The 71,104-nt window shown below is 45.3% G+C and overlaps 1 protein-coding gene and 1 long non-coding RNA gene across 9 annotated transcripts in view; both read left to right on the top strand.

Annotated features, from left to right (window-relative positions):
* The first annotated feature begins 29,191 nt into the window (after positions 1-29,191).
* Positions 29,192-41,778, top strand: Nr2f2 (nuclear receptor subfamily 2 group F member 2). Of its 3 annotated transcripts, none has more exons than XM_051148725.1 (3): positions 29,192-29,877; positions 37,687-38,214; positions 41,015-41,778. In XM_051148725.1, the coding sequence occupies exons 1-3, from the start codon at positions 29,835-29,837 to the stop codon at positions 41,287-41,289; spliced, it is 846 nt and encodes a 281-aa protein (XP_051004682.1). In that variant the 5' UTR covers positions 29,192-29,834; the 3' UTR covers positions 41,290-41,778. The 3 variants fall into 3 exon arrangements, with proteins under 3 accessions (XP_051004682.1, XP_051004681.1, XP_051004683.1); XM_051148724.1 differs by lacking the exon at positions 29,192-29,877 and adding an exon at positions 35,249-36,112; XM_051148726.1 differs by lacking the exon at positions 29,192-29,877 and adding an exon at positions 36,039-36,186.
* A 16,364-nt stretch (positions 41,779-58,142) lies between these two features.
* LOC127191574 (uncharacterized) overlaps positions 58,143-71,104 on the top strand; it is a 112,546-nt gene continuing 99,584 nt past the window's right edge. For all 6 annotated transcript variants that reach the window (XR_007830929.1, XR_007830927.1, XR_007830925.1 and 3 more), the window contains exon 1: positions 58,143-58,286. This is a non-coding gene — a long non-coding RNA (uncharacterized LOC127191574). The remainder of the gene's footprint in view (positions 58,287-71,104) is intronic.

The following is a 71,104-nucleotide window of genomic DNA, read 5'->3' as shown; positions in this document are numbered from 1 at the left end:
GTGAAGATAAAAAGATTACGAAATAAAATACAAAGACACAGAAAGAGGGCAGCTAGCATACAGCTCTTGGAGAAGTAGTTTTATTAAGTGAATTCTTACCACAAGGACCGAAACAAACTCCACAGACCTGACAGACTTATATGGCTTCCAAAGTAAAAAGGGCTGTTTGAAAAGCACTAGAAGAAAAAGCAGGTTCATGTGATCTCACCCTGAGACCCACAAAGCTTTGTCAGGCCCAAAAGCAGAGAAGAGAGGCAAGCAGAAGGTAGTCAACATCTGTCATCATGAATGTACGTGGTGTGTCACCAGATAAAAGCTCAGGCAGAACAGTGTGCCCCCAATATCAGATGGCAAAGGGTTAGTAAATTTAAGATTGAGTGATTGGAAGATTTTTCTTTTCTGAGACCTGGAACTGCCTGGCTGCCAGGCTGGCCTTGAATCTTGAGCAATCTTTCTACCTCAACCTCCTGAGCACTGGGATTACATATTAATATGAAATATCAATAATATACCCAAGATTGTATATTTCAAATGTGTAATTTAAGCCAACAAATCACTTCCTAGAAGTGCCAGGAAAAGGTGAAGTAAATAAAAAAATTTCAGAGTGTGGAAATCATTGCATGCATACAAAGCAAGGCAAATAACCAAGAAATGTAAAGAAAACTGGGGCTCAGCAGTGCACAACTACAATGTGAAACTAATGTATGACATCTTGCTGAAAGTTCGAGGCCAGCCTGGGCTACGTGCTGATTGCAAGCCAACCTGACCTGTGCTTTGAGATGGTCTTTAAAAAGATCTGCATTCCTGTTAACTGTGAAATGATAAGTAGGCAAACAGACTTCACCTCTGCAAAAATTCAGAGGGAGGGAAGGAAGGAAGGAAGGATAGAAGGAAGGAAAGAAGGAAGGAAGGAAGGAAAGAAGGAAGGAAAAAGGCTTTTACCCAGGAGTCTCACCTATAGCAAGGTATCTAGAAGAAATGGAGACACAAGTTTTACAAAGGCAACAATTACAAATGGCGTGCCTGGGGCTGGGAGGTAGCTCAGTGACAGAGTGCTCTCCTCACACCCATAAGTCCCTACTTCCATTCCCAGCACCACAATCAAATGGCACAACTACCTAGACCAAAAAAAAAAAAAAAACTCCAGGACCTACATATAAACATATAACGGTGACCTAAAAACATGCTGACAATTGCTTTATCAATATGAGCAAATCTTTATTACAGCTTACAAAAAGGAAAAGCAGTTTACAGGTCAGTGGACTATATAGTGGAGCCTCAATTTCATTTTTTCAAAAACATATTAATTTGCCAGATGATGGTGGTACACACCTTTAATCCTAGTATTCTTGAGGCAGACACAGGTAGCTTTGATATCAGCCTGGTTTACACAGCAAGTTCCAGAATAGCTAAGGCTACACACAGAGAAATCTGGTCTAGAAAAACCAACCAACCAACCAAACAAACAAACAAAATACAAATTAGCCTTTATAAGAAACAGGATGTGTGTGGTGGAGCTCACTGGTAATCCTACCATTTGGGAGGTGAAGGCAAGAGGATCAGGAAGTTCAGGTCACTCCTGGAAATATAGTAATTTCAAGGCCAACCTGGCTTACAAGAGACCTTGTCTTAAGAAAAAGAAAGAAAAAAAAAAACTAGGCAGAAAAGGTCAGACTGTATACACCAAAGTGTTAGCAGTAACTACACCACAGAGGCAGCATCAGAGGTGACTTGGGTCATTTCATCATGTTTTCCATAAATTCTAAGTAGTCTCCCCTGAGTGCATATTCTTCCAGCAACCCAGAGAGCAATACTTGCTCCTCCTGGCTTGTCTGAAGATTATCAGCAGCAGGTAACAGCCTGGAGAGAGTTCTGGAAAAGAAAGAAGGGGATGCTGGACCACCACAAGCCTTCTGACTCTGTGCTTCTCTTCTTTTGGATTTATCTCCCCCCCCCCTTTTTTTTTTCATCTGTTCTCACAATGTTTGCAGTCTCCGGCACCATTTCATTGGCTCCTCCTGTGAGTGACAGGCCAGAGTGTCCCAAGAATCCTTAATGTATTTTGTGTCAGGGGCCCGTGGGTCAGTAAGGTTATTAATAAGCAGTGCCTCTTGTTCTAATTTTGGTCCCTCCTCTCCACCATGCCTCCACTGCTGTCCTGATTTTCCTTTCGTTTCTCTTGTCTGACCCTTTTCCCCTCCTCCCTAACACAAAGCATTTAGCCTTCATTTTAGCTCAACCTCTGGCATTTTTCCCATAATGCTTTTTCCGATGTTGCTGGTCCTGTTCCGTTTTCATGGAGAAATTAATTTTTAAGAAAATGCCTGCTGTCCTAAATCAATCTGATGCAGCTCGTGCAGTCCTGTGCTATTACATGCAGGCAGGGGAAAAGGATGGGATACCCAAAATTGGGGCAAAGTGTGAACAAAAAGCAGGAGGGTCCCTTGTTTTTCTCAAAGATTTCTCTTAGGCTAGATGCATGGGTCACAAAATCCAGGCAGCACTTGAGAGGCTGAGTAAACATGAGTGGGTGTGAGGTGGGAGATAGCACGCAGATGCCTATTTTAACACTTCTCTGTTTGGTGGGTAATATATAAATAATAAACGTAGCATCGCGTGTGAAAACTGTGAACTTGGCGTTAGTTATCATTACACGGATAGTCTCAGGTTTGGATATATGTACATCAACTTTACCTGCGACCTAGAGATTGATGGCTCCCATGAATTTATGTTCATGGAAAAGCTGCTTTTTCTTTATTAAAAAAAAGGGGGGGCAGGTTTTACTTATTTTGTAACTGTGGGGTGTGAGGGGCACTCACGCCACACACACTCATGGGAAGGTGAGAGGCCGGCTTGCAGGACTTAGTTCTCTCCTTTCACGATGTGAATCCTGGAGACTGAACTCTGGTCCTTAGGTTTGGTGACTTTACCCGCTTAACTGCTCTTCTGTCCCGAGCTGTTCTCTTTCTGCTGACTTCACAAACAGAAGCTACTGCGTTGAAATCACCAATAATCTATCTCTCTGACTCTTTATCTCTGTCACACACACACACACACACACACACACACACATACACACACATACACACAGACATACACATAGAGACAGAAACAGAGACAGAGAAAGCCCACCCTGTAAGTGCTGTCTGCAAACATACTAATGTAGTTGTTACCTTTTTTCTTTTCTTTTTGGTTTTTGAGACAGGGTTTCTCTGTGTAGCCTTGACTGTCCTTTGTAGACCTGGCTGGCCTTGAACTCACAACAATCCACCTGCCACTGTCTCCCAAGTGCTGGGATTAAAGGAGTGTGCCACCACTTTTTTCTATAAAAGAAATACATGGTTACATCTATGAAGAAAGATCTCTGACTTTACATATACCAGTTTCCCTTAACAATAATAAGGCACTGGTTTCATATAGAAAACTATGCAAAAAGTCCATGGTTCTATACTGAACTATTGATATTTCTCAAATTAACTTATTGTAGTTTTTCAGAATCAAGAACACATACTTTGGACCAGAAGGGGGAAGATGATGCCCCAATGTTATAGAGAGTTGCTCAGGCAGCAAACTGTCTCTGTCATCTTCTCATTTGGGAACCTGTTAACCTGCATTTCCTGTATACTCAGGTAATTCGTTTTATTCCTTCTCAAGTCTCTGATGGGGTTGAAGACCAGATAGTTTAGTTTTACAATTAAGATTAGTTTTTTAGGGGTTAAGATGTTTTTAGGTCTAGATAGATGTTTTAAGTTAATAATGATGAGATATAATAGATATTGATTTACATTCAGAATTTTAGATGCACCAAGATAGGAAAGATGTTTTCTTCCAGTTTGCCAAATACAAATAGCCAAAACACTAGGAATGTAGCATTTATATAATTTCTGACTGTGTCATGGTTCTTCTTGCTGTAGGTAGTTTATTACATATATGTGTGTGTGTCATTATATAAATGTACATGTAAAAAATTTTTAAAAATTTAAAAGAACACATTTTTTTTTTACTCTGACTAGAGTACCTTTTTATATTTTTGTTGAGAGTAATGCAATTTTTTACTATGTGATTGAATCTGATTCCAAACTAAGGTACTCATGCTGTCGACTAGTTTGCTTCGGTTTATTTTTAATGAAAAAAATGCAAGTCTAAAAAGGAGTAATGTAGTTTTTGATGTCTAAACTAATTTTCAAGAAACATACTAGTTTTGTATCATTCAAAGAGTTGCTCCTAATTTTTCTTTCTTTTTTTTTTTTTTTTTTTTTCTCCTAATTTTTCACCTCACCAAAACTGCAGGGGGAAAAAGTTGCATGTGAACTTTAAATAGGTAATTGTTCTTTCAGTGTGTGTGTGTGTGTGTGTGTGTGTGTGTGTGTGTGTGTGTGTTGGTTTGTTGTTGTTTCAAGTTTGTTGTTGTTTCAAGACTGGGTATACATAGTGAGACTGTAGCTCTGGTCTTCCTGAAACTCACCCTGTAGACCAGGGTGGCCTCAACCTCACTGAGATCCACCTGCCTCAGCCTCCCCGGTGCTGGGACTAAGTGTACCACAGGAGCTTGCGGTGTGGTTTGTTTTGGCTGCTTTGTTGTGTTTCCTGAAACAAGGTCTCACTGTTACTCACTGTGATGTTCCAAACTCAGCCTCCCAAGTGCTCAAATAACAGGTATGTGCCACTGTGTCTAGCTACTAACTGGAGGATTCTTCAAAGCAGTGTTTTCCTTAATATCCATGATCTATCTGGAGGAGTATCCAACTTGGAATGTAGAAGGTAGCTTTTACCAAACGTCTAGTGAGCGTCACAGCCCACGCTCAACAGCCTACAGCCATTCGCCAAAGCCCGCCCCTTCCTCTGAGGCCTTCCACACAGTGTCACCAGGAGTGAGTGCCAACCCCTGAACAGAGGTGAGAAAAAAAAATAGGGCTACCAGATGTCAAGCAACATCTCTAAGATATACATTGTATGAAGCCGGGATTCAAACCCAGACTCTGTCTGTCAAAGTTCCACTTTGAATGGTCAGGAGAAAATGGAATGGAATGTTTACAGCCAGAGGGTTGCAATGCCAAGGGCTTAGGAATTTGTCCTGATATTATAGCAACCAAGGCTTGAGGTCACTAAAGCCTGGGCACTTTGACAACGTGATTTGAGGCCCACAAAAGCTTCCCAGCAATCACGTTGGAAACCACTACAACTGAAATCAGGGTGAGAATATACACACTATATAACTCCCAAAGCAATGCGGAGTTTGCAGGCTTTGTGCTTTAGTTTTATGGATTAAAAAAAAAAAAAAAAAAAAAAGTCTTTGTTTCCCAGGTGTTTCTTTATATTTTGATAGTTAAATAAATGTTCTAAATAAATGTTTATAGATCATCTGTAGGGAATTATTTTCCCCCCTCACATAATAAGGTAGACTGCAAAAGTATGGTGTCACTGCATGGTAGACATTTCCTTTTAATGCCCACTCTTTTTCAGCTGCTTCCAGTACCAGCCTGGGGTCTACTGGAGGTGGAACTAGGATAAGGAAGGTGCCAAGTATGCAGCTACAGTTTTTAAAGCTCCAGGGATAAAATTTTGTATGAAACCTAGCAGCTTTTTTGTTCTTCTTCGGCCCTTTTAACACAGAGCCCGGTCTCTCTGTCTAGCCAGGCCTGCTGTGGTCACGACTGAACTGGGCTAAATTTATGCTGCTGCAAACTCCCATTGAAGTACCTCCGTGGCACAGCTGGTGGGAGTTGTGTGTACATAAGCCCAGAAGATCTTGGCCCGCAGAGTGTAATAGCATCTCTGCCCTTGGGGATTATGGGTATGATATGGGTGAGTGTAATGGATAGGGCAGTCTGTGTACAAATTTCAAATGACTTGCTACACCCCTTTCAGATGATTGCTGTCAAAAGTATTAGCACATTACACACACAACAACCATGTCTCATATTACCTGAGGCCTCTGCGCACACAGAAAAGCTCCTCCCACACTCGGCAGCAGGTGTGTCCATCAGGGGTACCTATTGAGCACATACAAAGAAAAAAAAAGGCTGATGAGTTTCATCCTTTGAGCTCCACTGTACAAATAAGGAAATGGAGGAATAGCTAACGTGTCTAAATTAGCATGGACAGGCATAAAAAGAGAATTACCTGTAAAAGATGTCTCTAAAACTGAGAAATTTCTAGCCTGATAAAAACTTGATTTAGCATACAGCAGTGAGTCAAGGGAAGAATTACACTTCCACGTACTTACTCAGAAAGTCCCAGTGTCCTGGCTTCAGTGTTGGTGTTTGTGCAAACAGAGGACTGTGCGGAGACATCCTGTGGAAGGTGATGCTTAGAGCAGTTTTCTTCTGAGCATGTATTTTTGAGTGAGTCTTTCTATGACCAAGAAATATACAGAAGTTTAAGCAAAATGAAGATCTGTACAAGCATTCTCATCCAGGTATTTGTGTGTGTGTGTGTGTGTGTCTCTGTCTGTCTGTCTGTCTGTCTGTGGTATATTAGCTCAGCCTGCTATAGACATGACCTAAGCAGAATGTGTTCTTCTCTGCATATGGGACTTTTCTGGCTCCCTCAGGAGAATAGAAACACAATAGATTTGCCTTGAACTTGGTTTGGGACTGGGCCTGCATAGCTCAGTGGTAGAGTACTTGCTTAGCATTTACAAGGCTCTACTGGTATTATCTCACAGAAAGAAAAAAAAAAGATCACCATAGAGGTGGTCTTAACGTTCAGTATATACACTTTTTTTTTCATGGCCAAGATTACCTCTACTGTTAGGTGTTTTTTCTTTCTTTCTTTCTTTCTTTCTTTCTTTCTTTTGTGTGTGTGTGTGTGTTTGTATGCATGTGTACATGTGCTATAGTCTGTGTATGGAGGTCTGAAAACAACCCATGGGAATCTGTTCTCTCTTTACACCATGTTGGTCGCAGGGAGCAAACTCAGTTCATCAGGCTTGGCAGTGGACAGTACTTAGCTGTCCCTCTGCATGATTTCTTCTTTTCTTTTTTTTTTTTTTTTTTTTAATACCTTACTAAATATCTGTTAGCACTAGAAACTACAAGATTGATTATATTACCTCTATCTACCACTATGGAAATATTTATCCAAAAACTCATCATAATGACAGAAAGTACATTTTTTTATCTTCCAGAAGATCGGGTTATAAACAAAAACATTGCCTTTATTTTTAGGAACTAGTCTCAATTTACCTAATCTTTATAATAAATGATGCACGTCCTGTATCAGGTACAAATGCAAGTGCTTTGGATATGCTAATTTATTTAATCATTAGAATAATATCACAAGAGTAGTTCTACTAGTATCTCCATTTTACAGATAAGAAACTGAGGCAAAAATAAAGATCTCACACACACACACACACACACACATACACTGTGTATTGGCAAGCCCAGGACATAAATCCTTGTAACTCTAACTTTGAAGATAATTCTGTTAACCACTACTTAAGAACTGACAGAATAAATATGCACTTATTTTTACCATAATAATTCTAGAAACTCCAGAAACCCTGATATGGTCAAAACTTAGTTTAATGACTGAGTAAAACTATGGGGGAGAAATTAGTGCTAGTCAGTGGGTAAAGCAGCAAAAGATAAGAGTGATAGATTCTAAAAGCTCCCAGAAATCCAAAGCAAACTGAAATTTAATGGGGATAAATATGAGACACTCTTAAAAGCATTAAATCCTCTGTACATACCCAAGATGATCGACGTCTGACTCCAGGATGTACGGGTTCTTCCCCATGAGTGCTCTGTTTAAAGCCAGTAACAGGACACCGGCCGTGACAGTCACAGAAGTTCTGAGTGATGTATTTGTTTCAAGAGACCTCTTAAGATACTCTGGCAAACCAGGCCAACTCAGGGAAACCATGGTCCTCGTCCTGCGGAGACCTAGGGAATAGATGAAGTAAAACAAATGCAGTGGGTTAAGGAGTATGTCTCTTATCTTTAAGCACTGACAATTTTCTCCTAGGGTGAAAATGATGCCTCAGAGGATAGAATCCAGCCAGGTGTAATTTCTGCTCCCATATGCAATCAAAGCAATCAATAAACAAATCTTCCAAAGAACAGCGGTTGCGGGAGAGTAAGCCTTCCCCTCTGTCTCTCTAGTGGCCATGGTCTAGGCCTTCACACATATATGCTGCCTGTTTAGAATTTGCAATTCCCAAAACTCTACCTTCATTTCCTGAGCAGGCGTCCATCTGGAGAATGCTGGCTTCAGCAGGAACCTGAAACAACATATCCCAAGGCTCTTCCCGCAGGGAGGTGTCCACACCTTGATTATGTTATAGAACCTTAAGTATAAGCAAAAACATTATTAAAGATCACCCGTTTTACCCATAAAGAAATAGCAGCATGCCAAGAAAGCATGCAGAACTGTGGGTGTTATTTGTAGTGTCTCCCGGAATTCCTGCTCCCATCAGAATAAGCACTTTGATACAATCCACCGTAACATCACCACCCAACTTAGTCCTAACCTTATTGTAGGAAATTGGTCTGGTCCCCAGTGGCTGCGCTATCATTTAGCTCAGAGCTTACTAGCATTGCTAAGTTAATTTGGAAGCTAATTGTGAGTGTCAGGGGCTCTGACATTGTAGAAAAATGGTAAATTGTTGAGATAAGCCAGGATCTGAAAAATCCAACATGGAAGAAGTTTGGGGTTTTGTGACCCCCAACTTTATGTCGGGCTAGAGTGGCATCCTCTTAGTTGCCTTCACCATCGCTGGATGATGAGATCAAAATGCCTCTAAGAGTCCATATTATAGCTTTAATCTAAGTTCTTAATTTCAGGGTTTGCTTTCGTTATTTTTAATATGTACGTGCATGTGTGTCTGTGTGGGGATATGTGCACATGTGTGTAAGTGCCTGTGGTGGTATCTCCTGGAGCTGGAGTGACAAGCAGTTATGAGCTACTACTCCACATGCGTGCTGGGAACTAAACGTGGGCCCCTTAACAGAGCAAAAAAGCTCCCTTAATTGCTAAAGAGACCCTCCAGTTTCTTTTCTTCAAAGTCCTTCTTTAAAGAATTTTAGAGGGCTGAGGAGATGGCTTAGATGAAATTGCTAGGGATGCAAGTTTGACTATCTAATTTCAATCCCCAAGTAAAAAGCCATGTGCATACCCCTATAATCCAACACTATTATCAGGAGATGGGAAGCTGAGACAGGAGAATCATCCAGAAGCCAGGCAGCCAGAAGTGCATAATGTAGTGACAGAAACAAAACAGACCCTAACTCAATGAGGCAGAAAGTAAGAAAGAATCCATAAATGTTATCATATCTCATATTTACACAGATAAATTTCTCTTATAGTTAATAAAAATATATAATAAAAAATAAAACTTATGTCCAAATCTCAAAAAAAAAAAAAAAAAAAATGAAAGAAAAGGTAAGTATCTTCCAACAATTTTGAAATTACCAAAGTTCTGAAAAATGAATGTACAGTTTATCCTCTGAAGAGGGAGGAACCTACAACTCAAGTTTCAGATAGTTTAACCTTTGTCAACTTCAGAGTTTAGACCAAATGTTCTAGCTGCTTCTATTTCAGTCAATATTTCTGTATCTACCAGGCACTGCGGTGTACACCCTTAGTCTGAGCACCTGGGAGGCAGTCATAACTCTGACTTCAAAGTCTACTCAATCTACATAACATGTTCCAGGCTAGCTAATGCCACTTTGTCTGGAAAAAATAAAAATTAATGAAAAATAAAATAAAACCTGTCTTTGCTGAGCAGTGGTGGTGCACACCTTTAATCCCAGCACTTGGAGGCAGAAGCAGGTGGCTGTGAGTTCAAGTCCATCCTGGTCTACAAAGCAAGTCCAGGACAGTCAAAGCACACAGAGAAACCCTGTCTTGAAAAACCAAACCAACCAAACAAACAAACAAAAACAAAACAGGAAAAAACAAAAACCTCTGTCTTTGCCACTTGTTTCTAGAAACCCTCTCATTGGCACAGTTTTCATAGTGATAACCTCACTGTATACCCTTATCACTGACTAACCTGTAATGTATTCAAAACCAAAGTTAAGTCAAAGTGTTGTCATCATCATTAAGCCGATGTCAGAAAACGGTTACTTCCTAATTTCTTTTGCAGAAATCATTTTTGAGGAACATCCTTCAGGAAAACTACATCTTGGCATCATACTCAGGGTCAGAATCAGAAGCTGCTCTGAGTGAGTGAAAACCCCTGTCTTCACTGCACGGGACCTCTGTGTAACTCCTTTACCCGGAAGACTGCTCTGTGTCCTACTTGCTTGGATATATCAGGCAGGTGACAACAGGGCCTTCTCTCTGCTTTTCTCTGGCTGGGACACACAGGTCAAGAGGAACAGCAACTTTAGACTGAAATCCCTGCTCTTTGCAATCTCCTGCTTGTGGACCAGAGCCAAAGGGCCCTGGGCTACAAAGTGTAAACAGATCACTGTGGCCTCCTAATCTGGGTAATTGCTCCCAAATGCTGTCGCCCCTTTTCCAGATAGAAGCTTTGCATGCTTTTTAAGGAATCTGGAACTTTTCTCAATTGGCAGAGAACGGTTGGGAGTGTTAACTCAGTCTTCTTATCATCACTAAGATCCCTGGAGAGAGCCAGGTGAGGACCCAGGAGTCTGTGGGATACCCTTGGCAGACTTCTGCGTGTTTGTTTTCATTCACCTTTTACTTGGTCCCCCATCTTAGAAGGAAGAAGTGTGCTTAATCTACACAAACAGGTTTTGTTTGTTTGTTTGTTTGTTTGTTTGTCTGAGCCATGAAGACTGAACACCTGCAGGACAACAGGCAGGCTTGAGAGCAAGATTGAATCCCAGCCCCAGCATAATAGATGGTTACAGTGTGCACCATCGTGACTGTGACCTTAACTAGTTGTTCTGTGACGTCATTTTCAGGTTAACATTGTGCCACTCGTGTTGTGTGAGGAAGACAGGGAGGTATTGTGGGAGAAGACAGGAAGGACTCTTTAGCGATGTAGGCTGCTTAGTGGAGGGCAGGCTACACAACCTCTTTGAGGCCTGTTTCCACATCTGCAAGACAGAGGAAGATAATTACATGCACCTGGAAAATTCAGTAGGACATTAAATGAGATAAAAGACACAAGCCATAATGGATATAAGGACACTTCATCTATTACTCTATGATACAAAGCAGTTTGTAAACCAAATTTGGTAAGCCAGCTTTACACTGTGGCCTATGCAACACGAGGGAAGAAATCTCCTTACACTGAAAAATACTGAGCTTAGACTTCAGTAGGAAAAAGAAAGGAGGGAAAAAGTACAGCTTTCTTTGTGACTAAAGGCAATGACAAAGCTCTCAGAGCGCGTTTAATTTGTTTATCTTTCTTTTTCCCCTCGCAGGCCTTCCTTCTTCAAAACTTCCCTAGTCATTTTTCTTTGGAATATTGCCCAAGTGTATAGCCAACCTCTCTGTTAGCTATTGCTTAGGCAGAGTCTGCTCACTCTCCTCTTGATCTTTCCTTCCAAGTCAATCTCTTGCTGTGACCTTTTTGAACTTTTTTCTTTAAATTTCACTCCACTTCTCAATTTTCTCTCTTTCTTTTTCTCCTTCCCCCTCTTTCTCTCCCTCCTTCTCTCTCCCTCCTTCCCGCTTTCTCTCTCCCACTCTCTCTCCATCTCTCCCTCCCTCCCTCCCTCCCTCTCTCTCTCTTCTCCCCTTCCCTCTCTCAAATTCCATATCTAATCCAGCTTGCCAGGTTCGTGGGAGAATTGGAAAGCCATATCCTTCTAACAGGAGGGATCAGAAGATGGGACAGGACACACTTTTCCTTACTTAGATTTATGTTTTGTTCCAGGAAATTCTTTCAGTACTTCCTAACCGCTCTTAGTTGTACAGAAATGAGAAGTTAACTTCTCCCATGCATAGTCTGTAGCAATTTGTTTTGTAAATAACTATAATCACATTTTTCCCTTGAGAAGCAGTCTAGCCTTGGACATAAGCACTAAGAGACAAAATGAGACATGGATTTTTATAAACAGTGTGACCTTGACAAACTTGTATAGTATCCTTGTGCCTCATCGTCTTCACCTGAAGAGTGAAAACAGTAATGTTTGCCTGGCACTGTGGTGAAAAAAAATTTTTTTAGTTACGTTAATGCACAGCTTAGCACAGGGCCTTTGTTTATTTAGTACCCTTGAGACAATAGCCAGTAATTCTCCATCCAATTTCTCCTTTACTAAAATATGTTCTGTGTTTTGGAGGTTTTGCTCCATGACAGAATGATCACCTAGCATGTGCAAAGTCCTGGGTTCAGAAACAAAATGGCAGGCATATTGGCCAACCCAAAGACTATTTCCTCTCTGGTTGGGCCTCTTTGCCTGTTTCCACACACATCAGGAAAGTTCTCTCCATATATACAGTTCTTCTTGTCATTTCCAGATGAATTTCAAGAAATACAGAATGAGACATTGCAAACACACCTTCCAGCGGAGTGGGCATAGGGAAAGCCTGCTTGAATTTTAATGTCCATCTCTTCCTCTTCCAAATGTCTAAAGGGTAAAGATTTGTGGTTTCACATGGGTATCAACTGAAATCTGATAAGTTAGTCTGAATCCTACTTTATGTTTACCATTTCTATGAACTCAACATTTCATGAAGCTAATCCTTATGTTTAGGGCATGGCTGCTATCTTTACCTCTGTCGATTAAAAAATATAATATCTTAAGTGAAATATGAGCATTGCCTAATGTAAACAAGCTACAGTGTACAGAATGCTTGCACTCCCTTGTCTCAGTAGTAGATGTAATATAAATTTTACTATTAGGCAGATACAGCTCAGAGCACATGTTTCGGGGAGTCACTACTGCTGTAGAGCATCTACCTTTGTTTACAGTCACATTTATTTGCCATGACGCTCCAAGCTGACTAGATGGTAACATGAAATCTACCTATTTCCCTCACCTTTAAACTTCTGCAGCACATCACTGCTTACCCCAGGTTCTAGTAAACTGTGACTTTAAAATCAAATTTGTTTTTCACATCTTAGTTTTGCCTCACCCACCACCCCCAGACTTTAAAGCTGGGAAGATTCCTCCAATGATATGCTAGAGGTTTGGGAATGCTGAAAGGTAAATCTTTTCCATCCAAATGAGAGGATCACAGTTCCTGGTTGATGAGCATCTGTACAAAGAGGACACTGGCCATTAGATAAAAGGACTTCTCATGAAATAATGAGTCCTCTGGGAGAAGTTTCCACCTCTTCTGTCTAGAGACAGAGGAGAAGCATACTTCCAATATTTGCTATATCATAAGATAAACTAATCTTACATAACACATACGAGGCTTTAGTACATCAAAAAAAAAAAAAAATCTCTGAAAAGATTATTTCCCTAAAACTACAAGTTTGATTCCAGAAGTTAAATGGAAGTCTCGCAGTTATATTACACTGAACATCTATTTCTTTACTTCACCCAAGTTATTCTGGGACAATTCTTTTCTTAAGAAATGTACACCATATAAAGATCCGAGCCCCTGCAATACTACTGGTCCCTTTTATAGACTCACTGTATTTCATACTATTTAAAAATTTAAAACTCAAAACACAAAAGTCACGGGTTCTTTCTCCTTCTGATCTATAGTCCCAAACTACTGTTCATAAAAATAAACTTTACAATGTCTTTGAGGATCCCAAAGAACTCGAGTCAAGATGTCTTTGGCTCAAAAAGAAAGCAGTTTTGATATTCAAAACTTTGGCCTCTCAGAGTCAATCCCCAGAAGGGGAAACAAATCAGCTAATCTTAGCAAGATGGTAAAGTGAAGGGATTTTGGTCTTTTAGCGTGGTCCTCTGTCATGTTTTAAAATATGATCAGAACAGTAAAGACTGAGAAAAGACATCGAAAATTTCAAAAATAGAAACGTTGAGTGCTTCTTTAAGGAGTTTTTCTGGGTCCAAATTAGAGTTCGACTGGGATCTTGGTGGAAAATAGCTGCAGCGTTTCTTCAGGCACTTTCTTCTGACTGGCAGTCAGAAGCATGGACCTAACATAGTGGGCTCCCAGATCATTTAACACAGGATGGAGCATCAAGTTCTTGCTGGTCAAGTACTCCAGCTGTGATTCTGGAGAGCAAGCCAGCTGAGAGCAGACAGAGCTAACAGATACGGCCAAAAGACTCACGCAACATCCGAGCCTCGCTGCCCGCACTACCACGCAGGGACAGGATGGCAGGCACAAAATCGACTGGGCTCTCCCCTAGGTCCTTGATAACTCAGGCATATCGTGTGCTCTAGAAGGAATTTTAATCTACATGGTTTGAAAATAGAGGCCTTTTAAATATGCTGCATACAATGTGTGATGGTCATCGCTAAGACGCTGCTGCTCCATTATCCTTTTCCATTTGGAATGAATGAGGCTAATTAATTTCAGGCCATACTTGATGAGGTCAGCACCATACGAGGGGTGCGTGCTAGACATTGCTAATCTCTTTCAGCTGAGAGTGATGAATTAAAGATGAAGCATGCCTTTGCAGGCCTAATTTAGAATGTATATCAAAAAACCTACAGCAAATAATACTATCCCCTCCAACAAAGGAAAACTTGTTCTCTCAGGCTCCCAGACTTGTGTTGATTTTTAAAGACATTTTTGGTCTTCTTTGGACTTCCAGCTGTGGATGGGTGAAGCATCTCAAGAAAATCAAGCCATCTCTCACACACAGCCATGGGGACAAAAGGTGGGATTAAAGGGAAGAGAGAAAGAAAATAAAAACAAAAATCCAACAATCAGGTTTTGATCCCTTGTGTATTAAAATTCCACTTACATATTAGGCACCAAGCCCTTCCCACCCACCCCCCACCCTCACCCCAACCCCCCCCCCCCCCCCCCCCCCCCCCCCCCCCGCAAACTACCAGATTACCAAAGATTTTGAAATAGCAATACCTGTATTCAAGTCCCAGCCACCCAACTCTGCTGGGATGTTTCGAAGTAACTGCACGAGGCTGCCTGGTTTTCTTTTGTTTTGTTTTGTTTTAAAGCAGATATCGTAGTGAAGCTTATTAGGTTTTTCCATGTCTCACTCTTGAAAGCCAATGGAGATTGACCAGGTAGATAGTGTGCTACCTTTTCCTAAGCCAAGAAAGGAATCGTAATACAGATGCCCCCAGGCCAAAATGTTCTTATGAAAGCCAAGGCTAAGCCAACTTCCCGAGTTGTCAAAAGGGAGGCACTCCCTTCTAAACGCTAAAGAGAAGAAAGAATTAGTCATGATTTCTCAAAGGTGACTATTACAAGTCCCTAAGGGGAGTAGGAAAGGATGGAGTTTTAGGCCAGAGACTGGCAAGGAAAAAAAAAAAGGTGTCCGGGTAAACCTGCAGTGACAACCATTGACAGGTTGTTCCAGTGCTTTGGAGCTTGTTTCTAGCCAGGCCAGCTCCTGACTTTCAATCCCAGTAGCTCTCATTAGGAAAGCCGCTTCAAATTACGTCTAATCTACACGCTGAATCAATCTTTCATCCCTTTAATTGCTTCTGAAAATATTTATATTCCTTAATAATGCACATTTTGTCTTGTAACTTCTGATTAAAGCCAGACGAGCATTCCCAAAGCAAGCAATGACCAAGCGAAGATGATTTGGGACAGGACAGGGACAGGGAAGATTTGAAAAGTATGCTGTTCCTGCTGGGGAACTACCACAGGAGGATTACAATAAAGACGAGTTGGGTGGAGCATTGCTGTGATCTAATAGAAATTAAAGATTTACTTTTAGTTGTTTATTTATTTTTGGACATAGGGTCTCAGGTAGCCCAGGCTGGCAAGGAGCTTGCTATGTAGCTGAAGATGACCTTGAACTACTGACCTGTCTCTGCCTACTGAGGACTGGGATTTCAGGAATGTCCTGCCACACCTTGTTGACAAAACATTCTTGCTGAGGAATTCTTTATCAACATTCCGGATATCTAGCTGGTTAGCTTTGTAAGTTTTACAAGAAATGATTGTGACGGAGACTTAGAAAATGTTTCCACATTACAATCAGTAACAACTTACACACAGTACTACATCACACACACACACACACACACACACACACACACACACACACACACACACACACACCCCAGAAGTACTAGTTGAACAAGAAACATAGTGGAAGCAGGGTGCAGTGGCTCAGGCCTGTAGTCCCAGCACTCAGGGAGGTAGAGGCAGGTGGATCTCTGTGAGTTTCAGGCCAGTCAGATCTACAGAGTTCAGGACAGCCAAGGCCACACTGAGAAAGCCTGTCTCAGGGGGAAAAAAAAAAGAAAGGAAAAACAAAAAAGAAGAAGAAGCATAGTGGGAGGTGATGTTTTTCAGATTGGTATTGATTCATGGTTTGGGGGACCAAGAGAAAAGGGGTTCATGTCAGTATTGTCACCACCAATTAGCTGAGTAAGTTACCCCAGCCCTATACATACCTCAGGTCTGGAAAATAAAAGGGCCAAAGGCTGTCCTCACAATTTTAAATTATGTAGTGTTCTAAACAACCTTCCCCACTTTTGAGTCCAGGAGGCCACTCTATCAAAAGAGTTCAATGCACCAAAGTTAAAAATGTAATTTTAGCATGTGAAATCTTGTGCATTCAAGAGTCTCAGGACAGAAGAGCATGAATTAGAGGCTAGTCTGAACGTGAGACATTGTCTGAAAATCAAGACAGACACACTGACAGGAAAGAGGGTAGGAGGGAGGGAGGAAGGTATTGATGAATTCCATGCTCTATAGAGACAGATAAATAGATAGATAGATAGATAGATAGATAGATAGATAGATAGATAGATAGATAGATAGATAAAATGCAGGACTTCTTATGTGCATTCTTACTGATCATCTCCGGGAGGAGAGGCTACCCCTTTTGCCTTGGATATATTGTAGCCACTCACTTCAGACAGGGTGACCATGTCTTGCTTTTTCTCCCCACTCTTAGGAGTGAGGAAAGCACCCCAAAACACCAAAGTTTAATACATTGAATTTAATCATCCCATTTTTGAAAGAAGGACAATAAAAGTCAGTAGAACAGATAGTGGGATGGGTGGAGCTTAAATGCTTAGTGACTGGCAAAACCAGTATTTACAGGCAGGGCTCAGGGCTGGACAATGAAGCTCAGTGGTAAACTGCTTTCTCTGCATGTGTGAGGTTCTAGGGTTTGATCCCAAGCACTGCAAAATACGTACATGGGTAATGAATAAATGCAAAGAAGCCAACCCATGAACTATTCTGCACACAGCTTCAGAATAGCCGAAATTTGCATATTTGGAAAATAAGTGAGATGTCTTGGACCCACTCAGTGCAATTAAAAACTGGGACCTAGAATAGGCTACCCTCAGTGCCTCCTGCATTCGAACTTCCTGAGTGTTGCCAGTTTCCCAACTACGTGAGTTTTAAACAAGTCTCTGAATTCCAGACGCCTCATTTTGTTTTTGAGAGTTATTGAAATAATGCCTAATCTGTGGAAGAGGAAAGTCGTACAGAGATTAAACAGCATGTTAGTGTTCACGTTGCAGTATATATTAGATGTTAACTGCAATCAGCATTGTCACCATCTTGTAATCTCTATTTACATAATGACTCAGGGGGAGAAAAAAACAAATCTCCCAATGAAAACTAAAAGACATAGTGACATAGTTTCCAATTCTAACTGTGTTTCCATCAATTCCCTGACTTCAAACAACCCAGCCTCAGTTTACTCACCAGCAAAATGGAAACAACAACAACAACAAATCCGACTGAACAGAACTTCAGTGGAAACCAAATGCATCCTGCGTGTGAAGGTGCTCTGTAAATAGGAAGGCGCTGCAAAGTACACCAACTGGTGGGTTTATTAAAAACATAACGAGTTTGTTGGAAAGACTCTAGATATCAGAATTGATTAAAAAAATAATAATAAAAGGAGATAGTGACTTTGTCTTGCTTCTCAAATAAATTACCTTACAAAATGAGATATGAAGACTTGGCATAATGGTTCAGGCCTTTAATCACAGCACTGGAGAGACAGAGACAGGAGGATTTCTGAGTTTCAGGCCAGACAGGACTGCATAGTGTCACAGTGAGGTGCTGTTTAAAAAGAGAGGTGACAGGTGTGCAAAGGGCACTGAGTTTAGCTCAATCATAGACTACATGTCTAGTCCAATAGAGCCATGCCCAAAATGAGCTACAACACAGCTCATGAAACCATGAAGAGCTGAGCATGGCTACCGTTCACTGTTATCCACTTAATCTTGTTCTTCTGTTTTCTACCCTAAACTCAAAGTCTCATGATTTCATTACACCAGAGCATTAGATAACTGTGCAGTCACAGGGCTTCAGACAGCAAATCCAATCTCTTTTTGCTTTTTCCTTAGGTGGGCGGGCAATCTGAAAAGTAGAAGAGAACCCATTTGCTGAAATTGTAAACGATGACTTCCAAGAAGCCTTCATACTCATTAAAATGCTGTCAAACTTCGCTGTCTGACCAGCTGTCCGGTTGTGGGTGAACTTTAAAAAATATATTTGTTATTGAGCTATAATTCAACATAAGTTGAGGAAGCAGCTAGGGCTGCGGGGGGGTGGGGGTGGTTGTTTTGTGAGTGGGATTATTAAGGAGTTGCGGCCTAAAGGTGTATGTCTATTTTTAAAAGAAATTTTCTGATTGCAGATAGCTTCTCAATTTGATTTAGTGTCGAACGATAGTGATGGGGTTGATAAGTGAGCATTCATCGGTAATTCATCTTGGGCTTGTGGAAAGTTACAGCCAAGCAGTGCTTTCCCAACACTGACAAGCCCTATTAATCTTCTTCAGACACATTTCAATAGGTGTTCCCATCTGTGGCCGACATCTAAACGCTCTGGCATCGCTGGCGACTCGAAGACACCTTCATTTCAAGTTACACTAGTGAAAATGTGATACTAGATTGTACTCTATTTTTTAACCTAATTCTCCCTCTCCATTCAATTAGCCTTGCTTGCCTGAATTTTCTGCTCATGTGTAACATCATTTCCTAGGGAGAACTCTTCGAGATTTTGTTTTCTCGGAGATTCACAGTCTCCCTACAAGGTTAGCAACCAACAACTTTTTTTTTTTTTTTTTAACAAATTAAAATTGCATAGATTCAGTTCTGACAGCCATTGATTGGCCTCTGATTGTGTCTGGCCTTAGAAAGTGGAAGCTACACAAATAAAGGGTGGCTGTGCATTGAGAAGCCTGAGAGAAAGGGGGAAAGGCTATACAATCTATTTGTATTCAGATTTCAAATGCATTTTATTATTCTGAACTATGATGCTAAATTTTCATCCAGGAAGGGGGTTTCTGAAATAAGAAGAGACCATTAGGAAAAGAGAATGGAGCCAGTCATGTTTTCCCAGGATGCAGAAGAGGACTTAGGTTAGAATCCCTCCCCTTCTAGTCTGTTGAAGGAACAGTCTTTAAACTGGGAACTTAAATAATCACTTCAGGGTACACCATTTCACTTCAGTTGCTTTTATTCTTCCAGCAACACCAGCTAGCTCCCTGCAAGTTTAGTGTAGGTGAGAATCGTGGAGTGGGGTGCTCGGTTTTGGATGGTATCTAAGTGCTTTCTAGTACCACTTTCTACTTCATAAATAGATTTTGGTCTTACAGAGAAAGTGAATTTAAATGTTTTCCCCCTTGTGCACTTTAGAAATCCTTCAAAATGAAAACTCTATATATTCTCATTTTTGGAAAGGTAAGGCATATCTGCATAATTCATGGAAATTTTTTTTTAGCATCACTGACTGAAGAATGTGGTCATATGAAGTCCTGAGATGTGTGTGTGTGTACATGCACAAACATGCATGGGTGCCTGTGTTGCTTGCATGTATGCATGTGTAAAACATGAATCCTCAAAAGCATCCCCTCCCTCATACAGGCTGTTTTTCACAGTGGCCATTTAAGGTTGTTAGAGATCTCAATAACCTCATCAGAGGTAGCAAGTTTAAATGTGTTATACTAATAACTTGTCCAAGAGAAATTAAATCCTTATATGTCAAAAGCACTCTGCACTGGATTATCTACAAGACAAGTACTTATTGAATAAATGTTGGGACCAATTTCATTTTAATGTGAGTGACTGTATGTTTCAGAGATAAAAAGACTCAGACCTATAACTGTGTTGCAACAGTACACCCAACCTGTCTATTTCCATTACCGTCTCCCAACTTAAAATATACAAAGACTCTCTCTCTCTCTCTCTCTCTCTCTCTCTCTCTCTCTCTCTCTCTCTCTCTCTCTCTCTCTCTCTCTCTGTTGCTGTTGTTGTTCTGAAGAGCAAGGGGGAGAGATAGAAAACGGCTGGCATTCAGCCTAAAGAGAAATCATTGAAACAAATTAATCCTATGCCGTTTAAATTGACATGGTAATCCATCATCAGAGAAGCCAAACTCTGAAAGCAATCTCCAATCTGCCCTGCTCTTTTTCACTGGCCCTGGAGGCACAAAGACAGATAGTAAAGGGGTGGAGGGAAGCATAGTCATAAAAGGTAGAAATGCCTGGAAAAGGATAGACTTGGTTCTGTCAGCTCTTACTGTCCTGCTTCTTCACACCTCTTTTGGAAACTTTCAGCAGTTACTTTCTCAAGTTTGCTTCTAAGTGATGGGTCCCTGTTTCCTCCTCCAGGCTGCCCTGGCTCAGGCTGGCCATTGCCTTGCGCCCTTGAAAAGTTAGGCAACTGAGAGAACTGGAGGTTATCCAGCTAGTTACTCGGAAACTCTTCCCAAGTGTGAGGGACCACTATGGGAAGTAGGTTTTGTTTTCTTTGCTGTTGTTTGGGGTTGGAAGTGATGAGGAATAGAAGAGACTCTTTCCTTTTGTTGTTCTCCCATTATCATTTCATGTCTGCACTTGGTGAAAAAGATGAGGTAGTAATTCTTTAAAAGGGAACTTTTCTGACCTCACTAAGAAGTGAGGCAGGCCATCCTACCCTGCCAATTGTGACTCTTTTATTTTGGAGATACAGGTTTCAGAAAAGCCTAAGATGGCGTGTTGTTACAATTTGATTTTAAAGTCAGAAATTGTGCTATATAGAAGTGTTCCATACTAGTAGGTAGAGGAGATGAAACAAAACCTTGTTAAGGATTCAACTGTAAAAAACAATGTGCCTGTATTTCCAAAACATTGAATTCTAAGGGTGTTTGTTTGTTTCTTTGGGGATGGTTTCCCTTTAAGTAGCATTGTAGTTTCTTTTGTTTGTTTGCTTCAAGTTAGGAGATGGGGTGGGGGGGGGTCTATAACCAACTCATTACTGACTGTACATACAAATCTGAACAAAAATCTAAATAATATTTAATAATGTTTTTAGCTGTATGAACAAGACCATTGAAAACATTTTTAATTTTAAGCATTTACTCTGTTAACAAAAATGACAGTAACTGAAGACAAAACACCATCTACTTTATTGTCACAGGCAACAGGACAGAAGGACATGTACCCAAACCATGCCTGCAATATGCTTTATTTTAATTTATCTAAGATAGAATTTCTTCTAATTTACTAGGAAACTTTTTTGTATTTCAAAGCAAACATCAGATCTCTTGCTCATAATTAGCAACTTTATGTGCTGCTCTTTCAAGAGGCTAGATAATTCAGACTAATCATCTTTAGGGTACATAAGCATAAAAGACATTTGCAGAGTAAATAGAGAGTATAGCTACATATTTATCCACACCATACCAGTGTCAATTTTAAGACTTGGTAAGAAAAAGTAGCCACCAGAGAGATGGCTCAGTTGTTAAGAGCGCTTGCTGCTCTTGCAGAGGGCCAGAGTTCGATTCCCAGCACCCATGTTGGGTTGCTCACAACCTCCTGTAACTCCGGCTCCAGGGTACTGGATCCCTGCATATAGCCTCAGCAGGTAACTACACACATATCCACACTCATTTTTTAAAAAGCACATATTTGGATATTCTTTTTTGATAAAACCCTGAAGGTTGAAATAGTACTTCCTCAGTAAGGGAAGAACACTGAGCTATACTTCCATAAAATGATCAGACATAGCTTATTTGACTTCAATTTATATAGGAAATAAAGATTTTTTGCAAGTTAACACATGGTTCTGAATGCCATTAAATTAACCAACGTCACTTGGGGGAAAAAGTCAATGGGTAAATAGGCTAAGTCTTTATCACTCAGGGGAGACTATTAAAACAAACTAACTAACTAACAACTTTAAAAAAAGCTCTCTCGTTGCTGAAGTTTCAAGGCATTGAATTATTTTGAGTGTTTGGAAATTTAACTAACAACAATTAGAAAGTATGCAAGAGAAAATTACAACATCTTTAGGAGTAGATAAATTAATATACAATAGGTAAAGACTTAGGTTTCCTTAATTTCTTAACTTCTTCTCTTTGACATTTGACATATGATGTGATGTGGCCCTGTCAAGAAAAACTCAGTGTGACGTCTGCCACTGAGATCAATATTTCTTTCCACTAATGGTTTCAGTTTTACTTTGTATGTTTAAAGGGCATCATTTCAATCAATTTCCCATAGTCATGTATTTAGGAATCTTTTAGATAAAATTAATTAATGTGTAATAAAGTCTAATAGATGGATAGGAAATGTACCGTTCTCGATTTCCTACTCAAAATAATAAGGCCAATATAATGTGTTTTTAAACAATTCAGTTTGCAAACCTTCAAGGTAATATTTTTCTGTAACCAAGAAACTAAATGTGATGTTTTAAAAATCCCTTTTACATTCTGTACAGGATTTCTTTATTTTCAATGTGCACCTATTAGTTTTCAAGAAAGCGGCCTTTGAAAAGGACGATGAAGCTGACCATGTAAGTACCTAAACGTTCTCTAGGTGAATACATAATGTTCCTCCATTACAACAGCATATCAACTTCTGGCCATCGACTTATTCTCAAGTTTTATCTTTACACTGAAAGTGGAGGTGGGTAGATGTTCTAAAAAAACAGTGGATCCATAAATTCTATCTCTGCTTCTAAAGTTGACTTTGAGTGTGTAGTTAAAGGAATTTAAATCAAACGAATCCTCATTTTTTTGTGCTGCTGGTTTGCCTGAAGTTCACTCATGCAGCTAATTAACAATATTAATTTTTTCTGGATATTTTCCTTTATAATGCTTTCATGTAGTGCTTCATACCATCAATTAATAATTTTGGTTTTTTTTTTTTTTTTTGACATAGCAAAAAGTAACTGTTGTTTGAAAGAATTCATTGCAAGCTCTTGAAAATGAAAATGTAGTGACTTTGTCCATGTCTAAATCAGAACTACTGTTCACTTGGTCTCAGGTGACCTTGGAACTTTCTCAGCAGGAGTTAACTTAACGCTAATAGTGAAATCATTGAATAGCCCATACCAGGTTTGGTAAAAATGAGCAGAGAGTTTCCGGATGCCTTCATCTATATATTCCAGTCTTCAGATTTAAGTCATTGATGTGCTAGAAAGTATGTGTGTATGTGTGTGTGTGTGTGTGTGTGTGTGTGAGAGAGAGAGAGAGAGAGAGAGAGAGAGAGAGACTTGAATTTTAAAATAAATATATCAGGCAAAAGGATGTTCACTGTTTGCTTAAATACCCTGCCCAAGCTACCAACTGAAAACGTGAAACTTGCACTTTGAAGTGTCTTTCTGTGATTTTGCAAGTCATAATAGCATTACCCTTGCTGAGTGGCTTCAGCTTGTCTTCCAGCTCTGGTGACTCCAGAGAAGCTCACTCAGAAGTCTTTTTGCACAGCCTTCTGCCAGCCTCCAGGACCATACACACATGACTGACAGCCTCTATGTAGTGTTTGAGTATATGAACCTTTAATCCATCAAGGCACTTCAAAACCTGAGAGACTACCTCCACCATGTGCTCACACTTCCCTGTGCAAACCCATCACTTTGGGACCCACAGAAATCCCACCACATTTGAAGCCAGCTGAATATATTTTTTTCTAATCTCATCCAGGTTTTATGGCTACAATTTGGCTGCCGACACAATTTTAAATTAGTTTTTGCTTCAATGAAAGAAAGTAACCCATGTCTTGGGATTTGCTTTTTTAAAAAAATCTCTCACACAATAACCATATATATATGTATATGTATATATGTATATATGTTTATATATTGTAATAATATTGTAATAATAATATACATAAAGTGATTTGGGTGGTCAGTTAAACAGGGGAGGGGGATTCACTGCATCCTGTTTTTTTATTCACCAAAGTCCATCTTCCTGGAGTATGCCTCCTGATGGATGAGACTGTTGTCTCTGAATAGAAACCCCTTCTTGCAGGGGGTGGGGGCTGAAGATGGAGTGGGGCATAAATGAAGGGCAAAATGCTCTGAACCCCTCACAGCTAAAGTGCATTTGTTCTCTCTCTCTCTTTCTCTCCCGCCTCTTCATTTTTTTTCTTTCCTCGTGTCATTCCTTACATCCCTTCTTAGATCAATCTTTGGGCAGATTAGTGTAGTTAACCTTCATTCTGTAGCCAAGACCAAAAAGGGTTAATGGAGACCAAGCTGACACTCCTCCAGGGCAGCTAGCTTCCAAGGCAAGATTCAGAGGATTACCAAGGAGGTAGCAGGAGGCGGAGGATCCCTCATACCTGAACACACCATTCCATTCCACTGGGACTCGTATTTAAAAAAGAAAAAAAAAAAAAAAAAAAAAAAAAAAAAAGAAAGAAAGAAAGAAAAAAGAAAAAATTTTCCGTTCTGGAAAACGGTTAATTGGGTCTTCAGCTATGTTTCCTGTTGCACCGAAGCACTCGCAGGGTAGCCTGAACTGAATAGCCCAAGCTGCTGAGAAAATCGAGCAACGGGAAAAAACACCTTTCTACAGACATAAGCACATTAAAACATGCACACGCATACACACACAGTAGGCAGCTGTTTCTTTTAAAAGATTTTTTCCACTTTTGAGGAAAATATCAGAAGCAGGAAGAAGACAATGACTTGTTCTCTTTCCTCACCTTCTGTTCCAACTCTCCACTCTCAGAAATTAGCGCCTGCTAGGTTGTCTACAGCTGTTTCGAAGCTCTAGGTTTGTTCACAGGGGCGAGATTCGCGCTTCGGAGTGAAAAGCCATTTTCGAGTCAGAATACTGCCGGTTAGCTTTGCGGAAAAGGTTTTCTACTCCCTTCCAGTAAATTTTACCCAGTGCCCCGTGAACCGCAATACTTTATACACTGGTCACTTTAGTTTCAAGCATTTAATCTTGGGACCTCCAAACAGGTCCCCACCGGCTGGGGTGGGGCCTGATCCTGTGAAAGCGGATTTCCCTCTGACCCAGAAGAAGAACCCACAGCCACAGCCTTCCTGGTGTTCCTGCCTTAATTCTTGGCCTTAGATTTTGTTACACCTGCCTTGGTGTGGAGACATAAACCTGGGGCCCACTGTCCTGCTGAGTACAGAAAGGTGGGTGGGTCCTCGCCGCCTCCGGTGGTCGTCCTGGACACTGGGAGGGTAGCCGGAAAAGCAGTTGGTAGGGCTGGGCTACTGGGTTCCCTTTAGAGATGCTAAGTAAGATGAGAGGTGGAGGTCGGTCAAGGGAAAAGTGGGGAAAGCTTGGACAGGCTCCTAAAAGGAGTCCCCAAAATGCCAAGGAAAGAAAACAATCCACTCGGGCCACACATTGGCCACCCAGGCTGCCTGACCACACTATGTGCCTGTGTGTCCCTACTCCACGAGAACCATTAGCTCGGGTGGGCACTCTGGGTGTGCAGCCCTCGGCCGGCAGCGGCCGGCTCAGCTTTATCTGCGAAGCCAGGCAGCGGACTCTTATCGCTGGCTGTGCTGTCACCTCTCCCGTCGAAGACAGCCGTACCAAGGCCTGCGCTGAAGCTCCCTGGCGGTAATCGGGCGGTCCCTCCTCAGAGCTGGTTTCCTCCCTCGGCCCCGCCAAATCGCGGCAAGTCAGGTCCCCCTTTGTCACCCCGGGGGCTTCTAATCACTCCGTATCGATTTCCCTAACTCTTTTCATCCCGTTGAAGACACATCTTAAAACACTCCAGCCCGGAGTGTGCTCTGGGCTTTATCCACACTAATAAAATGATTTACCCTGCTCTCTGCGCTCTCCTCACAGAGGAAAATCGTTCGAGCCCTGGCTATTTGTGTGTGATCAGTAAATATTTAGTGCGGTGACATCCTCAGCTAGGCTTCGGATCGATGCCGGGCCCACCAGGAGGCGTGCACTCTGCGGGCGGGGCCGCTTCGGGCCGCGGAGGGGACTCCTAGTGTTCTGGCCACAGGCCGTAGATTTACAACCTGGGTGGGAGGCCCAGAGAGGGAAGAAGTGGGGGGCAAAGCGCATCTGGAAAATTGCCTTTTCAACCTTTATACTTTTGACATTCAGCCACTTCCTCGTGCTGCCAGTGTCTCCTCCACACACGCCCCACTCCCTCCCTAGGGCGCTCAACGCACCCCGAGAGTCCCTCCGCAGGCCGTGAGACGCGCTTGAGTCCCCGTGGCCCAGGACCACCTATCAGAGTCCTGCGTGGCAACGCAGGGAGGCCCCAGCTCCTGCGTGGAGGGTTATCCCCTTCGGGGCACGAAGCTCTTCGCCCGCCTACAGGCCGAAAAAAGGTGGAGGAGCTCAGAGCTGCAGCAGCGGTTAGAGATCTCCTGCCCCCAATACTCTTTTCTGCAACACCACTCCCCAACACACACCCGGCTCTTCCACCCCGTCCAACGTCTTGTTCTTGCTGCCAGTCGGACAGCACGGGTCGTCGGATGGAAACTTTACTTTTTTCATCACCAGAAATCCCTTTCCTTAGGAGGAGAAAGGCGCTTAGCTGTAAAGTGTTGAGAGGGGGCCTACCATTGGCAGCTAGAGGGCTGTGATCCAGGTGGCCGAGGTGTCAGTGCTTTACCCCGAGCGAGCTCACACAACTTCATGATTACATAGCCTCACCTTGACCCGGGGACCCCAGGAAGTGGGCTTGATGCAAGGTGAAGCACTGCAGGACCTCGGCTTGTCCTAAGATTCCTGCCACCTGGGACTGCTAAATTACCAGAGTTCGTTTCAGTCAGTGGGGACTAGCCGGCCTTTCGGGGAGGGGGCTCATCTGCTCTTAGACCTGGGGTTTCAGGTCTGCCAGTCTTCAAGCGCAGATGCCCACCTGTTGTTAGTTGGCCTGTTCTCCTCTCACCTGAGGCCTGGGCCCTTGCAGTTTCCCTAGAGCCCAGAGAAGAAGGTGCTACCCGCGAGGAATCATGCACCCCTCCCACACCCTGCACTCCCTAATGCCCTTGCCGTTGTCATAACCATGTCTTCCTAAAACACCATATCTGTAGACTATCTTTATACTAATGCATACTTAATTGCTCCGTCTTGACTGTCCATATAAAACAATTTAATTAGAGTAGGGTTTTTTTGTGTGTTTTTTTTCCCCTTTTGGAGAGCAAAGAGAAGAAAATCTGCTCGATGCTTATTGTATTTAGCACCAATACAGGCAGAAAATGTAGCACAAGTTTTTGGTTGAAAGAGCACCTCTGTGTCCATTGAAGGGCGTTGATCCGAAAAGGCAGAAAGGACAAGTAAAATCGATTGGAAGCGACCCTCTCTGTCTTTTTCACACCATTCAAAAACTCCATTCCTTCTAAGACAAAGACTAGAGCCTTGGGAATTCTCAGGGCAAAGGAGGACTCCAGTCCCACAAGCCTTGAACGCTTCTTTTAAAATCTTCAATATTTCACTTTAAACCTGCACTTGGTGGTGGACTCCCTCAAGCTGGTTTAAGAGTCCCCCCTCCACACACACACACACACCCCGGAGGAGCCAGACGGTTTCACCACCATCGTTCCCCGCCCCCCCCCCAACTTTACCACTGCCCAATTTGGCCTTTCAGACAGGGCTGGCCTGCCTTTTAGGGTTAGTTCATCTCTCACCTTTGACCCTCAAGATTGGAATGGCTGCCAGAGTTCTAAATCTGGCCAAAGTTGAAAGAAAACGACCACAAATTAATTACTCCAAAACCCAGTTCTGGTTCAGCGGCTGAGCTATCTTACCCAATAGTCACCTCCATCCCTATTTTCCCCTGCTCCTCGAGCAATGAACTGCCCTGGCCACCTATGAAGGAGGGAGCTGAAGTGGCCAGGACTGCATCTCTGGGTGGCGATGAGTTGCCAGGTCTAATTGGTCTTTCATTAGGTTTTCCCAGGCGCCCAGGCTGGGGAAGGTAATCATCGATCAGACCTGGCATAAAAAGAAAAGGGAGGCGGGAGAGAAGGAGAGGAGAGGGCAAGAGAAGGGGAGGAGAGAGGGCGGACTGAGATCACCTTCACCTGCCCAGAGCTGGGCCTCCCAGTTGGAGATCCCTCGACCTTCAGCTAGGATGAAGGGGGCGGGGCAGAAGGGAGGGGGCACTCCTGAGTTACACACGTGGCCTCCTTCTAAGAGACAGAGTTCACCTCCTCTCTGGAGGAGTCCCACCAGCCATCCACTCAATGTAAATGATGAGACAAACCGCAAGAAAAAAACTTCTGTAGCCCATATTTATGGTATTAATGAATAGTTAAAAAAAAGATTTACACTTCTTATGATCAATATTCTGAGTTATTTCCCTCAAAGTATATAATTACAGTGTCTTCAGAGTTTCATCATTGTTTGAGGTGGCAAAACCATTTGTAATTTTCATTAGCCAGTAAACATGTAATTAACATTCAGCACTGTGTTTAACTTAATTCCTGTTTAAGACAAGGACAAGAAGCAGTGAAGAGCGTTAGTTCCATTTGTCAAGTCTGACATAGATCTTACCATAACAGTTTCCTAAAATAAAAGATCCATGTTTCCCCATTATTCTTCTCTTAAAACAAAACAACAACAAAAATCCATTAGTTAAAACTATACTAAACTGCAAGAGTCAGATCAGCCCATTCTCAATTTTTGCTACTAATTGTATCATTGTTTCCTTTATTCATTTGGGGAAACTGATAAAGGGAGGGGGATGCATTAAGTATTCATTATTTAAAGGCATGAAATGGGGAACCCCTCCCCCCAAAAGAAATGGCTTTCCTCTCCAGGAAAGTTCTAGAATGGACAGTAGAAGGAGGAGGGAGGCACTAATCCACAGGGGAGAGGGAGAAAAATCATTGTATGTGTTGGGGGGGGGGGGGAGACTTGAGTTAAAAGTAGAAAATTAGGATTCCAACAGATTCCTAGGGAAAAATGTTGGCCTCTGGTTTCAAGTTCTATCTTTGATCCAGAGTGAGAGGACCCTGTCTGCTAGTCTACTAGCTGCAGCTCCCCCCCCCCCCCGGATTTTTTTCCCAACTTGCTTTAGGATTAGCCTCCATTCCTCTCGACCCCAAACAGTGGAATTTGGCTGTGCCTCCATTTGTCCTGCTTTGCAATATTGCCTATAGTTGTTTGTGGTTTTCTGCTAAGGCTGAGCCGATTGCCCCAGCCTCCATCTAAACTCATTAAGTTGGGAGATTTTTCCCCCCAATTGGAAGGGTGTTTTTAAAGTCTCCTCTTTCCAGCCCCAAACAAGGTGTAACAACGCACTCTTCCTTCTAAGGCATCAGATGAGAGACAAGGATCACTCCAGACATCTCCTACCTACGGTTTGGGGTTTTTTTTCTTAAAGGCGAGGCTTGCATTCCTCAGCAGCTATGTACAAAGCTCCCTGAAGCCCTGTCTCTCTCTCTAAAGTTAGTGTGCAGGCTTTTCCAACGGCTGAGAGCGCCTGGTACACAGGGAAGCACTTCCTTGAGGTGGAAGATCTCTCCCTTCACCTTTCCTCTTTTTCCCTGCAGATGAATGCTTACTTTTTTTTTTTTTTATCAGTTTGCACAATCGCTTAGATAAACACCGAGGAGGAGAGTCTCTTTAATTATCAAAGACACATCTTTTCAGGGGGCCAACAAAGCGTTTATTTCACCCGCCAAACTAAAGGAGAGTTATTCCAGTTTAGAAGGAAGATGCAAGCGGTTTGGGACCTTGAACAAGGCAAATATGGTTTTGGTATGTTTGCTTACTGTATTTTTTTTCCTCTTTCTCTTCTTTCTCACTTTTCTCCTTGTGCTGCGTGGGGTTGGGGATGACTTGGAGCTTTTCAGAAAATCGCTTTGCTAACGTATATGCAATGCCTTAGACTGTGCTTGAAGGGGTTTGGGGAGGGGGACAGTCAATTCAGTGCGTTGCCATATTTTATTACATGTGTGTGGTAGCAGAGGTGGTAAAGGGGGGAAATACAATTGCAAAGCTGCCAAAATATGATTAAACCGAAGCGTAAAGACTGCGGTTGCCTCTCATATCCTTGTCCTGTCTTCTCAAACTCATTTCCTTCCATAGAACTGACTGAAAACCGATCCTAGAAGCCTGGTTTTCCAAACAGCAGAAGAGTGGGTTTGCTAGCGAAGTGGGCTGCTAGGCTGGCTTTAGGTATCAGAATTTCCTGTTCGGTTTGCCTCTGCGCTTCATTTTGCAACCTTGTGCAGCTGACAAGCAGGCAAGCAGGCAGGCAAGCAGGGACGGGAGCCTTGCCCCGGCGCCTTCGGCCCGTGGTTCCGGAAGGCGAGCGCTCTCTTAAACTAGAGAATCACAAGAGGAGAAGGGTACTCACCATCGGGCTGGGGGTGGTGGAGCTGGCGTGCGGATTTCAGGCAAACGTTTACCTTTTTGCTGTCTATTGCAACCGCGCCGGGCTGACTTTAGAAGCAATTCTGTGCTCTGTGCAAAATGTTCATGGAACGGCTCCTCATTTAAAAAAAAAAAAAAAAAAAAAAAGCCAGGGAAAGAGACGACAGAGGCAGAAAGAAAAAGAGAGGAGGGGTGAGGGGGACAGGCATAAACCCAGTTCAAAAAAAAAAAAAAAAATCACCTCTTCACCAGTGACTCCGGAAACGTAGAGGTAGCGAGATCCCAGCGCAATCCAACCAAGCCAAATAATTTTCAATCCTAAGGAATTATTCAGATTAAAATGAATAGAAGTTTCCTTCTCCTATGCGTACGTGAGCCCCAAGTCGGTTCCCTTTAAGGGCTCCTTTTCTTTTAAAGTTGGATTTTAGGCAGCGAGGACTCTTACACTAGGGGGCAGACAGATACTGTACTTGCTCCAATCTTAAGCAATTTTTCCCTCCCAGCATATGCTCTGATTTAGCACTGTAAATTTTTCAGAGGACCCAACTCTGACAGCCCCTGGTGATTTTCAAAGTACCACAAGCCAGTGGTTAAAAATTGCATTGACTTGGAAGTTCAGAGGGACACAAAGGAAGCCCCTTCCCTATTCACGCAGCTCCAGTGTGGTGGAAGAGAAAAACACACACGACTAGATTGAGGGAAAGGAGAAATTCAATGGATCCTGGATTCTACTGAGCTCAGAGTTAAACTCCGGTATTGCTGGGGTCTGTATTCATATTGTGATTTAATCTGTAAAGAATTACAGACTAGCAATCCACTTTCTACAAGGAAAGCATATTCCTGGGAGTTGGAGGGTTTTTTTTTTTTTTTTTTTTTTTCTTCAGATTAAGACAAATGTTTTTTTTTAACTTTCACCAATCCCCCCCCCAAAAGCTTGTCACCATTCTCATTAAAATAATTTACATTTGCAGTAAAAAGCTTGGTTGAGTTTTTAAAAATACTATATAGATTTGTATATTTTCATCTGAGGACATTTAAACCTTAGAGTTAAGACATCTTAGCTCCTTTGAGAAGGACATTTAAAAATATGTTTGCTTTCCCCTCCCCTCAATTCTGCTGTACCATCGCTTCATCCACTCAGTAAAATTAACTATGATTCATATGGTGATTTTTTTCTTCCTTTTCTAAACAGCACTTTCATAGCTAAATGAGCCCTAAAATACAAAGTGAAGCACTTCTGGCTCGATTGTAGGTGTGTGGCAATGTGTCTAGATGGCTATAATTCTGATATATATACATATTCCAGATATGTATATGTATATACACATATATACATATGTTCCATATATACATATATATGGAATATGTAGGCTGTAGTTTCTTTAGCTAGAAAAATGAAGACCATAAACGCACATACATATATGTTTATGAAGCTTCTCAAAAATCATCTCTTTATGTGTGTGTGTGTGCACGCGCACACGCGCGTACACACACGCAAAAAGTAATCTTGCCATGGAAATGGTTGCACTGTAGAGGCAAGATTAACATTTCTCTAAAATCAATTATGCTCATCTATTAGATTGAGATGGGAATAACTATTAGATTTCCTGTGTCAACCTCAGTCTCACTATGTGCTGAGCTTGCCTCTAATCTGAGATTTGCAGCATCAAATAATTCTTTAAATTGAAGAAGTTAAAAGGAAAAAAAAAAAAAAAAGACCCAGACTGCTCTGAAATGATTTATTTTCCATCTCTCCTTCTTGTTCTCTGCAAGAGAAAGGTATATGGTGTCTCTAATCAGCTAGAAATGCTAAGCCTGGTTTTACACTGTGGCCACCTTATTACACACTAGGCTTATGATAGGCTAGTACATGCTGTAGCTTGTTATTTCTTAAAACATTCAAATAATCACAGCACCTGCCGCTTTACTGGAACATGTGATTTCAGTAGAGAAAAGGAAGGCTAAGGAAGACTTCAGGGTGAAGCTTAAATAAGGTGTTTTTTCTTTCTTTGCCGAAAAGTCAGCTTCTGTCTGCCCACATCTTCATGTGCTTCTTGCCTCACACTCTGCCTCTATGTGTAGAAGAAACTGCCTGAAAGTGCAGTCTCCTCACGTCAATTACACATTTGGTTTATTTTATTAAACTGACTTTCCATTTCCAAATTTCTGTGCTATCAAGGATGCTTTTCAGAAGTTGTCAATTTACTCTTTTTAGTGTCCTCTCCCCCCTCTCATAACTCAGCATTTTTTATGTAAAAATAATTTAATTGTTGGTAAACCTGTTTGACTTATGGATTTAGTTTTGTCTTGGTGCAAAGTATTCCCAATTAAACACAATTTCTCATACAAAAATGGAATCCTCACTATTAAGTAACTGGTCCTAATCAAACAGCAAGTTTATTCAATGAAATACAATGTGTCCTGAGAGGTGGTTCTATTTATTTAGTGTTTAAAACTGAGGCACAAATTCAAAGACACAGCAATAGCAATGGTTTGAGCACGCTGAGCAGAATGGCATAGGCTGAGGAGTTGTTTTTTCCAGTGTCTCTCAGGGGGTAGGGTATGGCTCGGTTGTGGTTCTTGTGAGTTATGCTGGTTTTATTTCTAATTTGGAGCAGGCTCTCTGGGTGTGTTTTAATGACTATATAGATGTTTAAAGAGAATTTGAACAATGAACTCTGTATTCAAATGTTCTATGACCTAGAAGCATCGTCTTGGACGTCTTTGTCTGTGTACATTGACAAATGTGCATCTGATACATGTGCGTTTACATGTGTGTACAGAGGGTGTGCACAGGCGAGGCTGAGCGGGTGCCTCTGCCTGTCTATCATAGGACAGAAAGGTCTTTCTCCCTCTTTTCATGACCGGGTGTGTGACAGGCCACAGGCCAGTTAGCTAAAACCAGTGAGAGAGGATAAAGTTGAAGGGAATTTATTTTAATTGCGTCATGACAATGAGGTGAAGACTATTTGTGCTACTCTGCCTCCAAGATGCTTCATTTGAGCAACTAAAATGTCAGGCCACAAATCTATAAAATATTAACCCTCCAAAGAAAAAGGAAGATATTGAACGGTTTCTTTTCCAATAAACAAACAAACAGGAGCTACCAAACCAAGCAAGTGATGAGAGTTCATTAAGCAAAGAATTTGCCACCACTCGCATCTAGCCAAATCTTTCGTTTGCGAGCCCAGATCCCGGCAGCTTGCCACCTCCGCCGTGTACCCCTCTACAAAGAAAGGGGGAGCATTATCCGTCTTTAGCGTCGCGGGTCCTACATAATGCGCCGGGAGTCCCGGGTGGAGCGCGAGCCGCGCGTTTAGTGGCACCGCCAAGTTGCGAGAGACTTAAGTCTTTGGCTCCATCCTCAACCTCTCGCGGAGCCTTTAAGAGCCGTAGAGTGTGCGCCACGAGCTAGCCTCACGGCCAGGGCGAAAACCTCGGCTGCCGGGTGCGGGGCGAGCAGGGTCCGTGCACCCGAGCCCGCTAGGGCCCATCCCCCGTTCTGTGGCCCGGGAGACGCGGCCACCGGTCCCCGCCCCCCTCAGTCCCCCCGCGCCCCGCGCGGCAGTAGGGACGCTGCTCGCGCTAGGACCGAGTTGCTCCCGCTGCCGCCATGGCGGGGCCGCGGCGCTCCGGCCAATGACGGCGAGGGGGCGGCGCGCGCGCGCCGGGCCAGGCCAACCCCGGCGGCTGCCTTATAAGGCGCGCCGTCGCCATGGCAACGTGCGCTAAGTTGCAGCAGTCGTGTCAAAGTTCACTATATAGAGAGCTCAGTGAGCTGATCGCGGAGAAGCCACTTCTGCCAGCCCCGGCGCCTATAAATCGCATTCCCTCCCGCGCCCCCCTTTTTAGCATATTTGATCACTTTGATTCTGCTCTTTTCTCTCCGCGGTGTGTGCGTGCGTGCGCGCGTGTGTGTTTTCTTCTCCTCCTCCTCCTTTGCCGGAGTTGCCTCCTTTCTCCCGGTGCCGCGCTGCTCTTCCTTCTTTCATTCTTTCTCTCCGTTTCTCCCCCCTCTGCGCACGAAGGATGCGCTTCTAGGTGCTGATCTGCCCTCCTTTCTCTCTTATCATCTCTCCCCCGCCGCCGGCGAGTTGACTCTTTCCCTATGTGTGTGAGGCGGCGGCGGCAGCGGCAGCAGCAGCAGCAGCGGCTCCGGCTGAGGCAGCAGCGACAGCAGCGACTCCACCGGCGGCGGCGGCGCTAGACGCAGCGGCTCCGGGCCCGACCCGGAGGCTTCGGCGGCGGCTTCGGCGGCGGCGGCCCAAGCGGCCCACGGGGAGCAGCGAGCGGCCTCCAAGAGCGGCGGCGGCGGCGTCCGGAGCGAGCGCGGCGCGCGCCAGGCGCCCGGGGCAGGAGGCAGCGGAGACCCAGCGCCAGGACGACGCCGCACAGCGCCGGACGCGGACCACTTTCATGCTGATTCCCCCGGACCCGGGCAGAGCTCCGGCCACTCCGCGGGCCGCCGGCCTCCGCCCCGGCCTGCCTGGCTCCCAGGGCGCGCCCGCGCCCGGCGCCTCCGCTCTCCTAGTCCTCCTGATTTCGATGGCTTTCCTGAATGGCTGACTGTAGGCTGCCCTGGACTTGGCCCCCGGACAGTCGCCTTTCCTTCTCCTCTTCCTCCTCCTTTTCCTCCTCCTCCTTCTCCTCCTCCAACTCCTCCGCTGCACACTAGGTCTGAGAGCGAGAGAGTGAACGAGAGAGAGGGAGAGAGGGGGGGAGAGTGAGAGCGAGCGAGATCTTTGGAGATTTTTTTTTTTTTTTTTTTTTTTTGCCTCCTACTTCTGTCTTGAAGCCAGACAATCGACTTGCAGCTCTCCCTCCCCTCCCTCTCTCCACATTCTGCTCCCACTCGCTCTCCCCTGTCCCCTTGCCCTTCCCTCTTGACGGAAAGCCCCCCCGAAACCAACAAAGCTGAGCCGAGGGAAACAAACAAAACAAACACACCGGGCCAGACAAGCAATCGACAAAACTTTCCAAAAGCAAAAACAAAAAAGGAAAAACTAACCAACCTCAACCAACTAGCCCTGAGCCACCCGGGGCGCCCTCCCGCGCCCTCTCGTACCCTTGCACACACAAAAGGCGGCGCGCCGGAGCCCGAGACCCGGGAGCCGCCGCCACCCCGCCGCCGCCCGCAGCCAGGGGAGCAGAAGTCCGGACGCGGCCCCCATAGATATGGCAATGGTAGTCAGCACGTGGCGCGACCCCCAGGACGAGGTGCCGGGCTCTCAGGGCAGCCAGGCCTCGCAGGCGCCGCCCGTGCCGGGCCCGCCGCCTGGCGCCCCGCACACGCCACAGACGCCGGGCCAAGGGGGCCCGGCCAGCACGCCGGCCCAGACAGCAGCTGGCGGCCAGGGCGGCCCTGGCGGCCCGGGCAGCGACAAGCAACAGCAGCAGCAGCACATCGAGTGCGTGGTGTGCGGGGACAAGTCAAGCGGCAAGCACTACGGCCAATTCACGTGCGAGGGCTGCAAGAGCTTCTTCAAGCGCAGCGTGCGGAGGAACCTGAGCTACACGTGCCGCGCCAACCGGAACTGTCCCATCGACCAGCACCACCGTAACCAGTGCCAGTACTGCCGCCTCAAAAAGTGCCTCAAAGTGGGCATGAGACGGGAAGGTATCGGCCTCTCATTTCTTCCCCCTTCGCCCGCGGTCCCGGGGCCCTGGGTGCGTTTGGCTAGCCTGCTCTGGGTAAGGACACAGAAGCCCCAAGCTTTCCGTGTTGCAGTCGAAGGGTACTAGGAGTGGGGGTCTGCAACTGCAACCCAGATCACCCACCTACCCCACCCTCAGTCTGCATGTGTTAGCAGACTTTCCTTCTGCACTCTCTCTTCGGACTGCTTTTCCTTTCTTTTGAATTGATTGAGAGTTCACTCGAGTTCACCTTTCTGCAAAGGATGGATTGTTGTTTGTTGTTTTAAAGTCTTGTCTCTCTTTCTCTCTGTCCTTGTTTTTTCCTGCATGTTCAACATATGTCCCTCCTCCTTACCCCTCTTCCCAACCCCCACCTTCTCAAAAAAAAAAAAAAAAAAAAAGAAAAGAAAAAGAAAAACCAACCTGAGATTGTACTTTTGTACAGGAGGTTCAAATTACAAATGGCAATTTTATGCACTTCGCCGTATTAACGCTGCTGCCTGGGTAGAGCTCATGTGACCCCTTCATGGATTAACATTCTGCTTGAAGAAAAAAAAAAACTACCTCTTGTTTTCTTTTCTTTCTTTCTCCCCCCCCCCCCCCCTTCACTTTTGAAACGTAGAGAGCACTGTAGGGAGTAGGAAAGTGTGGGCAAGGGGCCTTGGGCCGCTGCCTTTGCTCTGCTCCAGTTGATTCTTTGTGATATAAAATTCGCCCAGAGCCGGGAACAGTGCTCTACCAATGGCGCGCTTCGCGCCGGGCGCGGGCTCCGGGTTGTGGCGAGCCAAAGCTGGGATTTCTTTGTGTTTCTACGAGAGCGACTCTCCTAGTCCAGAGTCAGATAACAGCCGGAGCTTGAGCCTCGCTGGCTTCCCTAGGCAGTCACCGGCCTTGTCTGAGCTCCGCCAGCGCCCGCCGCCAGCTCCCTGCCTCTCTCCGGCTTCCTCTCGTTTGTGCCGGCCCCTCTCTCTTTCTCCCTCCGCCCTCTTCTCCCTAGTTTCTCCTCCTCCGAGCTCACGGATCAGGCAAAGACGCCAGATCTAGATGTGGTCTCTCGCCGAGGTTTCCCTTCTGGGCTGGGACTGAGGTTACAAGGTTTGGGGACATATGTTGGGGTGAGGGGCACAGGGTAAACCTTGATGTCTTGTTCAAAAGCGTCTCACCCTCCCCCTACACTCCCCTCTGGTGCCTTCTCCAGTCAATAAGAAATACCGGCTGCTTAACAGTTAAAAAATATATATATAAGTGCCCGTAGAATGCTACACTCCGCTCACAGCTGCGGGGACCCCCATGCAAAGTGACCAGTTCTGGGGTCCATGGTGGACTAACCCCAGATGGGCCTTGCAGGCAAGTGTTGAGCTTTGGCGGGTCAGACCTGCCCTGGGAGGTGATTTGTGAGGAGTGGCTGCCGGCTCCAGGCAAAGACTCCTTGGTCTGTCTGTAGCAGGCCTGACTGTTTCTTGGCGCTGTTCTGGGGCCTGGGACAGGTTGGGGTCATGTAGGATGAGGAACCAAAGCTGATCATTAACTGTGGAGTGTTCCCTTTCCTCCCTGCAGCTGTACAGAGGGGCAGGATGCCGCCCACCCAGCCAACCCATGGGCAGTTTGCGCTGACCAACGGGGACCCCCTCAACTGCCACTCGTACCTGTCCGGATATATTTCCCTGCTGCTGCGCGCAGAGCCCTATCCCACGTCGCGCTTCGGCAGCCAGTGCATGCAGCCTAACAACATCATGGGCATCGAGAACATTTGCGAACTGGCCGCACGGATGCTCTTCAGCGCCGTTGAGTGGGCCCGGAACATCCCCTTCTTCCCTGACCTGCAGATCACGGACCAGGTGGCCCTCCTTCGTCTCACCTGGAGCGAGCTGTTCGTGTTGAATGCGGCGCAGTGCTCCATGCCCCTCCATGTCGCCCCGCTCCTTGCCGCTGCTGGCCTGCATGCTTCACCCATGTCAGCCGACCGGGTGGTCGCTTTTATGGACCACATACGGATCTTCCAGGAGCAAGTGGAGAAGCTCAAGGCCCTGCACGTCGACTCCGCCGAGTACAGCTGCCTCAAGGCTATAGTCCTGTTCACCTCAGGTAGGAAGGAGACCTGTTCTCAGGTACCCAAGAAGTCCCAGAGCAGAGTTAGGGTATGGAAAAATGGCCAGTCTCACTTCCCCTTTGAAAGGCCAAGCTGTAGGGTGCATTTTAAAGTGGGAACTTGCGATAACTGGCTTGTCCTGGTATGAGGATGCTCCCTACCTTGACTCCCAGAAGGGCTTTAGAGCCTCTCAGGCCCCTTCCTCTCCTGCCAACCAGGAATGCACTCTTTTTCTTCCTCCCTAAGCCCAAGCCCTCTGGGCCTAGTTGGCCTCCAGGGAATCTCCTCAAGCTCTGGGCGTTCTTCTTCTTCTTCTTCTTCTTCTTCTTCTCTTCTTCTTCTTCTTCTTCTTCTTCTTCTTCTTCTTCTTCTTCTTCTTCCCTCCTCCTCCTCCTCCTCCTCCTCCTCCTCCTCCTCCTCCTCCTCCTCCTCCTCCTACTTTTGGCACCCTGGCTGGGACCTCAAGGAGATGCCCCCCGGGCACATTGCAGCCCTGGCATCATCTCCATAGAAGAAAGTTTGTCCCTGCAGGGAAAAGTTTGCCTGTTAACTCAGTAGGAGTTGAGGCTCCAGGCAACACCAATCTGAGAGCAGCAGTTTTCAAAATCACATTCTCATTAAAGTAATACAGACTGCCAGGAGAAAGGGGGGGGGGGATGCTGTCAGAACAGGGCAGGAGAAGCTACCATAATTCTAGAATGTCTTCATGCGGCTGAAAGCTGGGGCCTCTCACTTCCCCTATCCAGGCAAACACTTAAGGCAATTTTCAAGCAACCCAAAGTGTGTGCCAACTTGGGCTGGATATGAATGTTGCTGGAGATATAAAACTATCATTGACTGCATTAGGAAATCTAATTAGTTTGCATGTAGTTTAACCTGTGTGAGTAATAGATCTGATAATTCATTAACTCTTGAGGCCAAATGATTTTTGAAAGTGTCTGGCTTTCCATTTCGGGCCACACCTGAGCCATTTGACTGCCTCCAGGCTCAGTTCAGCCATAGCCCAGGTGGGTGGGAATTACCCCCACCCTTCACATCCTTGTACTAAGTTCTCAACTGATTTCTTTGTCATGGTTGAGAAAGGAAAGGGGTTCCTGACTAAGAATAACAAACATTTGCACATTGGCAGGGCCTGGAACCGAGTCACCCCCTCAAGATTTTAACTTTACAGTTAGAAAAGTAGAGGAGAATGTGAATCTATGGAACAAACTGATAGGAGGGCTGCACTTTCTTCTTTGTTGTTTAAAAAAAAAAGTCTGGGAACCAAATCATTAGCTGAGTCTACTACAGACTCATTCTCAATCTGCTGTCTTGTATGAGTTACTGTTTTTCACACAGGGACAGGCCCCCTTTTCCCAGTTACTCCAAGCTCTGCCTTCCAAAGTCCTTAGGTAATCCATTAGAAGATAGCCCTCTGGCCAGGCCAAAGCTGTATGCAGAGGGCTGGATCTGGTTTATTCTTCTCATGAGCCTGTCATATCTAAAGTGTTTGCCTGACACCAATGGAGTGGCAGGCTAGTCCTGTCCCATAGCTACCTTCACCCACTTCTCACAACCTGATACCCAGCCCATCTTTTCAGATGATGGAGGTGGCTGCTTATTTCATGGTGTCGGTTATTACTTCTTTGCCTTTTCCCTTGGTTTTTTTCAAGGAACGAAATGCCTGGTACTGTCGAAACAGTTTAATTTATTACTGTTTGCAAGATGTGGAGGCCAGTATGGAGAATGCAGATGGCCTCACAGAGAGATAAAGGCCTCTGTTATCTGATTCAGAGGGAGACACACAGTACCAATGAGGAGGAAAGGAGTCCTAGATAAACAGATCTTTTTATTCCTGACCATAGACACCTAGGCATTCTGTAGACACATGAAGTCCTGGACACAGTGGAGGAGGTTGCATGTGTGTTCTGGTGGTAGGGGTGGAGGTGGTGGTGACTGTTTTCGAATATCTGTTTTAATGATTCACAATATGCATGTGTTAACCCCAGTCTTGTCTGGGGAGCCCTGAAAGGTCAGGTCACAACCTGAGCTGCCTTCACCAAGAAGCCTCTCATTTCAAAGGCACTTATTGTAATTTCACGTATCAGAAAAAAGAAAAGTGTTTTCCCGAAGATAACAGGGAGGGGGGTTATTCTTGGAGAGACCTGGGCTTTAAAAAATAATAATAATAAAAGGGGGTGGGAGAAAAGGGAGGGAGAAGAAAAGGAAGGGAAAGAAACAGCTCAAATGAACAGAGAGATCACAGTTTGCATGGCTGCCCTTCAATGGGCTAAACTGACAAGATCAGTTTTAAAGGACCACTTAAATCAGTTTCAAAGACTGGAGAAAAATGAGTCGCCCTCTTTGGGGAGAATCTGAGGCAGGGTCTTGGATACCATTCCTGAAAGCTGGGCCAGGTTGTCACACACACCCCCATACACACTATATAATAAGCCAGATTTGGAGAAGGGGGGCCCTTAGTGGCTTTAGTTTTGTCTGTCTGTCTGCCTGCCAGCCAGTCTGTGTACTTTGCACCAATGCACTTTTTTCCTGGGCTTCCAAGTGACCCAGCCTGAGGACTGGGCAATGAAACCCTGCAGCACTCGAGCATGTTTTATTTTAAAGTAAACACTCCAGGACCATCTCAAGCTTTGTTACCTTTCTCCTCCCCCTTGAAGTTTTCAGCGTATAGGCATTTCCTGCAACTCTGGATGGGGCATTTGACAGAGAACTGTGGACACACCTCAGGTTACCATTTCAAACCTCTTAATCTGATGAATTCTCTCTCTCCCTCTTTCCCCACTTTTTTTCTTCCAGATGCCTGTGGTCTGTCTGATGTAGCCCACGTGGAAAGCTTGCAGGAAAAGTCCCAGTGTGCTTTGGAAGAGTACGTTAGGAGCCAGTACCCCAACCAGCCAACCCGGTTTGGAAAGCTTCTGCTTCGTCTCCCTTCCCTCCGCACGGTCTCCTCCTCAGTCATAGAGCAATTGTTTTTCGTCCGTTTGGTAGGTAAAACCCCCATCGAAACCCTCATCCGGGATATGTTACTGTCCGGCAGCAGTTTTAACTGGCCATATATGGCAATTCAATAAATAAATAAATCAAAATAAGAAGGGGGAATGAAACAGAGAAAGAAAAGGCAAAAGACTGGTTTTGTTGCTTAATTTCCTTCTGTTAAGAAAGGATGTTACAAGTTTGCTAAAAGAAGAAAGGGGAAGAATTTAATGGACTGAATTTCAAAAAAGAAAGAGAGAGAGAGAGAGAGAGAGAGAGAGAGAGAGAGAGAGAGAGAGAGAGAGAGAGACTGTCAAATGAACTTTTACAGAATGCATTAAAAAAGAAAACAACTCCTATGTTGGGCAGAACAACTTGCTACTTATCATTTTTGTATAAAAAGAAATTAGTCTTTTTTCTTTTTGGTAAATTTTTGAAAAAATATTGCTAAAAGTGCATTTAAGGAGATTGGGAGAAAATTAGCAGAATGGACAAAGTAAGTCTCTTTTTTTTTTCCAAATTATTAATTGTCCTGTGTCTATGTACCTCTAGCTGTTTTTTTGTTTTTTGTTTTTTGTTTTTTGTTTTTTTTTGTACTTTTCTGGTTCCAAACCAGTTTATTCTGTGGTTCTATAATAAGTTTTGATATAATCTTGGCTTCTTAAAAACTGTGTATCATTAAAATATATGTTCTGCAAGAATTAAAACTGAGTCCATGAAGATATCCTAGGAAGACATAAAACTTTAAAAAGGCAACTCAGAGATGACGGAAATGCACTTACAAGTGGTGGCCAAATTTTTTAGGAGAAGTTGAGCACTCTAATTAGCAAGCTGGAGGAATCACATCAACACTTAGCTTCCCCTACCCCCCATTTCCATCCCATGACAAACCTAGCTTTTAAAAAATATTTTAAGAAAGAGAAGGAACTGTGGAATTTATTTGCAGCCAAGGAATGTGTCCAAGACACAAGCTGAGGTTTTGAATAAAAAGTGAACTTTTGTAATTTGAATTGGGTCCCCCCCTTAGTTCTTGAATTGTTATGAATCCTATATCTGTTTGTATATTTGCAAGCCCTTTGTATTATAATTGTTGATATTCCCCCTTTTTAAAAAATACCATTGAAATCAGCATGACAAAATAACACTGTTGGCACTTATAGGTAACGTGATTGATTCAGTATCTTAGAGTTTACAGTTTGTGTTTTTAAAAAACTGAAGGTTTTTTTTTTTTAAGTGCAACATTTCTGTATACTGTAAAAGTTATAATAACTGAACTGTTTGGTCGAGTCTTTGTGTGTTATATTCCAAGGAAAATTGAAAGTATTCAGAAATTAAAATATTATTTGATATCTGAAACCTGCTTGGCTGTCCCCACTCACTGTCTTCCCATCGACTTGAAACCCTGTGAGTTCTCGCTGAGCCAGCGGGGGCCCCATTTGTTTACTCCCCTCAATCAGTTTGTTCAAAGGTAGACTAGTATTTGCCTGTTTAATTTGGGTATGTGGGGGGGGGGAGCTGAAGTTAATGGTTTATCTATGGTTTAGGAAGTGCCACACTGATATAGTAAGCCACCCCCAATCACCTAATCCTCCTTTTAATTAAAAATGGATTTTCCAAGGGGAAAAAAAAAAGGCCCTTATATTTGTCACACTTAAGTGCCTGCTTAGGGAAGGTATTGTGAAAAGTATTAGAAACCTTGAGATCAGTATCTATTTTATGATCAGAAAAAAAAAATGCTCTTTTGTACATTTCTGACAGTTTGCAGAGGACTGTTCAAGCAAGCTCATCACAGCACTGTAAATAGAGGGCAGTTGTTTGCAATGAGTTTTTCCTTAAGTAAGTGTGATCTTTGTTTTAAAAAAAATCTGTGGTTCTCACCTAGCGTGGCTGTTGAGAGGATTTTGAATACAGTTATGTAGCTGCTAGCAATGAAGGGTCTGTTTTCCATGCATATATGATAACTTGCAGTTGGCCTGCCTTTCCTCCTCCCCTCCCTCTTCCGTCTGTGAAAGCATGACCACAGGTCATGTACATAAGAACCCATGGACACATTTGGACAGTTCAGATTGTATAAATACAATCTATACTGCTCTTGGGATCCTTAGTTCTTAGAAACTACTTTTTAGGGGGAGAGAGAGAGAGAGAGAGAGAGAGAGAGAGAGAGAGAGAGAGAGAGAGAGAGGGAGAAAGAGAGAGAGAGAGAGGGAGAGAGACAGACAGACAGACAGAGACAGACACATAGAGAGAGAAAGAATAAAGAAAACTATACAGGGCGTGCTGATTTAGGAAGTGAACTATTTGTTTTAGTCCCCTTTTCTCTTTTCCTGGTTTGGAAAGAGCTCAGTGCTGGGAACTTGCAATTTGCTCTTATTTAGACTTTCCAAGCTGCCCTCCCTGACAATAGTTTTACCATGTTGTGGTTTAATCTTAAAATGAGGGGAGGGGGCTGATGACAGAGGTTGAAGAAAAGGGATCATTTTGCCAAGTGCTCAGTTTCTGATGCTCAGTTCTGGTCCATACATGCAGACCTGAAAACTGCCCGATTTAGGCAGAGATTTCCAACTGACCCTCAGCATCTCTTTGTAGATATATAGATATGTAAATATGAATATAAGTATGTTTTACAGCACAGCATCTGACCTGTAGATGGAGGTTTTGTTGGTTGTTTATTTTCCCCTCTTGCAAGTGCTATCCATGTGAGTGTGTGAAGTTTTCTCAACAAAGTAAAACATAGGCCCTTTTTCTTGTTTGTTTTGTGTTAGCTTATTGTAAACAGCCATTTGTTGTAAATTATTATTGGCATTAAATTATAATTTATGATTTTCAAAGCAAAAGACATTCCCTGTTTTATTATGCCTTAAAGTATGTGTTCTAGACGTTGAAAAAAAATCTCTCTCTTACTCTCTCTAAGTTTCAGCGATGAGCTTGGGGGTCTTCGAGGCACAAAAAAAAAAAAAAAAAAAAAAATAGGATCCAAAATTTTTCAACTGGTTAAAATAAAACCCCTTGTATACGTTTAGAGTGGCCGGAGGAGGATCTGTTTAGAGTCTTGAGTTCTGTTTAAGTTTATTGCATTTAAAGAAAGTTTTTCTTTTCACGCTGAGTTAGAACAAAAGATCTTTGCTGCGACTGAATTAGACAAAAGACTAGGGCTGGGACCCAGCGAGTGCGTTCTGTGTGAAATTGACGAGATCTTTTAAAAAAAAAAAAAAAAAAAGCTGCTAAACATGGCGACTCTTTCCCTTTAAGTGTCTCTTTTTCCTTGCTGTTTTTTTTTTTTTTTTTTTTTTCCTCCCTCCTCCATCTGATCTGAGCTCGCTTTATTTCTTTTCCCAACCCTACTCCCCCTCCTCCTGGCGCTTGGTGGTGTGAGAGACCCCAGTTAGACGCGAAATGCAACAATGGTCCGAGGAGAGAGAGGGGCGATCGCTCCTTCTTGCCACTTTCAAATAAACCTGGGAGAAGATTGAGCTTGAGGGAAAAGGGGGGGGGGGGCGTTCTAGCCGGTTCGCAATCTCCCTGCCACGGCCTTTTACGTAGAGCTTGGTCCAGGCGGAGGGGGAGGGGGAGGGGGAGGGGATAGGGGGGCGGCTAGAGGCTGGGGCTCAAAGTTAGCGGGCATCGTCCCGGGCTAGGTCTGGGGCGAAGGCCTAGTATAGCGCCAGGGCAGGCGGCGGGGACAGGGTCCGGAGTTGGCAGCGGCTGCAGGGAAAGTGCCTGCCCCCCACCGCCCCCGCCCCCGCCCCCACCGCCTGCGCCACAGTGCTCCGCAGGAGCCCGGGAAAGTCCGGGGTGCCGTGAGCGCCCAGCTGCTCTCCCGGGACGTGCACCGAGCGGCTACGGGCGGGGGGGGGGGCGGGAGCGGGGGGCGGTCAGGGGGAGCTCGAGCGTGTGAAAATTCTGCCTGTAAGCTCGCTTTTGACTTGGTCCTGTGAGCTGAGCCAACATGGCGTCTTCCATTGCACCGCGAGCGCCGGCTGCCAGGCACCGCACGGCGGAGTAATAGAAAACACATTGGTTACCAAAAAGAAGGAAGAAAAAAAAGGCGGGGGGGAGTAGGGGAAGGACTAAAGGCCAATCGGTCTGCAGGCAGAAATCTCTTTTAAACTCTGGCTGGCAAGTGAGAGCAGTCTTCGTTTATTGTGTAATTAAAGCAATAGCGTTTGCAGGGAAAATGTTGGTAACCCAGGACTCTAGCCCCCCCCCCCTTTTTTAAATTTACCCCCCCCCCACCATATATTCAGGAGAGTTAATTTCATACACTCTCTTCTTCCAGAACCAAATGAGAAGAATAAAAATCGGCATCCGCAAAAGTGGATTGAATGGTATAGGGGGAGGGGGAGAAACCAGTATTTACAGACCTGGGTCAGTTCCTCCTGCTTGTTAAAGCTGTGGCTGCGCTGAACTTGGAGCGGGCCTGGGACCCGCTAGGGAAAGGGTAAAGCTGTGAACCTCGCCTGACATTGGTACAGCTTGCTGCTTGCTCATCAAAGTTGTGAGGAAAGGTGGCTTTGATAGAATAGAATCAAGAAGGGGCCTAGGCCCACTTCCAAGAAGGATGGTCGCAGGACCGAGTTATGTGAGAGCCCTCGTGGACGGTGTTCCTGGCTGCCGCACATCTTTAGGGAGATCTTTCTCTAGTAGATTTGAGAGCAGGCAAGGACTGACAGAGTCACAGACTAACTTCCCAGAAAGTACCCCCCAGGCCTCATCAGAGACCCTAGTTTGGGACGTATTGGCTCTGGTTCGATGGGAGAAATTGTCTTCTCTCTCCAGTTCCAAACCTAGCCTGGGCCAGGGGACCCCTATCAACCACCTGGGAGGGAAGTGAAGTACTCTGAATTCCAGGCCCCGTCAAGATTTATTGAAGTTGGGTTTAAAAAAAAGAAAAAAAGTGCTTCAGATGATTTTTTCCCATTTTCTCAGATTTCAAAGGCTCCCTGCAGTGCGGCTGCCTAATTAATGGTGAAATTCAACTAAATCTAATTATGCAGTAATTTTAAAGCAGTTAGTGCTGGGCGTTGGTTTGTAATAGGACCCCGGTTTTTTAAAGTTTGTTGACTGTATTGGTTTTGGAGAAAGCTATCTTTTATATAGTAAAGAAAGATGGAGAAGAGGTTCCCTGCTCGGAAGGGGAGGGCTCAGGACTGTCTGCCATCCCATCTTCGTCCCTAAGCCCTGCTCAGTCTTCTCTCTCCCTCTCTCTCTTCCCTTGTTTTCTCTTTCATGCTCCAGCTAAAAAGCTGAGTGAGGTGCTAATCCATCAAGCAGCCCCAGTTTCCTGATGAAACAGGAAAGGGAGAATCTTTCCTTTGGAAACACAAAGGGCCAGATTGGTATGGGTCCTCTTGGATGCATCCGCAAAGACTTGAAAACCGGGAAGGGACTCTCAACTCCTCTAATCCAGAGCAGATTTCCTCCCCCTGCATCCTTTGTCGTTAATGCGCAAAGCTGACTCTTGGAGTTATAAATCTTATCGTCCTTCTGATAACACACTTGTAATAAGTTAGCATCCTATTCAACACGAATTGTAAAACTGCCTCATTTAATATGGCATATGTGCCATTAAAATTCCCCCCCCCCCTTTGCCTTGTGGCTTGCTGGTCTGGCCTTGGGGATAGTAAGGTGATCTATACTACTGGGCCTCTGGGGTTGGGCAGATGAGAAGGAAGGTGTGGGAGATGGGCTCCAGGATTCCAGCTCCAGATCTTAGGCCAGGATGAGAGATCCCCAAGGCAAAAAGGGCTTAGGGGGTGGCGTCCTTCTATGCTACCCCCACCCCAGTGCCCCCTGAAAATGACATTTCTTGAAAGAAACATGCTTGTGATTAGCTAAGCAAACACATGTGCTTTCGGAGTTGGACCTTCGTTAATTAGCTGAACAAAGGGCCGTTTTGCTTTTTACCTTTTGCTGGGAAGAGTGTGTTATTTCAGGAGTGTCGCCGGGCTCTCCTCTTTTCAATTGCAGCCACGACGTTAATTTTATTGGGATTACTGATGGGAAATGAGGTGGCGTAGGCTTCCGAGAGGAAAAGCTTGATCGTTACTCCCTTTGGAACTATATTTTTCCACCCAACCTCCTGCTCGTGAGGAGGGGGTGGGGGGCGAACTGTACAGCAAGTTCGGAGCAATTGGAATCAGGCTCGTGGTACGCTGATTTCGGGTGACAGAGCGTGTGTTGAAGCTGAACTCTATAATTTGCGCTTCTGTTCCTTTATTAGAGGCTTGGACAACGAACTAATGAGCTTTGGCCCAGTACAATGTCACTTGTATTTATTTTCTTATGGCAACTTTGAGATAGCGGATGTGCCCCTTACCAGGAGTCAGGGCCGGCTGAGAGTTCGGTCTGCTGCTATCCGGGTTGGGGTCGGGGCGGCTATGTCCCTAGGGAGTGAAGACCAGCTGAGAGCCATCGTGAGTCTGTCCAAGCAGAGGCATCGAGCCATTAGGGTAAAGCCTTTGCGGTTCTCCGGGAAGCCTTAGGCCCTTTACTGGCCTAGGAACACCTTCAGACTCAGCTCTTTCAGAGTGGGAATGGGTGGCAGAGGGAGGCCAGGCAGGTACAAGTTCCCGGTTAAGAAAAGATGGTCTAAGGCTAAGAGCGGGCACTGGGAGTCCTTTTTGGTACTGGGCAGAGAAGGGATCCTGCTTCCCAACCTGCCAGGCCAAAGAGCCCTATAAGCCAGGGGGGAATACCCTGCTGGGTGGCAGAAACATCTTCTATGGCTGAAGGCCTAGCCTAACTCTGCTCTTATCTTGTTGGGAGGTGAGAGGCAGAGGATGTCCTAAAGGGGTTCATAGGACTCTGAAGGTAAGTCCCTCCCATTTCTTCCTAGTTTAGCTGGAGAGACCTGAAGTGAAGAGGGGCGGAGGCAGCGTTGACATCCCTTGTGTTCTGGCAGAGAGAATAGAAGACCCCCATGCTGGAACTGGTGGGGACAAGGAAAGGGAAACACGCCCCCCCCCAGCTGCTAGAGGAGCGGATGCTTCTTTCCACAGCCTGAGACTTCCCGTGGCTCTCCCCTTGCGCCTTGCCTCACCAGGCAAGCCTTGTTAATAATGCCCAGGCTCGATGGCCTCCCCCCTCCCCTGCCCCCATCTCTCCACGGTTCATCCCTCTGCCTTACCACCCCTCCCCACCTCTTCCTTCCTTCCTGCAAATGGGTGTTAACGTGGGTCTTTATGTTCTGTCTATAACTAGGATGTAATCACGCGCCCCATGCCTCTCTCTAAAAGCATTTAATAAATGTCTATTAAAGTGCTACAAATGTAAGATGAATTTAGTGGCGCTGCTGCCTCCCTGAATCCAAACGGTAATGATGGATTTATCAACGGGGATTCGCCTTCAGCACAGCGAGGGAGGTTTACTCAGCAAATATGTCGGGTGAGCACCCACCCAAATACAATCATTTGACCCCCTGTGGGCGTTAGCCTCCGTGTCCCTTCCCGAAGCTAAGCAGGCAGGTCAGGGTCGTTGGGGCCAACTCCTGACCGACTGGGAGGACCAGAAGTGAGGTCTCATCCATCTCCTCGTGTCTCCCCCCACCCCCATCAAAGGTCCCCCCTCTTTCTCTCAAAGTGGGGGTGTACCTGGCTTACAGATTTGTAGGTGGAAAGTGGGGAGTAGAGGTTCCAGAGGCAGGGTGAGGTGTCATGGCTTTACTCTGAGACATCAGTGAGTGCCCAGCATTCTTGGTTTGGTAGAGATTCCAATTGTTTGGGAATCTGCAATTGTAGAGCTTAAACGTCCTGGCTTTGAAGGGATTATAAAGGCCTGGGATCCTGGCTGGCACTATTCTATAGAGTTGCAGCTCTAGGAGGACAGGTGATTCTGGTCTTCAGGCTCTTGGAGAACACTCATCCACCTAACCTCTGACCCACTGATCCTACCTGGGGCAGCCTTCAAGAGTGAGGCAAAACTTCCAGACCTCTTCCACTTAACTGATGCTGTTCCTCTTAAACTGTCTTTGCCCACCTGACCATTTTAAAAGTCTCTGGACCATGGATTTTCAGAAATGAGTTTGACTTGTAATCCTTTACACCCACAACCCCATGGGCTACCGCACCTTCCTTCCTTCTCTTTTTTACTTTCTTTTTCTTTCTTTCTTTCTTTCTTTCTTTCTTTCTTTCTTTCTTTTTTTGGTCTTTTCTCCTCCTCTTCTTTTTCTGAGGCAGAGGAAAGTGCTGACCTGTTCCACCAAGCCCAGTTTGCATTTGCTTTGGCCTTTGATTTCTCTTTCTTCTTTGGAAATTTCATTGAGATGTCTCTGTACTTCGCTTGTCAGTTATCTTTGTTCCTCTTAAATAAAGGGCTTTTAAATGGACTTATTGCTCCCAGCGTGGGTTCCTCTCTCTAAATGTTAGAAAATTGTGCCATCTACCCGCTATGCTGAGTACTGTCACACTCGGAGACCTTGGGGACCTCCGGACCGGCTTCAATGCTGCAGTGTCAGGGGCCGCTGCGGGCAGCAGGAGGAGGGGTTGCTCACGTGGATTTTTACAGCTCTCTGCCTGCAGCTGGCCCTCGTGGCCCCGACAGGGCATGGCCCGCGACGCGCGGAGCCTCCTGCTTGATGGCGGGCAGGGACTTGGCTGCAGCGCTTGATCCCGGACCAAATCGCAGGCTTGGCGCCTGGGCTCTTCCCTTCGTCGTGACGCTGTTGCCCGAAGGGGCACCTGGGTTGACTTTAGATTGAGACAGCCAGCCACTCCAGGTCACCGATAACAGAGGACAAAGGGGCGGACAGGGGCTGCCCGGGAGGAACAGGAGGAGGATGTCGCCTCCCCGCGCGGCTAAGGAGCTCTCAGTCGCGTCTGCAGCCCAGTCAATTGCATGGAGACTGGCTGGGGCTAGAGGAGAGCGAGGGCTACTTGAGTGGCTTTGCGGGGCTCTTGGCTAGGGAACTCCTGGCCCCGTAGTAGGGATACAACTTTGAGATGTGTTCTAGTACTTTTCGAAAGGGCCGAGCTTCTTCCCTCGAGTGGAATGCGGTCTAGATAGAACCGTCTAAACAAGTCAGGTATGTAGTATAGGCTCTCCTTGCCAGGACCTCTCCGAAGTGAAACACCTTCCACAACTGCAGGTTATTTTGAATGAGTTAAAATGGATTAACAGTTTAAATTTTACTATGTAGTTACCTCTTTCGGATGCCCCCCCCCTTTAAAAAATTTTTTTAACCCATTAAGCGTATTAGCTAAGTATTTTTAAAGTGTCAGTTGAGTATTTATGCTTTTGGGGGGATGTCTTCTATACGCTTTATGACTTTTACTACATGTTTCACACTGTTCAAGAAATGGAGTTTTAAGCAACATACAATTAAATCTATATTGCTGTTTGGAGGAGGGCCAAGGAACTCGGCAATCAATTAGTTTAGATCTTTTGATACTTGTTGCTAAAACAAAACTACAACCTCCGGGGCTAGTTGCTCCCCTCCTTTTTAAAAGAAGGTGGGCTAGCTAATAAGTAATACATAAGGGATGACAATCGCCCTGCCCCCAGTTTATCCTCTAAATTCTTCTGCGATACTCAGATTTTTCCCCTCCCTGCCTTAACAGCAGTTTCTTGTCTCTTGTTTTTAGCTCCTGTTTTAGGTTTTTCTTAATAAAGTTACCTTTTATTTGTATTATTTGCAAATGATTTTCCATTCATTACTTTCTTCCCCCCCCCTCCCGCCTTACACCAAGAAGTGAAACTGTTTAATATCCACTACAGTACACTGTTTTCCAGACAAAGACAAAATTTATCCTTTACAATCAATGCAAAAGGAGTGTGTGTTATTTCTCTCTCTCTCTCTCTCTCTCTCTCTCTCTCTCTCTCTCTCTCTCTCACACACACACACACACACACACACACACACACACACACACACACAGCAGTTCACCTACAGTGAGTAGAAACAGCTCCTTCTGTAAACGTGCCACCATTTTTGTCTCTGGGGCAGTCCCTTAAGCTACTGGTAGTCTCTTTGTCTTGGCCCTGTTCCTGAGGACAGAGGGGTGTCTATCCAGTCCAGCCCTAGGACAAAAAAGGGAAGCCATGGCGGGGGGGGGTGTCTCCATGGCTCATAGGTGGCTGCGAAAGCAAGCAGATAGCAAGTTCTGAAAAGAAGGGTGCTCGTATTTTTTTTTTAAAATTCTTTCCCCTCACCACTTTCTTCTTATTGCTCCCCTAGACTCTTAGGGGTGGGGTTGGGACAGTACATATACATTGCTGCCCCCTTCACCGACCTCACCACCAGTTAAGAAGCGCCATTAACTTCAGGACAAGCCAGGCAAAGGCTGAACTGTCACCTCCTCCAGGATGAGGTGAGCATGCTTTCCTCTCTATAAAGGTTTAGAACCAATTGAAGTGTCTGGGCAGAGTGGAGTGTCCCTAACGACCTTCAGAAGTGTTCCTTTTCTTCCCAGGGAGTGAGGACTCCATAGCAAGTGGGGCTTTTGCCTAAACCTAGGACATTAGCCTAGCAGGTCACAGCTCCCCCCACCCCAGTAGATTCCCCCACTGATATGACCACAGAAAGCTTCTGCCCTAATTGCCAGAAGGTCTGGGAAACATTTTCTCTGCGCTAATTTTATATTTCCCCTTTTCCCCTTCCAACATTAAACATAATTTTGCGCTGTCATTGTCACTAAGATTGCGGTTTGCTGATGTCTTTACTTGGAAACAGGATCTCCTTGCCTTCAATAAGGAGTTGTCCCTGGCTTAGCCAGTCACCTCTTCTCCAACTTCTGGTGTGTGTGTGTGGGGGGGGGGGGTGCCGTGAAGCAGAGAAAAGGGGAGGAGAAGGGGGGAAGAGAAGGAACAAGGTAGCTTCGACGACGACTGCCAGAGGCCCAGGATTCCAATGCCTCTTTCAAACAATGGATGAAGAAATGCCTTTAGTTTAGTTGTTGGCATTTTGTTTAACAACGACCCCCCACCTTGTGTGTAAAACAGGGAACCACTTTTAAGAATTTCCCATTGAACTTTAGTTTGTTTGTTGGTTTCAGTGTCCTTTGTCTTCACCATCTCTTTTTACCAGCACCACCCTGAATGCACTAAGTTCCCTCTGACCAGGCAAAAATTCTCTGTCCCAGTGCTAGTGCTCCTAGAGAGAAAAATCCATTTGTCCCTCACATGTTCTCACTGAGGCCCAGTTCTCAGAATCCTTAGGTGCTAGACTAGAGGGAAAGGGATAAAAAGCAAAGTAATTTCTCAGCACGTTCCTTCATCTTGGAGAGGCTCTGAGCTAGAAGGAACCGAGACAGGTTTGGTTTGTTCTCTGCTCCCGACTGCAGAATGGGTCCCCGTGTATTTGTTTTCCTTTTCTTTGCAAAGAGCTGCGTGTTGCTCTCTGCTGTCCATATCAGTAGCTCAGAGCTGGTTTGTACCAAGACTGGTGGGTTTCAGAGTGATTATCTCATTTCCCTGGTGCAGAGAGAAGCTGCTGGCAGTCCCTGGATCAGACATTCAGCAGAGGGCCCGTGTCAGGGACCCAACCTGAAGGTTAATTTCCTCTCATTAGCATCTCCATAGTCTGCTCGGATTCAGGCTGCTATTTGCTGTTTTCTCGAAGCAGTATTGCTTGGATATTCATATTCTCTCTCCCTCTCTGCTTTTCTCCCTCTATCCCTCTCTCCCTTCCTCTGTCTCCTCCCTCTTCTTCTTCTCCCTTCCTCCCCTAAGCCACTCCCTTATCCTAAAAACCCAATTCATCAGTTTCAGACCGATTTGCCTGTTTTTCTCCAGGAGCCCCTTCCACCATCCTAACTTTTTTCTCCACATGGATCGTTTACAAACACATTCTGGTTTATCCGAATTAGTCCGTTCCCCCCCCCCCCCCGTCCCCTTTTCTACATCCCCTGTCTCCTTTATTCTTTCCATAATTGCTCGGAAAAGCAAAAGATACAAAATGGCAAAGTGTTGGGATGGAGATGATCCTAGCTACCTGGAGAGGAGCTGGAGGTTTGCAGCGACAGTGGAAGTGACAAAGGAATGTCCATGTGGTTTAAGTGAATGAGTGTGTTTATATGTCCCCTCCTTGTATCTTTTGAAGGCTTCTCTGAACTGCTTTGATGTTGACTCCACTGTGGCATTTGCTGAAGCCAGTCACAGCAAAGGAACTCAGAGTTAACCTCGATATGAAGGGAATCTTTTCAGTTAAAGACCAATAAATCTCTATTTCTAGCCACCTTTTGTTGGTCCAGCCTGGACTTAGTGAGGCAAAACTGGTGCTTATGATAATGACCAGATAAAGTTTTCCAGAGACTATTTTTCTTTCCTCTCGTCTTAAAAACAAAAAATTGAAAAATTCCCGCATTTAACAATAGCAACCAAAAAAAAAAAAAAAAAAATCAACAAAGTAGTTCCTGCTCCTGTCTGTGCAGAAAGCTGAGGGTTTCTTAAGTTTTTTTGTTTGGTTGGTTGGTTTTGTTGTTTTGTTTTGTTTTGTTTTAAACTGGGAGTCTGTTGATTGAAATGGTTTCCCAAACTACAATGCTCAAAAGATTTACTTTTTCAACAAGTCTTTATTTTGGAATGTGTTTTTGGTGAGGGGGTTGAAACCATCCAATCAATGTAAAACGTGTGTGTGTGTGTGTGTGTGTGTGTGTGTGTGTGTGTGTGTGTGTGTGTGTACACGAAAGCCCTGGGGTCCTGGGAGGATTGTCTAGGACCTAGAAGAGAGCTGATGCTAAACGCATGAAAGCCTGTTGGGTCTTCAGGGATGGAATTTGCGAAAGAAATTGCACAGGTCTGCTCCTGGGCCATAAAGAAATACATTGTTACGGACAACACCACAGACAATGACCTGAGCTCTGCTTGGGATTCAGTGAGGTTATACTGCAACCACACTGTTCATTTTGATGGTGTTTCTGGGCCATTTGAAACTCACCTTTAGCCAGCTCCAAGTATATGGTTACAGAATTTATTTTCTGATTTATCAGCCCTCCTTTTGTATTTTCTTTATTTCCTGGTAGCTTCCCATGGGGTTAATATCCTTTCCCTCTCTCCCCCTTTATCTTATATGTTCCAGTTTTGTTGCCCCACAAATGTAGAGGTTTTTTTTTTTTCTTCCTGCCTCTGCTGATCATTCATTTGCTTCTTTTCTTTCTGCATCCTTAAGAGACAGAGGGAAATGAGAAGAATAGCAGGGGGATTTCCAAAAGGCTCCTCTCTGTGTTATTAATTACTCTTACAAGGCAGGCGATTCTTAACTAATAACAAAGTTGTAAATTACTACTAACTAGAAGATATCTCTCATTTGTCAGCTCTGGCTGATTTGATTAATCTTCCACTCTTTAGAATAATTTCAGGCTGCACTTCCAACCAACTCTACCCTAGGATAGGAGCCTACCACTTTATACCTTTCAGGACCTTGCTGCCTATCCTGAGGCCCATGGCTTTGACTGGGGGTGTGGGGGGGCAGTCAGCAGAGAGGGCACAGGGAAGGGTGCAGGAGCTGTATCTGTATGTATAATTTGGAAAACATTGTTAAGGGGTGTTAAGTATTTTGAAAATAACAACAACCACAACAACCACCACAACCAAACCAAACCAAAACAACAACAAACAACAAAGCAAAACATGTTTCTTAGGTCTCTTGAGAATTCTTTAAACTCCATATTCAATGCTAGAAGGCAGACCTACTCTCTCAGAGCTATCCAACCCCTCTGTCACCACCAGTCACGCAGACTAAGGATAGATAATCAAGGCCAAAGGACCTCAGAGATGGAACAGAGATGGGAAAGAGGTTACATTTTCCCAAAGTCCTATTGCATCCCATGATAGTATCCAGAATGCACTTTATTAAAAAAAAAAAAAAAAAAAAAAAAGGCTAACAATAGCTGCTGCCTCAGTACCTCTGGAGTTTTAATCTTAATTATATTATTAAGTGAAGTGCCATTCTGTCAGGGCATTAGACATGATTTATGACGTCTGCCTATTAAAGGATCAATTGTGAATATCACTACTATCACCTATCAATATTCTTAAGCCCAGGGTGTTTCTCACATCGGGTTATTTGTGGTAGCAGAATGATAGACTATGGGAAATGACTGCTTTTTCTATTCAGATCTGGGTTTCCAGGTGCAGCAGGGAGAGAGATGTGTAGAGCTAGCAACCTTCCAAATTCTTACATCCCGCCCTCCCTGCCCCCAACTCCTTAATGCTAAAGCCAGTGAGTTCTCCCTGGGGGCTGGTAGTGAAAGAGAACACAAGATCTTTTTTTTTTTTTTTTTTCCAAGAAGTAACGCCTGCAGGTCAATAGTCGATATCAGGGCCAAGCATTTCCTAGTTGCCAGGTGATTTGCTATGAGACAAGTAAGGGGAGGGGGAAACAGCAACTAAGTAAGGGGACAAAACAGCCCTTTATAGAAGAATGGATGGATGGGTGCTGTGGGCAGATTTTATTTTTTCTGGAATGGATGCCTGGCCCTGCCTATGCTCTGGGACTCAGAGGTGTTCAGTTTAGGGAATCAATAAAAGTTCTCAGCTCCTTTGCACCCCTGCTTCCACCTGCTCCTGCTGCCTCTGCAAAGGTGACACACAGTGTCTGGGCCTGCCAAAGCCAGCCCACTCAGGTCTTTTGTCTCCTGGTGTTTTTCCACACTCAGGGGGGGCATGCCATAGGCACCACCTGGTTACCAGCTAGTCTCTGGCTTTCAGCTTTAGGAAGATGGAAGAGACAGCCAAAGAATAGAGTAAAACTCTGTGTCCCCCTCAGGCTGGAGGCTGGAGAAACCTAGCAGGGTGGGGCCTGAAAAGGCCTATGTGTGCAAAGGGGCAGGCTGGACAGTGCCTTGTGTCTTAGCCTAGGCCTCTGGCCCTGGCCCCTTGCTTCGTTGGGCATGCACCAGAAGGCAAGCACTGGAGGCCTGTTTCTGGCTGGTCATTCAGCAGAATCAGTCATGTGCCCCTGACACTCAAGGGAAGCTCACCTACCTTGAAGCAGAGGCAGTTCCAGACACCTGGGCAGTTGGGCATCCAAGATATGGACCTGGCCTCTGGGTGACTAGCTATTTCCACCTGACCACACCTGGATACCATGGCCCTCACCAGCCTTTCCTTTCAGAATTCCAGCATGAAGAAGAAGAAGATGAAGAAACAGAAATACAATTCTGCCTTTCTGACTCCCAGGCCTGAGGCTTTGAGCCCTGGCTGTCAGGAAGAAACTAGCATTCCAGGTGGACATGCCTTGGGTCTGGATCTTCTTTGATGCCCATAGCACCCTGCTGCCCTGTGCTGGGCAGTGTGTCAAGCACAGGAACCTTGACCTAGGCCTCACTAATCTGGTTGCCTGCTTCCATGGCCTTGTTTCAAGGCCTACCCTTCTTTGGCCAGGACCATTTGTTGTCAGGTCTGGAAGTGACCCGGATAAGGGCAGTGGTGGACACACTGAGAGAGTAGTCTCAATAAATATAGCTGTCCTTCAAGCCAAAATTAGGCACATCTATATCCCACTGTAAGCAACCTACACACACACACACACACACACACACACACACACACACACACCACTGCAGACAAGCCACCATGCTGGCAGGTCCCCAGACCTATCTTTACCCTGTCTTGGGGAGACTGATTACTGGCTGCCTCTGGTTCTCCAATCCTCAACTCACAGCCACCAACTGAGCCATTCTAGAAGGAAGGGGGAGACCTTTAGATTCTCTCTCAGGAGGTTGGTACAGACTTGGCCTGCCACAGTAGAGTACACGAGGAGCCTGAAGCAAGTCACAGCAGGCCCCATTGTGCCTTCCTTGGGTCTGCACCAAGAAAGGAAAGTTTTAGTTAAATAAGAACTTTCTGGGAATGGGGCAATGAAGTTTCTGTTCAAAAGAGAGTGGGAGGGAAGTGCTACTCTCAAAAAAAGAAGCAAAACCTGGTGTCCAGTCTACTTAACCCCCATCATCCAAAGGAATCCAGAGACAACATATGAGCGAGAAGGATGAGGACATCCAGGGGTAATGGAGAAATACAGTTCTGCCTCACTTTTCTTTTTATTGTCACATATATAATGCCATTAACATTTTAGGGCCTTTCAGCACCTGTGGCTCCTGGGTCAGCTACAGGAGCCACATCCAGGATGACAGTCACCATCTATGCTGTAGCTCACATGTAACTGGGTTCACACGCTCCTCTTGCCTCTCTCTTACTTTTTGCCCAGCTATTGGATACTTTCAGGTCTTGGTTCCTTTAAAAAAAAATCACAAATTTTGCTCATGCGGACAACCTTTGCCCTATTGATCTTTAACCATTTTGTGGTGCGAAGAACCCAGGCACAGTGCTAGCAGTGCACTTCACAGCCTGCATTGTACCGTAATCGCTAAAACCTTGCCCTAATTTCCAGGCAATAGATCTGGAGCTTAGAAGTCAGGAAGAAACCAGTGGCCCAAGGTGCTAGATAGAGGTTTTAGATGGATCGAAAATCAACGGGTTGGAAGAAGGATGGGATTTTTATTATGCCCCTATACCCTCACATGATCATGAATCTCCTGTTTCGATCTTTAAGAACGCGGGCCTTAGTTGTTTGCAGCATGCCTCTGTAGTTTTCTTTTCTCTGGGCTAACAACCGCCCGGGCGCCCTTCCCTTCACCAAGGCACGCCACACACCAGGCATTTTCTGGCCCCCGGGAGGAGGCGCTGGTGGCCGGGTCGCCTTTCATTCCTCCCAGCCGGTGTGTTGGAGCCCCCATTCACAAAGACCTGCTTGCAAAGGACACACACACACACACACACACACACACACACACACACACACACACACACACACACACACACACTCACTCACTCACTCAGGCCCCACAAGCACTGCTTGGAGGGCAGTTTGATCTTGTCTCATTGGTGTCTCCCGCCTGAAAAGAAAATCGTTTGGGTAAACAGCCAAGCTTCCAGGCTTAACGCCCCGCTCCCGCCTCCGCCCCTCTGTCGCCTCCCGCCTCCCCCACTCCCCTTCAACCCCACCCGCCACCCACACTCCGCTTTGCTGCCGGGCCTCCAGCGAGCTTTGAGCGTCTGAGGGCTCCCTGGTTCAAAGGGCCGCAGCCCGAGGGGATGCCTTCCCTGTGTGCCCCGGGGTACAGAAGCAGACTGCAGGGCGGTGGGACCAGCCTGGGCCACGGTAGGAACCTCAAAACCTCATGCAACCTCCCTCCCCTGAATAGCTGGTCCCAAGGGAGGGCACAGGGGAGTTCTGAGCCCGGAGGGACATTTCACCAAGATCTATGGCAGGTGAAACAGGCTGGCAACCGCTGGCTGCTGCACCTGTGTGCTGTCCCATAGCCTGGATGGGTCATCCTGGGTCGCCCCGCTACTTCACAGGCATTTGTCCATTTGTGTGCCCTAACAGGGAAGCGAGCCTTGAGTTTCTTTGGCTTCCCTGCGTTACATAGATCCTTGGGTAATTGGTGACCAGGCCCCCACAGCTTTCAAAGGGCCTGAGTCCGGGAGCAGCCTTGAATCTAGTATTAAGTGGTTTCTAATGTTTGATCTTTCCAAAAGGAGAGTTCTTCACATAACTGTAAACATAATTGTTATTAATGTGCCCCCCCCCCAAGTGGTGGTTAAAAAGGTACTGGCTTCTCTCTAGCTCACTTAAGCAGAGAGAATCTAGAAATCGGAAATACTGATGAGATTATTAGGCCCGATTAAATGGTGATTCGCCCCCTTCCCTGTTCTCTAATGAAAATTGTCCCTCTTCTTGGAAGTTGTCTCCTCTCTTCTCTGCCTTTCTCCGGGTCGCAGGCTCTCTCTAATCCAAGAGTCATTAGCAACACCCTCTGGCTGCATGTTTTGCATCGGATGAAACATTGTGGCATAGCTGTAACACTAACTCTTGCACCGCATCTTGCGGTAGGAAATGTAATAGCAAGAAAATCATTTTTTTTAATCCCCAGGCTTTAGTGTGTGTGTGTGTGTGTGTGTGTGTGTGTGTGTGTGTGTGTGTGTTGGGGGGAGTGAGCTCAGAAAATATGTGTAGGGGGGGTGGAAGAGAAAGAAATGGAGAGAACAGGAAAGAGGGGAAAGTAAAAGTTTCCGATTTAGAACCTCCTCCAAATTGGAGGCCTGTAACTTGAAGTGCATTCTTTTCCGTGAATTTCCTCCCTTCTGTTTTGGTCTCTGTTCCTGATCACCACTCCTCAGTAGATGCTAGGGCCCTCTCTGGAATTGCCATTTAGCTTCCAGAAGCTGTCAGCAAGCATCTTTGCCACAAGTTCGTATTCTCACCCCAGAGCCTAGGAACTCCGGAGAACCTGGATCCCCCTCTGCAGCTAGCCCCTTGAGGGATACCGCTTAAGTACTGCTAAAAATCTGAGACCTCGGTCTAGTTTGGTATCCCAGGAACCTGTTTAAACCTAGGGGAAAAGGGGCAAGCCAGACAGAAAACCAAACTGTCTATTTCCCTGGTACAGCCCTATAATTTCTGAGCGGGAGCCCTGAGAGCCTCCTAATCTGCTGCTTGGAGCATAGGTTACAAGGAGGTTGAGCTCTCACTGGTCTCCTGCCTAGTTGCCTAGGGATCACCCTATCAACTCCAGGAAGTGCAAAGTTGCCTAAAAGGCTAAGTTTGGTTTACCCAGACAGAAAAATATGGAGGTTTAAATACCACCACCCTCTTCTCCCTCCACCCACAGTCCCCAGACTGGCCATCATTTTACCTGTTGACAGATACTTTAAACACACACACACACACACACACACACACACACACACACACACACAGAGAGAGAGAGAGAGAGAGAGAGAGAGAGAGAGAGAGAGGTTAAAAACTAAGTAAAACTACGTTATATGGAAGTTGCACGTCCCTTTCAAAACAAATAAGCCACACAGCTCTTCACTGGGCCATAAACAAGATGCTCCACATTCAAAACTGTGTTCAAAGTGGAAAGTGTGTCCTTTCTTATCACACTTGGCTCCAGGGTGAAAAGAAAATGAAACAAAGACTCACCATCGCATATCAGTGAGCTAATTTTCTGTATATTTTATAGTCTGGCCCAGTGGATATATTTAAGGGTAGATAAACATCTTAACTAACCAACTGATTGAAACAAGGGCAGATAGCCAGTTGCACATCGGAGGAAAATAATGCTGTGTAATTCATAATTTCTGGCAGTTGCTACTTTTGTTGGTCTAAAGGTGGGCATGCTGCGGACTGCATTTGGTGATTATTTTTTCAGCAAGGCTGAAAATGGAGAGGAACCAGGCTCCAAAGGGCCAGCCACTGTCCTGGAAAAGCCCCTGTGATACCCCAGGGAATAGAATGAATGGATTTTTGTGAAAATCATAACCGGGAGGTTATAACTTCATAGGCACTGGCTTCATAGGAGACACTGGCATTGGCCACGGCTGAATAACTCAAAACACTCCGCAACCCGAACTGGTGGCCTCCTGACAACATGTCCCATTCATTTTATATTTTTTCTGAAAGCAGCTTTGCAGCTTAGGTGACTACCGTTGTTTAGTGAAATTATGCTTCTGTACTCTTTTCCATTGTGAAGCTACTTTGAGCTTTGTAGGTCACCGATGATTTTTTTTCACCAGTTGGGAAGGAGGCCTGGGCATTTCAGCTTCTTTGCATATTTTAATAAAAAGAAAATAACAACTGGTTAAGCTGAGGGAGAGTGGAAGGCTTGACCGCGTTATTCCAGTTTCTGAAGCGAGGTGGCGCTCCAGGGCACTGCACTGCGACCCGATTTCCGCAGCCGAGCAGTAGCTCGGTTGAGTTCGCTGGAGGAAGGCAGCAGTCCCCCAGCGAAGCCCAGGGTTGCTCAGACCCTCCCAGGCGTAGCGGTCTACTAGGGTAACAGAAGACCCGCGGTCATTTCTGGGGGCAAGCTGGGAGGACACCTCCTCCAAGGTTCCCCGCATGCTCTACGTTGGGTCTTTTCTGGAATCCACAAAGTTCCAACTCCTGGTGGGACCGGAGAAGCCGGGTCCAGGATGCTGCAAAGGGACCTCGGGCCGCCAACTGCAGAGGGCTGTCAAAACTTACCAAGGTTTCCTCTCCATCCACCCATCTCTAGTGCTGGCACCCTTCACACCATCAAAAGAAGAAGAAAAAAGAAAGAAGAGAGAAAGAATAAGAAGGGGGGGAGGTCTGATGCACCTTACTTTATTTCCCAAACTAGGTCTTTTCCTCCCTGTTTTTTTTTTTCTTTTCATTTTTCTTTATTGCCATTTTCTTCCCTTTTCTTTTCTGTAAATTTTATTCCCTTCCCTTCTTCTTTCGTTATGCAATGCTGAGGAGAGAGAGAGAGAGAGAGAGAGAGAGAGAGAGAGAGAGAGAGAGAGAGAGAGAGAGAATATCTGAACACCGGATAAATGGCAGCAAAGTTGAAGAAGCGATTTCGGTTTATTGCGTGGATTTCAATCCACACGGTTTCGTTTCCACATTGCTGCTACATTTCCCGGAATCAGGCTCATAAACTATAAGTTAAAGATGCGGGGGAGAAAATGCCCCTTATTCAATTAGATCCCTTTGGAAATGCTGACGGAAGTAACAGTGATGAAGTAACAGTGGCCTCAGTTCTGTACTGACCAGCACTTCCGTACTATAGGAATTTCACCGTGGTTTTATAGCGGATCTCGTAGGACCAACAATCATGCAAAATTTGTGCTCTTGGTCTGAAGCTGTCTTTTTAGCTTCTGGTCTACTGTATCCCCTGACTCAGGAGGCGCCTTTTCTTCCGTGGCCTTCATAAATGGCCTGTACTCTGTACCCTTCAGGCTGCCAGAAAACTTACCTTTCTTTTCATCTGGTTGCAAACTTGTAGCCTAGTCTAGCTGCTCTCTCTCTTTCTCCCTCCCTCCCCCCCCCTCTCTCTCTCTCTCTCCTCTCTCTCTCTCTCTCTCTCTCTCTCTCTCTCTCTCTCTCTCTCTCTTGCCCCCATTTCACCCACTTTCCTAGAAATTTTAATGTAGAAATGGGATTTTAAAACCCAATTTTAGGATTCTACAGAAACTCCCAGGGTCAGGTCATTAGGAATGTTAACGGACGACCAAGAATTATAAACATGATCTGAAAGTCTCTTCCAATTCATTTCTTCAAGTATTTATTTGTGCTAAGTGATGAAAGGTGACAGTTGTGAAATAGACAGCTTTTAAAAATAATGATGTCAGATGAGCCTTTAACCTGTCGATTGCTATAAATCAACTTTGAAAAAGACAAATGGGGAATGTTATTTGGGCACCTAACCTCCAGCATTTGCTGTGCTCAGGTTGGCCTGTCAGCAACCCAACTCAGTGAGAGTCTGATGGGGATAATGGCTTTGGGGTGGAGGGTGGGGGGCGGAGATCAAACACCCCAAGATCCAAAGGGGGACACATTGGTGAGCCTGTGTCTCTACTTGTACTTGCACACCAGTGGTGGATTTGGGCTACTGTAATACGTTCAGGCCAGGCAGGCTTTTACAACAGTGAAGAATTCAGAGAGGTCACCACCAACACTCAAGGGACTGGATGCCACATTGTAGATGGATAGAGGGGAGATTGGACTCCCCTTCACAGTCGGCCAGGGGCTTGGAAGACCCCTTGAATGTTTCCCTTTAGGAAAAAATGTCTGCTTTCTTTCTCTGTATCTGTGTCTGTCCCCCCCCTCTCCCTTCCCGTGTGTGTGTGTGTGTGTGTGTGTGTGTGTGTGTGTGTGTGTGACTAAATTTTCTCAGCCTGAAAGAAGACATAGTGTTCTCTGTGACATATACTGGTCTTCACAAGAAAAGGGAAATTGAGGGCCTACAGGTCGGAGGTGACAAGTGTCTGTGGGTTTGAGGACAGAGATAAAGGTTGCTGATTCTGCTCTTGTGCCAGCCAGGAGATCAAAAGTGACTTCTGAACAAAGGCAAAACGATGGAGTGTTTTCACATAAAGTTTACACGAGCTCTTAAAGATATCAATTCTCTCCAATTCCATTTCAGCCACAGCAAGGCCTGGGCTGTCGGGATATGGGATGAGAGAGAAATACACCTAAGGATGGGGACTGACTTCTGCCCTCTCCTCGCTTCCCACCAATGCTGCTCAGTTTCTTAGTTCAACCCTGAGCCAGAGAGGCTGCCCAAGCCTCTGGCCTCTGCATCGGGGCTTTTACTGTCCTAATGCTTCGGGGGGGGGGGGGCGGCACAGATGTTCTCACGGTTGCGCATTCCTCCGGCGCATCTTGGAGAAACACTGCCAACTAGAGCGGTCCTGAAGAGTTGAAAGGCTGTTGAGCGCCAGCAACAGGTCCGTGCTGACATCCCTCTCCTGTCCTTCACTGCCCCTTTCCTCTCCACTCTCATCACTAGAGTCCAAGGGAAAAGGGGAGAGCTACTTGCCCCTTTCCTCCTGGGTCATCCACAACAGCTCAAAAAGGCAACCATCAGATCGCGCTGTTTTCTTGCGATAACCGCTTGGCTAAATGCTTTTAGTAATGGTCTTTTTCTGGGCACTCGCTTGGACCGAAGAGAGAATTTCATTGGAGGACAACATCAAAAAGAAACAACTAGAAAGTGGAAAGGATCATGGCCAGCTGGCCCTAGGATCCAGACAAAGCCAACTACGTTTTTGGGTCTGTCCCTCAGCGGGCCGCCCATCTGCTCTTCCTGCCTGGAGATCTGATTTGGTCCTCCTGCGTAGCCTCCAGAGCCTCCAGATTGGAGGTCCCTTCATTGGGGACGCCAGACTGAAATTCATTCGAGGCCTGGAAGGCTCAGGTTCTAGCTGACTCTCTGGGTAAGCTGGAGCTGGAACCTAGCGGTCTCAACACTTGCAGGGAGCTGCTGCTGGGCCACAGCCACGGCCTTCCCCACGGGAACCTAGACAGACCGGCGCTCTAGGCTAAGGTAGCTAGGGCGAGGGTAGGCTCCTGGACCAGCCAGGTCGAAGCAGCGAAACAGCAACTTCCATTTCTTTTTTTCATCAGGGAGGAGGGAAATTCGTCGTCGGAGGTCGGTGGAGACTCCTCCTCCGCTCCGCCTGGAGGCAGCCGGAGCTCCGCTAGCGGAGCGTCTCCGCCCGCCCGAGCGTTTCCATAAATCAGGCCGCTGGCAGGCTGCTAATTAGCTCCGGCCGAAAAGAATGAGAGTTCTGTAGCTCACGGTGGGTTGGGAGTGGGGGCTCAGTAGGTGGGAGATCAGAATTTCCCAGGATTAACCGTGGAGATTTCTTGGGGGGCGGTGTCTCAGCATCCCCTGCCCGAGCCACCTTCGACCACCTCCTGCCAGCAAAGGCCTGGAAGCTTGGGCCTCCTGATTCTGCGCCTCCCGCTCCGAGAGCACCTCGCCGTTCGACCTGGCCCGCCCACCCACGCCGAGGCCCCCTCTCCTGCTCGCTGAGCAAGCCTGGCGTTAATTAACTCCCGCTTCACCCGGCGCAGTATCGGAAGACTTTCAAAACTCATCCCCAAGTGCTTCCTTCTCAAGCCTGAAGGCTGCGTTTGGAACAACCGGCAGGAAAAAAAAAAAGGGGGGGGGGGGCTGGAGCTGGGGAAAGGGTCGGTTACATCGGGATTTGAGATAACAAGACTTCCCTAGCGATTGTGTGGGTTGAGGGATGGGCTGTTGTAACGCCGTCGCTTCTCCCCCAGTGAAAAGACAAGACGGTCAGGGAAGATTAAAAATAACATTAAAGTTGGATTATTGATTTCCATGTAAATTGCCAGCCGCGAGTGCTACTTCTGTTTATTTCTCTTTTCCACCTCCATGCTTCTTTAAGCCCTCTGGGCTCTGCGCCCTCGGAGCCAATCCCACCCTCCTAAGGGAAGAGACTCCGAGATGACATCACCAAGGAGAACAGCGGCCTCCCCGCCCCCGGCCCCAGGAACCCTAAGTGGAGATTGACAGGTGTCTCTCCCAGGGACAAAGCCTTCCAGGTGTTACAGTGCCAGTTTCTTTCCTCCTAACCCGCCCTCTTTACTCCCTAACTAGTCCCCTACCTACCCACTCTTCTTTCAGGAGGCTCGCTCACACCCCACCCCCCAACTCGTTGCTCTTTGCGTCTGGGCACCGGGCTTCAGGTCCCGAGATTCAGACGGGAGCAGCCGCTGAAAGACCCGCAAGGAGTTGGTGTTATTTGTGCCTGCAGCGAGGCCAATCCGAGAAGTCAAAGGCTCCAGTGAGTGTCCAAGCGGTGACGGGGCCCAGAGCCGGTAAAGGGAGAACAAGCGAGCATTTTAAAGGAGCCAGCCCAGTCTCTGGACTTCTCTGTCTTCACTCACTATTCTCTACCATGCACCCGTGTACACACACACACACACACACACACACACACACACACACACACACACACACACACTATAACAGACGCTAAGATAATCCCGCCATCTGGCAAACTCCAAATTTGGCGACTAAACTAGGAAAGCAACAGCGACTTCTCATCCGGAGAGTGGGTGTCTGGTCCTGCCCCACTCCCGGAGCTGGGGAAAGGGCACTTGGCTCTGCTTTCACTAGTCCCCAATCTCCGCAACATCTCTACCCAAATCTGGTAAATTTTGGGTGCTTTCTCTTCATCTGAGCAACTACTTAGGGATTCAGAAGACAAGAAATGCAGTTGGGGATCTTCCACCCATCATCAATGAACTAAAACCCAAATTCTACTTTATTATTTACAACCGAATGCAATTTATAGTTGGGCGTCCTGTTGGGGCGATTTAAATCGTTTGGCGATAAGATCACACTTATTAGATTTATTCAAAGACGTTGGGGATATATATATATATATATATATATATATATATATATATATATATATATATATATGTATATATGTATATATATATATTTGTGCTAAATTGCCCAGTACTGGTGTGATAACTGTCAAAAGTTTGACATCAAAGGGGCTAATAATATTCAGTTACCAGAGAAGCTGTCTGTCCAAATAAGAATATCTTAATTACAGCATCACAAAGGTAGAAAAGGGGTCGAAACTGAAAGGGGAGAGGTATTCAGCCTCCGCTTTTGATGCGCTATCCACATCACACGGATGCACGTTTTTAATCAGGCCTAGTCCGATTTCCTTTCCTCTCCACATCGGTTCTCTGAACTTTATAACTATATGTAAACACGGCGTCACTGAGGACATAATCTTCTTGGGTTCTTATTAGAAGAAATTTCCATCCTCTACCGTTCTAGATTAGGCGGTGGGGTCCGCTCCATCAATGAAGGGACGAAGGTTTCGCGGACAATAATGTGGCAATTGTTGATGGTTTGTGACCCATAAAATGTGGAGGTGACTGTTCTGGCTTTGGTATGTAATTATGCAAAACACTTTCCATAAAGACTTGCCATTCGATCTAATGGCAGTTCCTCTGGTCTATTTCAAAAAGGGAGGGCCCATGTACAGATAGAGGAAAGTAACATTTGTTTTAACACAGGTTTTATGGGTGTGTATGGTGTGGGGGGAGATAAATACAAACACATCCTAGCTCTGCCCAAAGTATTTTTTTCCAGTCAAATTAAAATAATTACGAGGGGTTTTAATAAGTTAATCATAGCAACAAGCCATCTAAACATGTAAAGGGGGTGTTAGCCCACCTTCTCTGGACCTGGGAGATGCTTCACATGGGTGATTCATCCCCAGGGTCCTCGTTGGTGCAGTTTTGCCTCCATCTCAGCTCACTCACAAGAGCGACCTGTTGGGCTGTAAAACTCCTGTCAGAGGCTGAAACTAGGGCAAGGGTGGCCAGTGTCTCCACCTCAGTGTCTTGTGGGAGGAATATTTATATGGCAAAGGGCATTTAAATACAGCAGTCCTATCTCAGGAAATATGGCTACCTCCTTTCCCTCTAGTGCCCCTCTAGCCCCCGAGTAGCAGGGCAGGAATGAATGTCCAGGGCAGGAGTCACTGATGTGGACAGAAATTTTTAAACTGAACACATTCTGGGAGGCACTGGCCCCAAGCTGGGCATGCTTGAAGCAAGGAAGATTTCCCCTGAACTTTCTGGGGTTTTTGTTTTGTTTTGAGTAATAATAAAAGGAATCTAAAAGGCCAGGAGGAAAATAGGAGTGAAATGAACTGGAGGGCCACCATTGATCCACAGCCAGCACGGACTGTCTGTTAAAAAACAAGGATTTTTTTTTTTCTGGTGTGGAATTTGCCCCTACCCTGCTTGGAGATGTGTCCCACTTCCCAGTGCTAGGTATCAGGCTGTGAGTCCTGACTGACTGCAACCCTGATATTACATGAGTACTCGCAGACACTGGAGACAGAAGATTTTTTTTCCAAGGGGAAAATAATGATTAAAAAGGAGAATCATCTAAATATCAAAGTGACACACAGGGAGACCTGGAAAAATATTTAAGCTAATGAAAAGCAAATAAAGAAGCTGGCACTTAGGCTGAGAAATTAAATATTATGTTTAAGATGGTGCTTTTGTACGGGCTTGGAGATTTCCGATTCATGTTCACATAATAAACACTCAGGTTTGTCATCCAGAGGTGCAAATCTGAAAGATATTCCAACAAATGAAGTGCTGGCAGCCGGAGGAATAAAGAGATCGGCCGCCTGTCAGGGGTCAGGCAGCCTGAGATTGCTTCTAGAGATCTTTTGAAAATTTCACAGGATTGAAGGCTTAGGGGCTTCGCTGTGCTCGCATTTCAAACTCAGATCAGTGGGATCACAATCAAAAATAGAGGTCTGGAAAATTTTGATGCGAAGATGGCCATGGCTATAGGGCTCCTCTCACTAGCCTGCCTCTCTCTCTCTCTCTCTCTCTCTCTCTCTCTCTCTCTCTCTCTCTCTCTCTCTCTCTCCAGATATCCTGACTATCCTGACATGACATGACTGTGATCTTGCAGGTGACAGAGTCATCAGAAAAGAGACAGAAAACTACATCCTGGTCTCAAAACTTCCTTTAGTAAAAAAGAATTGGGGTTCTTATTTCCAATAAAAGACAGAGCAACAATAACAGAATAAAACTGATGATTCATTTCCAGCAAGCAAAGAAAGTTCAAAAGAGTCTTGGATTTTATAATTAATGACTAACGCCTTGCTTCTGGTTTTCCTTTACTGGGATAATTTCTCATTTAGTTTACACTCTGAGACTAACATCTATGTTGAAACTAGACATTTGTCAACATTGTCAACTCTATACATGTTCACATCTATGAGCATTATTGCATACATATACACACTTACACACACATATCCTCAATCCCTAAAACATTGGGCTGTCTGACTTTATTTTATTTTATTTTTTAAAAAAGAGTAAATGCTTACTCCAATTTTGCCCCTCTCCCAAGATATCAGCATTTCTTGCTTCAAATAAGCCAATTGTCCCTGGTATTTGGCTACCAGGGGATAAATAATAAAAGAATCCACTGAGGGGACTTATAGCAAATAGAACATTCTTAGAAACTCTGAATAGGAGAAGCAAGGGGGATGGATAGACAGCCAGGGGAGCAGCCAGATACCACCTTAGGAACAAAACTCAAACCAATCCAAAACCAAAACCCAAAACAAACCAAAACAAAAACAAAAACTGAAAATAAGCAGAAGTACTAGGACATTATTGTATATCACTGGGCAAACTTTAGGAGCCAAAAAGGGAACTAATTTAATATTGCATTTACTATTTTAACTTTCCCTGACTACCTCAGAGAGATAAACAGGGTATTTTTGGAAATACTGTGAATTAGAACTGTGTCTTCTTGAGCCCCAAGCCATGAAGCTCAGAAGTGAGATTTCTGTGTGTGTTTCTGCAGCATATTAAGTATTGAGAAGTGTGGAAGAGAAGACCTGGATTAAATAAAGGTCTCCTGTTTTTTTAACCATGGATGGGTGCAATTAATAATGTACATAGGTGGTGGTGCGTGGGGTAAAGGATAAGTGCAGAAATTGGAATGATGAGTTTCCTAAATTCAAGTCTTTGAAGATTTGAATCCTGTCCTGGCCAAGGCAGATACCCAGGGTTGAGTTGCAGAGGCTAAACTGTACAGGCTGATTGACAGACTGGTCAGGTCCCATGTGCAAAGCAAAAGAGAGCTTGTCCCCTGGGCGCAATGCAATCCACACCCAGAGCTCACCAAAGGCACTTAAGTTGGCGTCTGAGCCAGGGACCTTCATATTTCTAGAAGTTTCGAAGATGGAGATCAGATGTCTGTGAGAGTTGCGGCTACCCTCAGATCGTCAAATCTACTGTAGAAGAAGAGAGAGAAACTCTAAGTACAACTGTAAAACACTTGAACAGAGCCGCAAATGCAGGGAGCCATGAGAAGGGACACCTCTAAGGCTCCCAGCCTTCCTCTCTCCCGCTGGGAAGAATGGAGGCACCCAACTGGGGCTTTGAAAAAAAAAAAAAAAAAAAAGATTGTGTCCTCTGAATTTGAAGAGGCTTTTCCTAGAGTTCTGGATGGGCGCTTGAGGTAGTAAATGGGCACAAGCAAGAATTTAAGGGAAGGAGGAGAGCTTGAAAGGGCCTCCTGATGGCCCAGGATCGCGTCCCCTCCTAGCTAAGGAAGAGACCGCGGCAGGCTGGCGATATAGTATAGCCCCAGAGGTCTTTCGGAGATTCCAAGCAAAATGAAAGAGGTCTTGTAGGTAACTCTCTTTAAAGCAACAACAAAACCCCTTGATGTCCCCCATCTGGTAGGTACCCTGCTTTGTTCGCAAAACAGGAGTGTTTGCATCCGAGGACCCACACAACCTGAACTTTGCCAAGGAATGACACAGAATGTCCCTTTGGCAACTTCGTTACCGAACTCTCTAGGGGCAAGAATCCTCGAAGGCAACAACCTCAGATCATAGGCAACTTGCCACCTCTGAAGACAGTTAACAAATCTTTTTTTTTTCCCCAACCACCGCCAGCTCAGGGTAACCTTTTCATGACTGGTCTACTCTCTCTCTCTCTCTCTCTCTCTCTCTCTCTCTCTCTCTCTCTCTCTCTCTCTCTCTTTCTCTCTCTCTAAGAAAAAAAAACAAAACAACCACATAAATAAATAGGAACTTAGAGAAAGATGGTGCACAGAAGAGGTCAGAGGCTTCTCCGAGCTTGCAATGAAACACTGCAGCTAGATTTTTAAAGCAAACAAAGCCGAAAGCTTGTGGTGTTGCACAGACCTGGGCTCTCTTGTTGCCTTTGGGGCAGAATAAAGGCCTTGCACAGCTCCGGAACTCCAGGCCCATTAGGGACCCAAAGCTTCAGGCTTGGCCTTGGCATTGCTCTGCCCAGTGGCTCAGAATCAAGAGACACTGAGCATACACTGCTCACCTTTTCAATAAGAAGGCTGCCAGAGAAGGACGCAGTCCGCAGCCAGACATTGCTGGCTCAAATGGCGAAATAAAGGGCGTCTGAGGCTAGGCGGCTACCGCCAAGCATCACCCAAAAGGGTGCTCTCCAGAAAGGCAAACACTGAAACCCTTGGCCGAGGCGGGGGTGGGGGAGGCGGGAGTTCGGAGCGGGCAGGGGGAGCGGGTGAGCCGCGTGTTGGGTGAAAAGAGACTATCTTCAACCACTTGAAACTCTATCACACACAGGAAAGTTTCTGCCACCGCAGACAGTGGATTGTTCCCCCCCAACTCCCCCCCCGCGCCAAGTGGGGGACCGTATGCTAAAACTCACAGATATATATATATATATATTAATTTGAAGGAACCAAAAGTTCCAGGCAACACCTTTTTTTCTTTTCTCTTTCTTTCTTCTTCCTCTATTTTTGTTTTCTTCTCTTTCTCTTTTTGGGGATGGGTGGGTGGGTGGGTATTGAACCTAGTAAATAAGATCCTTTTTCAAGCTATCTTCACTCCGACTTCAAAGGAAGGAAAGCTAATTTTACCTTTTCCTTAAACACTTGCTGTGGCTGACTAAAGCAGGTCTCTTCCTCCTCTGGCTCCCCGCCCCTGCTTCGGTTCTTGTTGATACTCATTTCCTGGAGGGAGGCATGACTCTTGCAAGTGTCCAGGGTGTTTGTGATCAGCAGTGAACCTACCCCTGGAACCACAGGAGGAGCCAATCCGGCCTTTACTCAAGGGCCT

Source organism: Acomys russatus, chromosome 7, assembly GCF_903995435.1.
Source record: "Acomys russatus chromosome 7, mAcoRus1.1, whole genome shotgun sequence".
Classification (NCBI taxonomy): domain Eukaryota; kingdom Metazoa; phylum Chordata; class Mammalia; order Rodentia; family Muridae; genus Acomys; species Acomys russatus.
Note: the sequence above shows the minus strand (reverse complement) of the source record. Positions and strands in the feature narration are given on the sequence as shown.

Coding starts and splice junctions, on each gene's coding strand:
- Nr2f2 (XM_051148724.1), top strand. CDS start 35,671: ATGGCAATGGTAGTCAGCACGTGGCGCGACCCCCAGGACGAGGTGCCG. Junction 36,113..37,686: donor AGTGGGCATGAGACGGGAAG/GTATCGGCCTCT, acceptor TCCTCCCTGCAG/CTGTACAGAGGGGCAGGATG. Junction 38,215..41,014: donor TATAGTCCTGTTCACCTCAG/GTAGGAAGGAGA, acceptor TTTTTCTTCCAG/ATGCCTGTGGTCTGTCTGAT.